Source organism: Pelophylax lessonae, assembly GCF_965119305.1.
Source record: "Pelophylax lessonae genome assembly, chromosome: 1".
Classification (NCBI taxonomy): Eukaryota; Metazoa; Chordata; class Amphibia; order Anura; family Ranidae; genus Pelophylax; species Pelophylax lessonae.
The window spans coordinates 466973125-467045213 of record NC_138768.1 but is presented as its reverse complement, the minus strand read 5'-3'; the positions used below and the strand labels follow the sequence as shown (position 1 = coordinate 467045213).

The window sequence follows — 72089 nt, the reverse complement described above, 5'->3', positions numbered from 1 at the left end:
CTCTCCTCTGTACAAACAACCCTGCATGTCACCATACACGTTAGGCAGACCTTTGTGAGTGATGAGCCAGCTTGAGGTACCACAAGGCACGAGCCAGGCGCTGTTGTCCTGGTAACGGGGGGCCGTGATCAGCCGCAGCTCCACCTGCAGGGCCCGGCCCGAGCTTCCCAAAATAATCTGCCAGGAAGGCCATTGGATCCTCCGGCCTGGCTTCCAGTAATTTCAGGACAGCTTCTCTCATCATAGTCCGCACTCCAGCCTGCACCAGGAAATCGGCCTCGCTGGTCTGTCGCTGAGGAGGCCGGGGGACCGGGGAGCTACCTGCAGCACGTCTCCTGTCTGCCATGGTCGGGTTCGTATGAAACCGGTCAGACGCCATCTTTGGTGAGGGCAACGCTATTGCATCCTACACCGAGGTAACGCCTCAGCCATGTTTATTTATGGAAAATATGGTGGTCATGACGACTAAGGACGCCAAAGGGAATTGAATGCACAACTTAACCACTTCTGGACCGGATTTACCCCCTTAAAGAGGTTGTAAAACATTTATTTTTTTTGACCTGAAAGAGAAACACATAATGAGCTAGTATGCATCGCATACTAGCTCATTATGAAATACTTACCTTAGAACGAGCCCTCGCAGTGCCGTCCGCTTACCTGTATGATGGGCGACATGTCCAGTCGCCCGTCTTCCGGGATCGCGGCATCCGGCCATCAGATTGGCCGGAGCCGCGGTGACGTCACTCCCGGGCACGCGTGCGGGAGCCAATGGTCACGGCACGGGGCTCTGAAGGAATGGCACCAGCGGACGTTCCTTCAGAGCGCATGCGCCAGTGATGTCGCTGCCTGCATGTAAGGTAAATATCTCCTAAACGGTACAGGTTTAGGAGATATTTACAGTACCTATAGGTAAGCCTTATCATAGGATCATCTATAGGTAAAAGTGTCAGAGGAGGGTTTACTTCCTCTTTAATGACCAGGCTATATTTTGCGATTTGGCACTGCGTTATTTAACGGACAATTGTGCAGTCGAGCAACGCTGTACCCAAATACAATTGATGTCCCCCACAAATAGAGCTTTCTTTTGGTGGTATTTTCTTGTTTAATACATTTTTATTGAGAAAAATGAACGATACAGGGAACAAACAACAAAAGAGAATGCAGTAGTACACATAGAAAACGCATAATATCCAATCAAAGCAGTTTTAGGATCATTCTTGGTGTGAACAACGTCTCAAATAAAACCAATGAGATGTAGACATGTTCACAGAGAGATTAAACTCGCCATAAACTCAGAGTGGTGCGAGCGGAATCTTTGTTCAAATATACAATCTTTTGGTGGTATTTGATCGCCTGCGCAATTTTTATTTTTTGTGTTATAAACAAAAAAAGAGCAACAATTTTGAAAAAAAAAAAACAAAAAAACAATAATTTTCACTGTCTGCTATATAACATTCCCAATAAACAAAATTAAAAATCAGATTTTTTCATCATGTTAGGCTAATTTGGGTTCTGCTACATATTTTTGGTAAAAAATAATCCCAATAAGTGTATTTTGATTGGTTTATCACATCTACAAACTAGGGGAAAGATTTATGTTATATATTTATATTTTTTTATTAGTAATGGCGGCGATCTGCAATTTTTAGCGGGACTGCGACATTGCAACAGACAGATTGGACCCCTAACTGACATTTTATTTTTTGTGCTATGAACAGTGTGGGGGGATCAGTGACACTACCAGTAATCAGTTCTAAAAATATGCACTGTTACTGTACTAATGACACTGGCAGGGAAGGGGTTAACCCAGGGGCAATCAAACGATTAAGTGTGAGCCTAGGGGGTGTTTTATAACTGTGGGGGGGGGGTGGGCTTGTAATATCAACACAGAGACCTGTGTTCCTAAATAGCAGGAACACAGGGGCTCTGTGTTGATAGAGAGAAGAACGGTCTGTTGGGTTTACAACAGCAAACTGCCGTTCTCTCTTCACGGGGAGCGATTGCAGGTGCCCAGCGGCAAGTGCGGCCACCGGCCCCGCGCCTCGTCTTCACCGCTAGCGAGTGGGCACAGGCGTGCGGCCACAGGATCGCTTCCGTGAACCACTGTACAGGTACGGCGATTCGCGGGAACCTGCCAACCTCCCGCCGTATAACTGCGGCAGCTGGTTGGCAAGTGGTTAAAAGTGACTCAGAGAAGGACCATACAAAGGAGCTGTCCTTATTACAACCTTGCTTATAGTTGCTACATTGCATTTCTGTATTATATGGCACAAGTATTAAATGAACAAGTGCACATACCTCCCAAACAATAATCAATGCTTCAGAAAAAAAAAAAAAACAGTGATGTATAACATAGATAATTAAATCTAAACCCCCCCCCCCCCAAAAAAAAACACTCTTAACCGCTTGCCGACCGCCGCACGACTATTTACTGCGGCAGTCAGCCCCGTACAGGCAAACCGATGTAGGGCTACATCACTCACCTACAAGCCTCTAGGGGGCGAGCACACGCCGCCGGAGGAGCGCTCCTGCCCCCCGCTCGTTCACGGGCATCCCCGCGCGAGTGACCGGCTGCTCCGATGTCCGCCGGTCACCCGTGATCTCCCGGTGGACAGGGAGAAAGGCAGGCGGCTAATGCCGTCTGTCATTCTCCCTGGTGTAACTGCAGAGGCTACACGATCCTGCTATGTAGGATCGTATGTCTCTGTGGTTATATCACTAGCCACGCCCCTTTACAGTTAGAATCACGCCCCTAGGGACACACTTAACCCCTTGATCACTAATAAAGTTAACCACTTCCTTCCAGTGCCATTTTTACAGTAACAGTGCATATGTATAGCACTGATTACTGTAGTAATATCACTGGTACCCCCAAAAGTGTCAAAAATGTTAGTCAAGGGTCCGATTTTTCCGCCGCAATGTCGCAGTCCTGCAAAAAAAATCGCAGATCGCCGCCATTACTGGTTAAAAAAAAAAAACAATAAAAATAACATAAATCTTTCCCTTAGTTAGTAAACGCAATAACTTTTGCGCAAACCAAATCAAAATTCGCTTATTGCGATTTTTTTTACCAAACATATGTAGCAGAAAACAAATTGGCCTAAAATGTTAAAATTTTGATTTTTACATATTTTTTGGGGAATTTCATATAAAAAAATGTGAAAAATATTGTTATTTTTTTAAAATTGTCGCTCTTTTTTTGTCTATAGCGCAAAAAGTAAAAATTGCACAGGTGATCAAATACTACCAAAAGAAAGCTCTGTTTGTGTGAAAAAAAGGACGTAAATTTCATTTGGGTACAGCGTCGCACAACCGCGCAATTGTCTGTTAAAGTCACGCAGTGCAGAATCGCAAAATAGGCCCTGGTCTTTGAGCAGGAAAATCCTCCGGGGCTTAAGTTGTTAATATTTGACAATTCATATAAATAATCAAACATGATACCGTGTAAAAAAAAAAATCAAGATAATAAATAAATATTCCTACTCTTCTTAAAGTGGTAGTAAACTCTGTTACACTTGTACCCATAGGTAAGTCTATAATAAGGCTTACCTGTAAGTACTGTGAATACCTTCTAAACTTGCACCCTTTAGGAGATATTCATAGTGAAAACAGCCAGTGACGTCACCGGTGCATGCGCTCTGAAGGTCCAGCATACAGTGCCGGACCTTCAGATGCCATGCTGTAAATGGCAACCTCTCTGCGCATGCGCGGGGGCGACGTCATCGCGCCTCCGGCCACTCATGTAGCCGGAGGTCGCAAACCCTGAAGGAAGACGGGGGCAGGATGTCTTCCCTCGCAGCAGTGAGAGCACAGCACTGGAAGGCTTCATTCTAAGGTAAGTTTCTAATCATGTGCTAGAACTACATTTCCCATAATGCTCAACTACACGGCAGAGTGCATGAGCTTCATAGGAAATGTAGTTCCAAAACATCTGGGGTGCCAACTGCCAAGGTTTGACATCACTGTAATAGGGCATAAAAATGAACATAGACAGATGAAACTGCGTGAAAGCACTCAAAAAGATGCAATCCCCACATATAATCACGCCTCTTACCAGATGTATATGATGTCAAATTTTAGAGATCTAACTTGCTCCTGAAAAGACAGCCTCTGCTTTTAATCCATAGGTTTAGCAAGCCAGAAATAGTTCCATCAAGAGACCTCAGCGCTGCTATTACCACAGGGCATATCAACTGGCATAAGCCAAGCAAGCAAAAACTGGCTCTCCATGTATGTCACACATGAAAGCAGAAGGCAGAAGAAGCTTCATAGTGCAGTTTGTTAACCACTTCTGGGCCAGGTTTTTCCCCCTTAATGACCAGGCCATTTTTTGTGATTCGGCACTGTGTTATTTTAATGGAAAATTGCGTGGTCGTGCAACGCTATACCCAAATAAAATTGATGTATTTTTTTCCCCACAAATAGAGCTTTATTTTGGTGGTATTTGATCACCTGTGCGATTTTTATTTTTTGCGATAGAAACAAAAAAAGAGTGACAATTCTGAAAAAAAAAAAAAAAACAATATTTTTCACATTCTGCTTTATAACATTCCAAAAAAAAAAAAAAAATTAAAAATCTAATTTTTCATTCTTTTAGGCCAATTTGTATTCTGCTACATATTTTTGGTCAAAAAAAAAAATTGCAATAAGCGTATTTTGATTGGTTTACTAGCAATGGTGGCGATCTGCGATTTTTAGCGGGACTGCGACATTGCGGCGGACAGATCGGACCCCTAACTGACATTTTTGACACGTTTGGGGGGACCAGTGACTAGACATATGCCGGTTTTCGGTAATTCGATATATCCCGGTATTGCACAGCCACGGTATTGTTATTGTGGCATTTTTAAAATACCGAGTTTCTCTGCTCCTGGGTCTGACTTGTGAATTGATACATTTCAGTGAGCTGGATGACTCAGTCACTCACACAGCTAATGCCTTTCAGCATTAAGTCTCCCAGTAACTATAAACAAAAATGATTACATTGTATCTTTTCCTTCCCTCTGCCAGGGAGAAAGGAAGTTTAACCTCTTAAAGACTGGACCTTTTTCTGACACTTGTTGCTTGCAAGTTAAAATCAGTTTTTTTTTTTGCTAGAAAAGTACTTAGAACCCCCAAACATTTTATATATTTTTTTAGCAGAGACCCTACAGAAAAAAATGGCGATTGTTGTAATATTTTATGTCACACTGTATTTGCGCAGCAGTCTTTCAAACGCAATTAATAGACTTTAATGAATAAAGAAAAAAAAAAAAAAACGTAACAGTAAAGTTATCCCAATTTTTTTTTTTTTTGTTACACAGAGAATCGTGAGAGAATCGTGATCTTTATTCCAAGCTAAAAAATCGTGATTCTCATTTTGGCCAGAATCGTGCAGCTCTAATATATATATATATATATATATATATATATATATATATATATACACACACACACACGCATAGCAGCCCACATTACATTATTATATAGCCATCAAGCAGTGTCTGGCCTACCTGGTGATGACTGGTCCAGGCGTTCTGATCCGATGGCCTGGTCTTTAAAGGGGCAAATCCTTGCGATCCAGAAGTGGTTAAACCTGCAGGAGGACAGGTGTTTTTTTTATCTATTAATGACTTTACTATTGCTTTAGGCCTGGTTCACATGTATGCGGGTTGGCGGTTCACATGTATGTGGGTTGGCGGCCCACATTTGCACAGGCATAGCAGCCCATTGATTTGAATGGGCTGCTATGCCCTCATTTTCCGCAGAAAAAAGGTGCATGCAGCATTTTTTTAAAATTCAATGGCCTTGAAATCCATCCTGCTTTTGCTCCATGCGACTAACCTGCAGTTCCTGCTCTGGCAAGCTTTCTGCATTTTTTGTATACGTGGGCACGGCATTTAAAAACAGTTTGCGTGTGCAGCAACGGCAGGTAAGTCGCATGGTGCAAAAGAAGGATGGATTTCATGGCCACTGCATTTTTTTAAATTCTGCATGCACCTTTTTTCAGCTGAAAACGCAGGCATAGCAGCTCAAGCCCATTCACATCAATGGGCTGCTATACCTGTGCAAATGTGGGCCCCCAACCCGCATACATGTGAATCAGGCCTAAAGCAATAGTAAAGTCATTAATAGATAAAAACACCGGTCCCCCTGCAGGTTTAACCAATTAATGACTTTACTATTGCTTTAGGCCTGGTTCACATGTATGCGGGTTGGGGGCCCACATTTGCACAGGCATAGCAGCCCATTGATGTGAATGGGCTTGAGCTGCTATGCCTGCGTTTTCAGCTGAAAAAAGGTGCATGCAGAATTTAAAAAAATGCAGTGGCCATGAAATCCATCCTTCTTTTGCACCATGCGACTTACCTGCCGTTGCTGCACACGCAAACTGTTTTTAAATGCCGTGCCCACGTATACAATAAATGCAGAAAGCTTGCCAGAGCAGGAACTGCAGGTTAGTCGCATGGAGCAAAAGCAGGATGGATTTCAAGGCCACTGAATTTTAAAAAAATGCTGCATGCACCTTTTTTCTGCGGAAAATGAGGGCATAGCAGCCATTCAAATCAATGGGCTGCTATGCCTGTGCAAATGTGGGCCGCCAACCCGCATACATGTGAACCGCCAACCCGCATACATGTGAACCGCCAACCCGCATACATGTGAACCAGGCCTAAAGCAATAGTAAAGTAATTTATAAACAACACCTCCTTCAGGTTAACCACTTCTTGACCACAAGGATTTGCCCTCTTAATGACCAGGCCATCGGATCGGAGCCGAGCGCCAGGACCAGTTATCACCAGTTAGGCCAGACACTGCTTGATGACCTATTTTAGGCCTGGTTCACAGAGTCTGTACTGACTGACTATATAATAATGTGCGTAAGTGAACCAAAGCCCCTAAATTCAGCAATGAAATTGAAGTGAGGTAGAAATTTAATAATTTAAATGTAATAATAGAATACCGTGATAATACCGTATACCGTGGCAAAACCTTAATCAATTAATCCCAGCATGAAAATCTGATACCGTCACAAGCCTACCAGTGACATTACTACAGTAATCAGTGCTAAAAATATACACAGTTACTGTAATAATGACATTGGCAGGGAAGGGGTTAACACTGTGCATGATCAAAGGGTTAAATGTAGGCCTAGGGGCGTGTTTACTAACTGTGGGGGGCGGGGCTTGTGAAATGACCATAGAGACCTGTGTTCCTATATAGAAGGATCACAGGCACTCTGTGATCATTTCAGAGAGAAGAACATTCAGCTGTGTTTACAACAACTGACCGTCCTTCTCTCTCAGTGGGGAGTGATTGCTGGTGCCCGGCGGCCATGCATCGGCATCCCCGCTGCCTAGTGGGGGTGGGAGCGCGCCGCCAGCTCGCTCGCCCCCTAGCACCAGGCGCACCATTGACATAGTCCCAGGTCGGTTCGCGTAGGAGGGGCTGCCTGCCACAGTAAAACTGCGCCAGGTGGTCCGGAACTGGTTAAAAGTACTTGGTAAAGGTGCGGCAGTCTTTTTCTTTCTTTCTTCATTTGCTCAGAAAAATAAACGCAGGTTTTTTTGGTAGATATACAAGTACAAATAGCCTAGGTTCTGAGCACCACTAAAGCACATACACAATATTACCAAAAGTATTGAGACGCCTGCCTTTACAGGAGCATTAACCTTAATGGCATCCCAGTCTTAGGCAGGCCATAGACGATTCGAATTTCGTTCGAAAATCGTAAATGGCAGTGTTATCGAACGATTTTCGTATTGTTAGTGTGGTATGTAAAATGTTCGATTTTCGTACGACAGCAAAAATTCACATATCCAACATGTTGGGTTTTTTTGCGAAAATCGGCCGAATTTCGTATCATTAGTGGGGGAGTTGTATGATTTCGCCTAACAAAACACAGAACAGTAGGGAGTGTGTCCGGTAGAGATGTGGTTAAAAGGCACAAAAAATAGTGTTTTGTCGTACGATTTTCGGCTCACATTGATGGTACACTCGATGATGTGCACGAGTGCCGCTTTCGTTTATCGAACGATAAATCGTACGTAATTCGAATCGTCTATGGCCTGCCTTAGTCCGTAGGGTTCAATATTGAGTTGGCCCACCCTTTGCAGCTATAACAGCTTCAACTCTTCTGGGAAGGCTGTCCACAAGGTTTGGGAGTGTGTCTATGGGAATTTTTGACTGTTCTTCCAGAAGCTAATTTGTGAGATCAGGCACTGATGTTGGAGAGAAGGCCGGGCTCATAGTCTGCGCTCTAATTCATCCCAAAGGTGTTCTATCGGTTTGAGGTCAGGACTCTGTGCAGGCCAGTCAAGTTCCTCCACCCCAAACTCGCTCATTCATGTCTTTATGGACCTTGCTTTGTACACTGGTGCGCAGTCATGTTGGAACAGGAAGGGGTCATCCCCAAACTGTTCCCACAAAGTTGGGAGCGTGAAATTGTCCAAAATGTCTTGGTATGCTGACGCCTTAAGAGTATCCTTCACTGGAACTAAAGGGCCAAGCCAAACCCCTGAAAAACAACTCCACACCATAACCCCCCCTCCACCAAATGATTTGAACCAGTGCACAAAGCAAGGTCCATAAAGACATGGATGAGCAAGTTTGGGGTGGAGGAACTTGACTGACCTGCATAGTGTGTTTGTAACCGTTCAATTTTTTATTTTTTTTTTATAATAATAAACATGCCTATACTTACCTGTTCCGTGCAATGGTTTTACACAGAGCAGCCCGATTCTCATCTTCTGGGGTCCCCTGCCGGTGCTCCAGGCCCCTCTTCTCCATTGGGTGCCCCCACGGAAAGCCACTTTCCATGGGGGCATGCATGCAGGCTCGCTCCCGAGTCCCACTGCTGCGTCCATTGACACAGACGGCAGGACTTGGCCCGCCTCCATTTCCGACCCACAGCTTTTGATTGACAGCAGCGGGAGCTTCAAAAAACGTTAAGGAGATCCCATTGGTCTCGGTTCACCAGGTAGAACTTTCCCATAAGGTTCCGCATACACACTCGTTGACAGTCATCACAGATGAGCATTCCATTCATTAGATGATATGAGGGAAAACAAGGCCACATAGTATAAAGCCGCCAGATACATTTTATTAAAAAATGTAAGAACACTCACAGAATAAGATGAATAAAAGCGCTTGTATAAAATATCCTTCTCAGGAATCAAAGGCGTCACTTCTTAGGCTTGAGTACGTGATGACATCACGAGCTCCACGTGGATATTCAATAGCTATGCATATTGTATTCATGCACATTTTTTTTAAAGCTCTGCACTGTTATATATTTATTCTGAATCAATTTTTTTCAATTGATGTGTCAGCTGCGGAGTTGGATCTCTGAGCGCAATTTCCCCTTTTTCTTTTTTCTGTTTGGATTAACTACAAGACTCTCTCGCTCCAGGCCCTGAGCCTTTGGCCCCACTGCAGTCACGTCTGTGGCTTTCACGTTTCAATTGCCACCTCCTCCACGCTTCTCAGGGAATACCTAGAGTTTGGAAAACAGTTTAATAAATACTTACAGCTACAGCCACAGGCCTTTCCTACAGCTATGTAATTTCCCTACTCCCTAGAGAAGCCTTGGCCTGGCCAACCCAATTCTGGGAAAAGGTGACCCTGTGACTAAAACGTTGCCGCTTTCTTGATTCTCATTCAATAAAACCTTGAGGAGCCTTGCTTGAGCCTCCACTTTGGCAATGGCCCTTATATGCCTCTGCCAAATTTTCGCTTAGGGTTCTTTCACACACAGAGTCTATCATGCGGACTCTGTTTTTCTCAGCGGGGGATCGATCCGTCGATCCCCCACTGAGCAGGCGGATGACAGCTGTGTCTCCGTGCTGTGTGCAGAGACACAGCTGTCAGCTCCCCATGCATCTCTATAGGGGAATCGGATGGGAACGGACCGTCTGTCCGTTCTCATCGGATCCGATCCGCTGGACGAATGTAAAATAGGGTTTCCATCTGTCCAGATTTGACGAATTGGATGTCAGCAGACATGTCCCTGCTGACATCCGATGCCCCATAAAGATGCATGGGGGGTGACCGTTCAGATCCGCCAAAAAAACTGACAGGCGGATCTGAACGGTCCGCTATAAAAGCTGAATAATGGGCCCCTCACTGCAACCTTGTTCGAGCAAACTAAAGATGAACTGGCAGGTTGCAAAAATCCCATTAAATTGTACATGTGCCTTCAGCACATGAAAAGGTGTGTTTTCATTGTAGGTAAACTGTGGTGCCATTTATTCTTTTTTTTTTTTTAACCAAACAGGATTAGTTTAATAAAATGATATTAAGGAAAAGTACAAAGAACAAGAAAGCAATGAACGAGTTGACATGGTACAATCCAGAGCATAACTGCACACAATAGTGAGTCCACCAGCATAACAGCGATGAGCTTAGAGGCAAAAAGTACAACCTTGACTATAGCCATACAGCCCAAAATGCATATAGATCATTTTGAGAGGATCAGCCCAAAATCCAAGGAACAGCATAAAGATGGAGAGTAGGCGGGGTGGGGCACGGGTGGTTGTCGAGAGGAGTGGGGGGGGGGGTCTCTCCAGCCAACAATCCATATGAAATAACCCCAGCCAAGACTATTACTGAGATGTCCAAGGGAGCCAGACCTTATCATACTTCCAGGGGCAGCCACAGTTAAGATAGGTCAACTAATACAGCGGTAGAGCAGCATCAATCATGGACTCCCAGGAAGAAAACTGTGGCCCATTTACACAAGATTTCCTTCTTGGCAAAAGAGAATAATGGTTTCATATGATGCGGTCTTTAATCATCATTATGAATGCCCAGAAGGGCAAGTTCCGGGATCACTGGAAGCAGGGCCGTCTTTATCGCAGGGCAAAAGGGGCATTTGCCCAGGGTCCTGTCATTGTTGGGGGCCCAAAAAGCTGCTGCCCCTAGAGCCTTGAATAGTTCTCCCAGTGTAGCGGTCAATTCAGCTGTCCCGTCCTCCCCCCTTGGCTGTTGCAGCACAAGACAGACACTGACAGAGGAGAAGGACAGTTGCAGGCTCTATGTGTAAGAGCTGGCTCGTCCTGGCAGGGAGTGAGGCAGAGTGGCTCTCCATGCTCTCTCCGCCCCCATCCTGCCTCTCAGAGTTCTATAGCACAGAACAGAGTGAAGTGTTCTGGCTGGTCTGATAGGCGGAGACTACACTGTGTATGTGTTGGAAAAAGAGCGCGCGCACACACACATAACAGAACAGTGCAGGCAGCATCACTGACTGTGAGGAGGAGAACTGTGAGTGGAATGGGGTGAATTTGTGAAAAGAGGTGAGAACTGTAAAGGGGGGAGGGGTGCAGAGACTGGGGGGAAGGGATACAGAGGTGGCTGTGGACATGGGAGGTACTAAAAATGTTTTCCTGCTGTGAATATTTCACCAGATCTAGCTGCCTGCATGACATGGGACATCCTTCAGAACAGACAGGTTAGCCAACTAAAGTGAGAGAGAGTTTTATAATGGTTAAATGTCAGCTTTAAAACCATATTGCCTCATATTAAAGGTTTAAAACTGTAATCATTTATTCTCCTGAATATTTCCACGCAGAACTGTCTTGAGAAAGCCACACAATTTAGGAACCCATAAAAACATGATTTGACTTTGTAGCATTCTATGTAAACTGGATAAACGTACATGTGTATTTATTGAAATAGAAAAAAAAAAAAAAGTGCAGATCTGCTTTATTTCCAAACCAATTCAACCCTGTGACACACTAAACTAGTTCAATGGCTGTGGACATGGGGGTACAGAGGTGGCTGTGGACATGGGGGGTACAGAGGTGGCTGTGGACATGGGGGGTTGCAGAGGTGGGTTTGGACAGGGGGGGTACAGAGGTGGCTGTGAACAGGGGGGTACAAAGGTGGCTGTGAACTGGGGGGGTACAGTGGAGGCTGTGGAAAGGGTGGCAGTGGTGGCTGTGGACAGGGGGGTAAACAGAGGTGGCTGTGGACGGGGGGGGGGTACAGTGGTGGCTGTGGAAAGGGGGGGTGGCAGTGGTGGACAGGAGGGGTGGCTGTGAATGGGGGGGGTACAGAGGTGGCTGTGGATGGGGGGGGTACAGATGTGGCTGTGGATGGGGGTACAGAGGTGGGTGTGGATGGGGGGGATACAGTGGTGGCTGTGAACAAGAGGGGTACAGAGGTGGCTCTGAACAAGGGGGGTACAGAGGTAGCTGTGAACAAGGGGGGTACAGAGGTGGCTGTGGACAGGGAAGTGGCAGTGGTGGCTGTGGAAAGAGGGGGTGGCTGTGGAAAGGGGGGGGTGGCAGTGGTGGCTGTAAACAGGAGGGGTGGCTGTAAATGGGGGGGGTACAGAGGTGGCTGTGGATGGGGGGATACAGAGGTGGCTGTGAACAAGGAGGGTACAGAGGTGGCTGTGAACAAGGGGGGTACAGAGGTGTCCGTGGACAGGGGAGTACAAAGGTGGCTGTGGACAGGTGGGTACAGAGTATGTGGTTGTTTTTTGGGGTAGACAGCGAAATTGCATGGGGAGGGGGCCCATGAAAATGCTTGCCCAGGGTCCAAACAATATTAAAGACGGCCCTGACTGGAAGGCTTAGTTGAAGGCAAGAGTTCAAAGACCTCCAAACAAAACTGAGAAACTTTTGGGCATTCCCAGAACATGTGAATATAGGTACCTGGAATAGAGCAGACAACGCAGGCAAGAAGGGGGAAGGGCCAGGGTAAATCCTATGTAACCGTACGGTTGTGTAATAGACCCTATAAAGACATTCAATTTGTATCAATTTATCACTGGAGGAAATACCTAGTTTAGGACAAGCCTCCAGGCAATCTTCCAACTCCTCTCTGTCAAGAGGTGGAATATGTGCCATCCATAGATCTAACAATCGCGCTACCTTCAGAGTTTGTGCATAGGAGAGCTGCATAAAGAGTAGAAAAAAAGTTACTCAATTTATGGTGATCTAGCAATTTCTCAATTGGGTCTGCTTGGAGGATAGGTAGATGAAGGAACTGGGACCTGGCAGCCTAGCGCAGTAAAAAAGTACCAAAAGAGAATCCAGCCGGGAATCAGAAATTTACGAGAAAGTTGGGAAAGGAGCCAGATGGCATATTATCCCCCAAAGTCTTAATTCCATATCTGGCCCACACCTGAGGATCTGGAATAGTACAAAAGTGAGGCAAGGTAGGATTCCCCCACAGGGGTTGCACAGGTGACCAGTGATTTACCTGAAGAAATCTACCCCTAGCTACTCCCCACACCTCTAGGGCAACTTTAGTAGGAATAGAAAGTGTGGCATAAGCCCACAGTCCTCTGTTTACCAGATTCCAGAGCACCGAAAGAGAGCCCAGAAATGCAGCTTCCAGGCTGACTGCAGCATTTGAGTGAGATCCGAAAAACCACCAATGGACATTACCCAGGATGGCCGCCCAAAATTGCATCTGGAAATTAGAAAGGGCTGAGCCCCTGCAACGCTAATCGGGGGAAGGGTCCCATACCAAATAAACAAGCTCACATAGCAGTCTATCTCCGAAAGAAGGAATTCGGAACGTAAACAAGGCAATTCCCAAACACATGTAAGTTTGAGCGGGAGATTGGCTTTGGAGGCATACCCTTACCGGAGTAGCAAAAGTAGTGGATACAAATTTTTAAGTCAGCGGTTTAAGGGTTAGGACAAACAAACTAGGGGAGAGGAGACAACCTTGATGCCTGGGTATCCCTCCACAATAGAAACGGGTCAGATTACTGAACATTTGTGTGGACTCTAGCCCTAGAAAACCTATAGAGGAGTTGAAGCCACTGCAGAAGAACAGATGCAAAGCCGAATCGCTGCAGGATCTCTCAAAGATATTTCCACTCGACTAAGTCAAATGCCTTCTCGGCACTCAAAGATCCGCTCTGTCTGCCTCAGACAGAATTTGCTCATATTATTCATCTTAGTGACAGCACCAAGAGGTCCACATTCTCCATTGTCTATAGGAAGCATGGACATCTTCCTTTGCTGATAACCCCCCCCCCCCCCCAGAGATTCCTTCACTCTTTGCTATGTAGAAGCACTTATATCAAATTTGGTCTCAGATCCTGCATTCTGCTGTCAGACACAAGACCTTTGCATATCAACACCATCAAAGAGCACTGCTTCCCCAACCCAAGGATAAAGTTTGGTTTGCCACCAAAAACATTCTTTCCAAGGTCCTCTCCATGAAGTATGCCCTGCATTATATACTGTATGACCTTATGTGATCACTGTCTCACCCAGAGCACCGGGTGCAGCTTAAATGGAGAAGCAATGCAGGCTTGGCATTCAAGCAGTGTTGCTATGCCTAAGCCAAGCCCCAAAAATCTTACATGTCCTCTATACCTGCCTTCACTCCCGTGTGTCTATGCCTTTTCTTTTGACAGTGATCACTGTACCACTGCTGTCTTGTGCCTCAGTGTCCCTGCAACTAGTGCGCTCTATGTGCCTCATATGTTTTAAAGTGTACACGTTAACTGTCAATTTTTTCTGGACAACTTGGTCTGCATGTACATGTGAAAAAGTTCTAAATAACTTGCATGTAAAAAAAAAAAAAAAACCTATGCATTTTCTGCACTAAGGTTCATAACCTTTCAACAGCTGCCCCCCCTAAAACACTTACCTGAGCCAGATCTGGATCCAGCACTGTGCCCGTCTGCAGCAGCTCTTCTTTCCTCTCTCTCTTCTCACAGGAGACTTGGCAACAGCGGGAGCCACTAGCCTGCTGCTGTTAGTCAAATCCTGTGAGGAGGGAGAAAGGGGCGGGTCTACAGACACACACAGCCTGGCTCGGGATCAAGCCCGCATGTCCCACCATAGTAACCAGGTATTTTATTATATCAAAAATTAATTAGGCTTTACAACCCCTTTCATATTCGGAATACTATAATTATAGGCATCAAGCATAACTATTATACTGATCCTCTAGGTCAGAGACACAGAAATAAAAATGCTTGAAAGTTACTATAGCAACCAGGTAATCTAAATATCCAGTAGGTGGACAGCAATGGCAGTTTCCATATATCATTTGTGACAGGTATTATTTAAAGGACCAATACTAAAGCTTAGGAGGTAAACTAGGTTTGTTGTATTTCCAGCATATTTCCAGGCATGACTCAAAGTCGCACCCAAACCTTCCTCCCCCCAAGCATGTCTTGGCAATCATTTTTATTTTTCTTTGAACTTGTTTCGGGTTAGAAATACTGTTTATTGTTCCCTATGACATCATCACCAGCATTGTAACATTTTTGCAGGGGCTGGGAGCTTATTTTCTAGTGGCATAGTCATGCCCCAGAGCTACATCTCCTAAAAAGCTTGGTTTCTACATAGAATTTGTATATGCAGGCCCTTAGGAGTCAAGGCAGCAGCATTATTATCATTTTTTTTTTTTTGGGAAAGAAATGTATTGCACATTTTTTCCATTTTGCCTACATAAGCAGTAGTGGTGCTGTACTACATCTGGTTGTTTCTTTATAATTTGGCATGCCCATGCTTGAATTTTTAGATGCTACCTGGTGCTTTTTCTGCATTTCAAACTTGATTTATAGTTTATTGCTGTGTCCTCCACAGTAAATTTACACCTCTGTGTTTGTCCTAGAAACCATTGTCACCGAGACAGAAAGTGATGGGAAATCCAACATTTTTGAACTGTCATCATAACAGGTTAGGGGAAATCTTCCAATGGGGACATCGCTTGTGATGATAACCGTGTAAGTGGAGAATTCCCCCTCACTGCCTAGAGATTTCCTCTAACTTTTTCTTATGTGTCCAGAACAGGAATTGAAGGGAAATCTGCCCAATAGGACACCAAATATAAAAATGCAAAAACTTGTGTGCTCACCAATTTCTATAAATAGAAAAAGCTTCTAACAAACACTTATGTTTACCCTGAGCAAATAGCTAGTGGTACATCTCAGAATTCTGGGTCAGATGATTCATTAATCAGATTATATAAATGTGTTGCGGTTTGAGTCCTCCTACCTCAATTGTTGTTGCTCTACATTGTGGCACATTAACTATTGCTCTGATATTAAATCATTAACATTGAATAAAGCTTTACTAATTCATTATACATTTGATCATAAAAAAAACATTTTTATTTTACATTAAACAAATATTACACAACTAAGGACTTGTACCAATTCAATAATTTAGTCTCTTCACATTAGTTCTCCATCTCTGGTTGTATAGTGCGAATTTTCATCCCACAATGCTGCAAATGTCAAGGATTCTTCATTTGACTGATCTGTAATGCGATGATCCAGTCTCTAAGCTGTATCCAAGATCTTTTACAACATGTTTACAATCTGACCAGTGTATCTGATTGGGCTGAAAGAATCCTTTTTTATTCAGTTGTCTCCAGATTTGCAGAAAAAGTATAATGCTTCCAGCTAGACCTACGGCAGGAACAGCCATCCAGATAATGTTTATGTCATCTGAAATATAATTTTATAATATTATAAAAAAAAAGTAAATTCTGTATCACAAACTAAAATTACTACAGGGAATGCTGATATGTTTTATAGCAGAAAGTAAAAAAAAATTTTGTTTTCATTTTCAAAGCTATAATAAAAAACAAAAACCCCAGTGGTGATCAAATGCCACAAAAATAATTTTGTGTGAAAAAAAAATGACAAAAATTTTGTTTTTGTTGTGCAATTGGCAGTTAAAGTAGCGCAGTGCCGTATAGCAAAAAATGGCCTGGACATGAAGGGGGTAAAACCTTTCCAGATTTGAGGTGGTTAAAAATTGGAATCCTTTTCTTTGATGTTCATTGACGGACACCGCTCCAGAATCTTCTTGACCATTGGGTTATGCTGCCACCTGCAGGAGTAGGACACTAGGCAGGGAAAAGCTTTACCACGCCTATGGGCAATCCCAGGGGATATACTCCCACTCCTGCTATAGGCACTCCGTTTTGTTGCAAGCAGTGTCAGAAGAAATATAACCCACACATTGCCCAAGATAATTAGCGGTCTCCGGACCACTCTCGGACTTACCCCTAACTCTATCTGGAAGGAAACCCAACTCAAAATCTTCCACAGAGCACATATCCCGTTCCTATCTGACAAGACAATCCCGGAAGCTCATAAGTGTCCGCTGTGCCTTGCAGAGCGACCTTCCTTTTTCCATAAGTTTTGGGACTGTTCACGTATATCATCATTCTGGGATCAGGTCCTTGCTTTCATCAAATCAGTTACCAAGCTATCTGCACCGAAAGACCCTCTTCTCTTGCTGTTCGGCTACTGGGACAAGCGTCTACAGAAATGGTCGAGCACCTCGACCGAGCCTCCTCGTCTATGGATCTTAACCACCTTACTCATTGCCAGACGTTTGATCTTGAAACATTGGATAGCAACCACTCCTCCTCTATGTTACTGTCAGAGCTAACCACACTCCTTTCCATGGACCGCCTCAATACGGACTTTGCAGCCCCCTCCGCGGCCAACGCCTTTCACGCCAAATGGAACATTTTTCTCAACCATGTGTCTAAAACACTGGACTTCCCCCTGGATGACTTCACTTTTCTGGTACATGATCCCCTCACCTATGCAACCTCCACTATTCCCTGTCCTGCCCAAGACTAGGTCATTGAGTTCTGACAGCACCTTCACCCAATTTCTCCTCCTCCTGCTTGCCGCAGGCAGGATTCCTGCCCCAATTATTCCCTGTGTACTGTTGTTTATTTTGCCTCCATGTATCTGCCGATACCTGTTCTATGTTTTGTTAAACTTGAAAATTTTAAATAAAAGAAATATAACCCAACTAAATAGAGGGGTGGGTGCTGTGTCCGTTAATGAACATCAGAGAAAATAATTTTACGGTAAGACGAAAATCCAATTTTCTCTTTCCTTCATTGACGGACACAGCTCCAGAATTTTCTTGACCATTGGGATGTCCCAAAGCAGGGTCAAATCATGAGGGGTGGGAAAAAACACAGCAGAAATAAATTCCCAAAGGCTAAACCTAGCCAACCAGGTAACACGGAGCTCAACCAGTTAACAACTGGAGCTCACCTGAAACATACACCCTCAAAGAGGACTAGTCCTCTCAAACTGCTGCCATCAAAACCTTGAGGCCAAAGCAGCATCCGCAGATGCCAGCACATCCACTTCGTAAACATTTTGTGAAAGTGTGCACAAACGACCAGTGGCCACCTTGCAAACCTGCATCAATGACGCCTGATGGCGGAAGGCCCAGGAGGCACTAAGCGCCCACGTAAAAAGCACCTTAACAGGGAAAGGAGAACCTGACCCTTGATTGAATAGGCCTGTACCACCGTCTATCTGATCCATCTGTAAATGGTCGCAGAAAACGCAGCCAAACCCTTGCAAGATCCATCCATAAGGACAAATAGCGCGTCTGATTTCCTAATTGACCAGGTAGTCGCCGGGTACACCCCGAACGCCCTTATCACAGCCAGAGAATGCAAGGCAATCTCCTTAGGATGCCTAAGCTTAGGACACAGGGAAGACAACAGCATATCTTCATTCAGATGGAAACCAGAAACAACCTTAGGAAGAAATGACTGACAAGGACGAAGCACCACTTTGAACCACCAAGTAAGGTGAACGACAAGACAAAGCTGTCAGCTCCGACAACCTACGTGCAGAAGAAAAAGCCACCAAGAATGCTACCTTCTGGGACAATGTAAGCAGAGCAATCCTGCAAATATTTTTCAACGCCGGTTACTGAAGAACCAACAGCACCAAGTTGAGATCCCACGAGGGCAATAAAGACCGCACTGGGGGAGCCAAAAGGCAAACCCCCTGAACAAAGGTGCAAACCAAAGGATGCGTAGCCTAAGGACGTTAAAAGAAAGCTGCCAAGGCCGAACCTGGCCCTTGATGGTACCTGAGGCCAGACGCTGCTGAACACCTCGTTGGAGGAAAGCCAAAATTCAAGTCACCGAAAAGGAGCAGGGTTGAACCCAATAGATTCACACCCGCAAAGTATGCTCCTCAAACGTGATGGTAAATCTTCCTAGAAGTATATTTACTAGCCTGCAGCAGCGTGGGAATCACTGATTCAGACAACCCACTATCCTTCAGCACCAGGCTTCCGACAGCCAAGCCGATAAGCCAGCGACTGTAAGGTAAGATGGAAGATTGGCCCTTGTACCAACAGATCTCCTCTAAGAGGAAGTCTCCAAGGACCATAGGCGACCAACCGTATCAGATCTGCGTACCAAGACCGGCGAGGCCAGTCTAGAGCCACTAGGATGGCCATAATCCCTTCTGCCTCAAACCTATGCAAGAATCTTGGCAGAAGTTTCAGAAGAGGAAAGACGTATTATCAGGTATCAAGTGCTGGAGGCCAATGGAGAGAGGGCTTCCCTTGCAGCTAAGTTCCAGACTCCCCTGGAGGTGAGACAGGAGGAGCCAGGCCCAAAGTCGCACAGGTCGCCTACAGAGTTGCTTGCAGAAAAGAGCTTCAGGAATACTGCTGTTTGTGCTGCGGGACTACTGCAGGCAGGTGGCATCTGTGCGATGTAGCAGGTAACTAGGGTCGCTGAGATAGAGGGTAGACGTTTCAAGCCAAGGTTTGGTGCCAGGTGGGTAGCAGAGGAGACAAAGGTCAAGTGGAAGCCGAAGTAAGGACGGGTAGCGGGCAGAGGAGATCCGTAAAACAAGTCAAGGTCAAAGACAGGGAGCGAGCTGGAGTCAGTAACCAGGAATCACGGGAAACAGGAAACACAGGAACGTTGGTAGCAGCTGAAGATCAAACAACACTTTAGACAAGGACTGGCTCCCTTATAAAGGCCCAGGTGAGTTGCTCGCGGAGATGCTGGGTCCTAGATCCACTCTCCTGTTTTGACGGATGCTGGGTCCTAGAGTCCTCCTGCTATTGGTTCCCTGACAGTGCACCCCCCCCCCCCCCCGACGGGCAGCCTCCAGATGCCCAACTGAGCCATCTTTCTTGGATATCTGGCATTAAATTAATGAAGGAGTCTAGGGGCATGGATGTTGATCTTTGGTTCCCAGGAGTTTTCTTCGAGTGGATATCCCTTCCATTTGATCAGATATTGGATTTGCCTGCCTTGCTTCCTGCAATCCAATATCGACTCAACCTCGTATTCGGTTTCTTTACCAACAGTTACTGGTGGTGGAGGTAGCTCCACTCTCCCATGAAATGGATCCGGAATGGCCAATTTAAGGAGAGAGGCATGAAAAACTGGGTGAATCCTATAAGAATCAGGCAGGAATAATTCAAACGCCACTGGGTTTACCTCACGTTTGATAGGAAACGGCCCAATGTATCTTGGCCTCAGCTTCTTCGATGTGCATGGCAGTTTCAGATTGGCTGTAGACAACCATACCTCATCCCTGACTTTAAAGGAGGGATTCCCCTGCGTTTCTTGTCAGAAAACATTTTGTAGTCAGTTTGAGCCTTCAGTATGCATTCTTGGAGGGTTCGGTAGTTTTGCTGTTTGTCTATCTGTCCTGAACAGCAGGTACTGCAGATTCGGATATAGTTTCAGGCAAGGCAAGCGGGTAGAATCCGTAGTTGGCCAGGAACGGAGACTGGTTTGTGGCTAAGTGTAGCGAATTGTTATAAGCAAACTCCGCCAGTGGGAGCAGCGAGGCCCAGTCGTCCTGTGAAATGGCTGAGAAACAGCGGAGGTACTGTTCCAAGGTTTGATTCGTACGCTCTGTTTGTCCATTGCTCTGAGGATGGTAGACCGATGAGAGGCAATGTTCTATTTTCAGGGCCTTACAGAGAGCTCTCCAAAACTTGGAGGTAAATTGTACCCCCGATCTGAAACAATGCTGTGGAGTCTCATAATTTCATTGATGAATATGTGCGCGGTCTCAGTTGCTTAAGGTGTGCCTACCAAGGGTAGGAAATGGGCCATCTTCGACAGGCGGTCCACCATCACCATAATGGCAGTAAAACCCCCAGAGGGCGGAAGCGCAACAATAAAATCCATGGAGATAAATTCCCACAGATTGTTAGGAACAGATAAGGGTCTCAATAGTCACCAGGGCCTTGTCTTGTCGCCCTTGCTACGTAGGCACACTGAGCAGGATCTGACATAGGCTCTACAGTCCTGACTAAGGTTGGGCCACCAGAAGGACCGTTGGATGAGCTCATTTGTTTTACGAGCTCAAAAGTGGCCAACTAACTGGTGGTCGTGGTACGTCTTGAAGACCTGAACCCTTGCCTCCTGAGGTATGAAGACCTTATCCTGATGCCAGAGTAATCCATCTTGTTCCCTTAACGAGGCCTGTTCAAATTCAGGGCATGAAGCAGAAGCTTGTTCAATGACCGATTTCAAGCTGGGTTGAATCAATAAAATGTTCTGGGCCAAAACAATGGTGCTCGGTGGAGCAGGTTCCATAGTTTCAGGGAATATCCTGGACAAGGCGTCTGCCTTCTCGTTCTTGGATCCTGGTCTATATGTTAAATGGAAGTTAAATCTAAAGAAGAACAATGCCCATCTAGCCTGTCGGGGTCTTAGACATTTGGCGGACCTCAGGTACTCTGCGGGTACCAAGGGGACTGGCCCCTCTGATGCAGCAGCAGCTGCATCCCCCATGTTTAAAATTTCCTGCACCGATACAATCAGTGCATCCACCAGCACCTTTTTTCATGCGCATATGCGGTAAAAAAGGAATCATCCTCACTATCAGATCACTTGAAGTGCGTAGACGCAGACCCAGTACGGTCGCTATATACTAGGCTCACCCTGAAAACATAACAAGCAGGGGAGGCCGCCGACCTCAAGTCCCACAAGGAGATGCCGGCCAAAGGTCCACAAAAGGACCACCTATTGGACCCCACAAAAAAAGAAAGAGGGTCGCCCTCCATAGAGGACATAATAGGACATAGGGGGATGATCGCCGTGACACAGACGCGCAGGCAGAGTACCCTCGTCCACACAATAATAGCTGCTACATTGTCTAAAAATGAAGCGCCCCCACGGTGCCACCCGGTTCAAGGGAGGGGCCAGGCTGACTAATTGGCCCAGAAGGTCGCATGATGCGACCCAAATTTTTAGTGGAGTCCCAGCCGCATTTGCCCGGATTCACAGTTGGGGGCTTTAGCTAAACTCACTGAGGCCGCCCCCCAACGGCGGCGTCCAAAGCAGACACGTGGCCCAGAAGGCCGTAGGCTGCGACCCAGTAGGCCGCAAGCTGCAGCCTAAAATTTTGAGGGTGCCCAGCCGCAAGCCCCAGCAGAGCCGGCCACCCAGGGCTGGGGGGAAGGCGGATGCCCGTCAGCAGCTCCGTGAGCTTCAGCTTCAGCTCGGACAGCTTGGTCGGTAGCTCGGAAAGCTTGGTATGTCAGCCACGAGTAGGCCGCAAAGCTGCGGCCTAAATTTTTGGCCCTAACTGGCCACGTGAGGCGCGTACCTGCGGATGATAAAACATCCGCTCTCCAGCTTGGTCAGCAGCTCGGACAGCCAAAAGACCCACAGTGACTGTTTAGAGGGGCTAGGGGGGGATGGAGGGGAACCCAGGGGTCCTACCATCCCAAGGAGGGGCCATGTCCACCCCGAAAGACCACCAAGGGGGAGGGTGGACACTACTTACCACACCATGGAACCGGGTGGGAACCACTCCAGGCAGACCACTGCAGCATCTTGGAATAGGGGTGCTGCTGGCCAGAGGTACGCCGCGACTCAAGTCATGACCAGGTCTGAGCATCTTCGCGAGATGTTTAACTTGCCGGCCAGCCCCCACCTAGTGGGGCTATGTCGCGGCCAACCTAGCGCGGAGCTGAGATCGAGTCGCGCTCGCTGGCTGGACTGGGGAGACCATAAGGATCTAGAATATCCAGTGCGTCGCCCAGTCCGGCAGTTGATTGTATCTCTCACAGGAACAGAAAACAATAAAAGAGGAAAAACAATCTGTTTGAAAAAGAAAAAGAAGCTAGGACCGGAGATCCCAGCATGGAACTAGGTCCTTATTCCTGACTAGACAAAAAAAAACTGAGTGCCTATAGCAGAAAGTGGGAGTAAATCCCCTGGGACTGCCCCATAGGCGTAGTAAAGATTTTTCCATCCTAGTGTCCTACTCCTGTATGGGGCAGCATAACCCAATAGTCAAGAAGATTCTGGAGCTGTGTCCATCGATGAACGAAAGAGAAAAAATGTTTTGTACCAGAAACATGATTCTTGTGCCTTTTATAAGAGGGACAAATCACAGAAAAAATTTGTAGTTAACCCTAATTTTATTTGTAGTTAAAATATAAGATGACTTTTATTATTTTTTTAACTCCTTCATTCCTTTCACCTAGGGTTTATTTATTTATTTACAATTTTTGTTTTTGTATTATCAAATTAAAGAGAATAAGGGGAGGGTGAGCACACTTTGGTATCTGTGCCTTGGGTGCCAGAGGGCCTTGTAGCACTGGCTACAATGCTGCTGTTGTTTTACAGATAAAATAGAGGGCTGCTTATATAATACTCTTTTTAATGCACTGGAATAATCAGATAAGACATTACATGATACATCATGTTAGATGATGTTGTACAAGAAGAGTATACTATCCTTCTGATAATGTCTCAAATCAAAGTCAGAAAATGTTTCTTTTCTGTGACTCAAAAAGCACCCAAGCTTTGCATGGCAGCCAGGCAGCTAGCATTTTCAGGAGAGATCAGCAGTGGCAGCCCGCATCCTATGTAAAGTTTTCTTTAAAATGAACCTGAACTTAAAAAGTTAAGATGTGGTGTGTTATAGGGAACATTTGCAGCCCTAGAGCCTTATAGCACTATATCTGCTATGTGGGATCTTAGCACTGCTGCCTCTGACTTCTAGTATTAAAGATTCTGAATGAGATTTGGTAATGTCACTTCTGTTCTGCTCATTGTTCTCCTTGCTGGAGACTCTAACATGAGGAAGTAAAGCCCTACATTTACCAAGACAACTGCCTCCAAAGAGAGACACGGTGCAGAATGGGGCATGGTAAGTTAGTATGATTGGCTGCAGGTAAACCACAGGCCCTCTGCCTGTTTTTTTTTAGGCACAGCTTCTAAAGATGGAGTGACCAGATGTCTCCGGGGACAGTCTCCGGACTGAGGACACTGTCCCCAGACCAAGTCTGTATCTGGTTTTGTCCCCGGATTCAGGGCCAGAATAACGTAGACAGGGCATCCCATTAAACCGATCTCACAAAATTTGACTGTGTGAAGGGCTTAGTCTGGGAGGTGAGCAGATTGGGGGGGGGGGGGTCTGTTTGTACACAGGTGAGGGCAGTGGGGGAGCAGGGGTCAGAGCTGATGCAGCTGCATAGAGAGATGGAGAGTTTAGCTGGTGTGGGAGAAGGGCTAAGAGGTGGCTGCAGAGATAATCTGTGAGAGAAGGGTGCAGAGGTGAGCCACGGATGTGGGGGCAGAAGTGTCCTAGCATAGCAAACCTTTGAACCCTGCACACTATGCCTAACACCCTCCTGTATATTATGTAGTCCTGTGCCCAGCGCTCTGTGTATTATGTAGTCCTGTACCCAGCACTGTGTATTATGCAATCCTGTGTCCAGAGCTCTGTGCATTATGCAGCCCTGTGACCAGTGCTCTGTGTATTATGTAGTCTTTTGCCCAGAGCTCTGTGCAATATGAACTCCTGTACCCAGCGCTCTGTGTATTATGCAGTCCTGTGCCCAGCGCTCTGTGTATTATGCAGTCCTGTGCCCAGAGATCTGTGCATTATGTAGTCCTGTGCCCAGTGCTCTGTGTATTCTGTAGTCCTGTGCCCAGAGCTCTGTGCAATATGAACTCCTGTGCCCAGGGCTCTGTGTATTATGCAGTCCGGTGCCCAGCGCTCTGTGTATTATGCAGTCCTGTGCCCAACGCTCTGTGTATTATGCAGTCCTGTACCAGCGCTCTGTGTATTATGCAGTCCTGTGCCCAGCGCTCTGTGCATTATGTAGTCCTGTGCCCAGTGCTCTGTGTATTCTGTAGTCCTGTGCCCAGAGCTCTGTGCAATATGAACTCCTGTGCCCAGGGCTCTGTGTATTATGCAGTCCTGTGCCCAGCGCTCTGTGCATTATGTAGTCCTGTGCCCAGTGCTCTGTGTATTTTGTAGTCCTGTGCCCAGAGCTCTGTGCAATATGCAGTCCTGTGCCCAGCATTCTGTGTATTATGCAGTCCTGTGCCCAGCACTCTGTGTATTATGCAGTCCTGTGCCCACCGCTCTGTGTATTATGCAGTCCTGTGCCCACCGCTCTGTGTATTATGTAGTCCTGTACTCAGCGCTCTGTGTATTTGCAGTCCTGTGCCCAGGGCTCTGTGTATTATGCAGTCCTGTGCCCATCGCGCTGTGTATTATGCAGTCCTGTGCCCAGCTCTGTGTATTATGTAGTCCTGTGCCCAGTGCTCTGTGTATTCTGTAGTCCTGTGCCCAGAGCTCTGTGCAATATGCAGTCCTGTGCCCAGCATTCTGTGTATTATGCAGTCCTGTGCCCAGCACTCTGTGTATTATGCAGTCCGGTGCCCACCGCTCTGTGTATTATGCAATCCTGTGCCCACCGCTCTGTGTATTATGTAGTCCTGTACTCAGCGCTCTGTGTATTTGCAGTCCTGTGCCCAGCGCTCTGTGTATTATGCAGTCCTGTGCCCATCGCGCTGTGTATTATGCAGTCCTGTGCCCAGCTCTGTGTATTATGTAGTCCTGTGCCCAGTGCTCTGTGTATTCTGTAGTCCTGTGCCCAGAGCTCTGTGCAATATGCAGTCCGGTACCCAGCGCTCTGTGTATTATGCAGTCCTGTGCCCAGCGCTCTGTGTATTATGCAGTCCTGTGCCCATCGCTCTGTGTATTATGCAGTCCTGTGCCCATCGCTCTGTGTATTATGCAGTCCTGTGCCCATCGCTCTGTGTATTATGCAGTCCTGTGCCATTTGCCAAAAAAATATGTCCCTGCATTTCATTTTAAAAATCTAGTCACTTTTACAAAGATCAGTTCCTCTTCAGGCCAAAAAAACATTTTCTTTACTTGCTTACCTCTGTCTGGATGAGGGCACACTTTATTAATGGTGGGGCCACTAAACTCAGTAGATGAAATCAGGGTTGATAGTGTCCTCTGTGTTGTTGGTGTTCTTGTGGTCATAAGCGTGGTTTGGTTTTCAGCATTTGTCACTGTTGCAGTCAAAGGACCTGTGGTCCGCAGTATCAATAAAGCAAAGAAAAATATTAACATTGTTTCATTCCACCACATAAAATACATATTAGTGCAAGGTAACGGCACCATTTTTTCTCCATGCTTACCTGTGTTTATAGTAGAGTGTTCTTTGTGTGGGGTGAGACTGCTAAACATTATAGATAGAGGTGATGGAGTCTTCTCTTTGGGGGTTCCTGTGTACACAGTTGTGAAATCTATGCTGGAAGAAAATGTTGTAGGTGTTCCCATACTTGTGTCTTGGTGTTCAGTATTAGTCATTGTTGCATCCAAAGTATCAGTGGCCCTCACTGTGAATAAAGCAAAGAATAAAAGATTCCGGTTATATTAAAAAGTAAAGCAGTATTAAACCAAAAAGAAATCATTTATTATTTTGCAGACTAACAATTCTTACATGTGAGGGCTGAATTTGTTTCCTTTTTAGGCTTTCTTGCTTTTATTTCCCCCTGGTGATCTGGCCATTAACTCTGTTGCTTTTCAACAGAACAAGCTATCCTATAACTGTTTCAGTTAACGGTGTTAAGACAAACCATTTACCACTGACAGGGGTACTTACAATGATCAGCTTTTATAAGCAGATGAGGGGGGGGGGGGCTGTTTGTACACAGGTGAGGGCAGTGGAGGAGCAGGGGTCAGAGCTGATGCAGCTGCATGGTGAGATGTGGAGTTTAGCTGTTGTGGGGGGAAGGGCTAAGCGGTGGCTGCAGAGAGAAGAGTGCACAGGGTGAGCTATGGATGTGGGGGCAGAAGTGTCTTAGCATGGCAAACCTCTGAACCCTGCACTCTATGCCTAACACCCTCCTGTATATTATGTAGTCCTGTGCCCAGCGCTCTATTTAGCAGACGTCCTATGACGAAACGCGTAGGGCGGGTCCATTGCGTCATACGTCACTTCCGATTTCAACAGCATCTGACCGTGGAACGCGGAAGCTTCCCGGGAGACCGCAACTGATCGCTATCAGCCTACACCGTGAGTGTGTCTATGCTTTTTTCTACTGCCGCTTATTTTACTGCACAAATGGGGTTCCCTTTTTCTTATGTTACATGACATCAACTGGCAATACTTGTTCGCCGTGGAGAAGGAACCCTCATGACTGTGCTCACCTAATCCAGCAAATACTACCAAACAGGTCGTATTGTAGTTGCGACATCTAGTGGCCACGCTAGTGTATGCAACCTTCATTCATTATTTTTTTTCACAGTGGGATTTTCTTTCTTTCACTTGCCTCACTGGCACCTTCTACAAGCAATATTATAATTTCACACTGGCACACTACCCAGTGGCACTATTTATTTGTCTTTTATTGCACTAAATTCATTTGATTTATTTATGTATTGCACTGAATCCATTTTATCTATTTATTGATTGGAATAAAAATGTCATCACTATCTTTTCAGCTTAATTATTTATTTATTTGAAACTTGCACACGAGCACCTTCTCACAGTGGTCACAAAGAAATATCCTTGTTCACAAAAGGAATTATTCAATTTTATATGTGCACTATTTATTTATACTTAATTTTATTCACTGTTTTCCCAATCATTCACACTATGGCACATATATTTTAAAGTGACAAGGTGTCACTTAGAGGTAGCGCCGGGGCAACTTCTCTTGCACTTTCAGCCTCGGTTCACATTTATGCGATGCGGGAAGGCTGCGAATCCACAGCCTGTTCCCGCATCGCACACGCACCCCCGGCAGTTCACACTGCCATATGCGATACGCTGGGGGTGTCAATGTAATGTTAACGACACCCCCAGTTTGACCGCATATCGCAGTGCGATCGTGCAGTTCGCACAGGATCGAATCGCACAAGTGTGAACCGCTGTGCGATCCGATCCTGATGCGGCTGCCAAAAAGGGTCCCTGTGCGTGTTTGCTGCGGTGCGAATTTAGCCATACAAACTGTATGGCTAAACTCGCACCGCACAGCCGATCGCATGTAATGTCGGAGCAGTGCGCTCCGACATTACATGCGAACCCCGCACACGCACAAGTGTGAACCGGGGCTCAATTATCTTAACCCCTCTGGGTTTTGTTGCTGGCAGCTTACACCTGTCTATTATATATTATCTACACACTTCCATAGCGCTGGTCACCCTTGTCTTTCTAATTTTCTCTCCATGCTTACCTGTGTTTATAGTAGAGTGTTCTTTGTGTGGGGTGAGACTGCTAAACATTATAGATAGAGGTGATGGAGTCTTCTCTTTGGGGGTTCCTGTGTACACAGTTGTGAAATCTATGCTGGAAGAAAATGTTGTAGGTGTTCCCATACTTGTGTCTTGGTGTTCAGTATTAGTCATTGTTGCATCCAAAGTATCAGTGGCCCTCACTGTGAATAAAGCAAAGAATAAAAGATTCCGGTCATATTAAAAAGTAAAGCAGTATTAAACCAAAAAGAAATCATTTATTATTTTGCAGACTAACAATTCTTAGATGTGAGGGCTGAATTCGTTTTCTTTGTAGTATTTCTTGCTTTTATTTCCCCCTGGTGATCCAGCCATTAACTCTGTAGCTTTTCAACAGAACAAGCTATCCTATAAATGTATATATTAAAGGCGTTGAGGCAAACCATTTACCACTGACAGGGGTGCTTACAATGATCAGCTTTTATTTATTCATGTAAAACCTTCATCCCAAAAGAAAAAAAACTATTGCTGTAATTGCTTGTGTAACCGCAATGTGAGCTGGAGTTTGGCTTAATTTTATAAGTGTATTTAAATCTGGGTGTCCGCAAGGGGGGACAAGAGCCCCCCCCCCCCTCCCGGAATCTCAACTTCCCCTTTAAAGTAGTTGTTAAACCACTTTATACCATCCTGTCTGGTCTGTTTAATAATCATGTGTGCCTGTGCCCCTGAGTTTTAAAAAAATAAGCCGTTCTTTACCAGTTTATAGAGCGCCGATTGCCGCTCACGTGACCTGCTGGCTCTTTTTGTTCCCCGTCTGACAGCTGCCTGCAGGGGCCGAGGATTCCTCACTGACGTCAGTCTGGGGGGGGAGGGGAGGAGGAGGAGGAGAGGCTGAGAGGAGGAGAGAGGCGGTGGGCTACGTGAGCGGTGCTCGGCGCTCTGAAAACTTGTAAAGAACGGCTTATTTTTATAAAACACAGACACGGGGCACACAGGATTATTAAACAGACTGTAGACAGGATATGAAACCTTTAAATGAAATTACAGCAGCAGGAGTGGGGGGGAGGGGGGGTGCTCACTAACACAGGAACAGAAGGCAGGGAGGGAGGTGGGAAGAGAGGACAGAAGAGGACAGGAGGGATGCGAATGTCGGAGGCACGTCAGTTTACAGAGGGGAGGACATAGCCAGGTATTTTAGGTGATAGAAAGGGCCAAATTACACAGCACAAGCACTGCGCTGTATAAAATGCTTTAGGGGAACAGGTCAATATATTTGTTTTTCGGTTAACAAACGCTTTAAATATGAATTCTGCCTTTTCCCCCTTAAAAATAAATACTCGCAAGTCATGGCTCGCACGGTGATTGATATCGCCTTCATGACATTGTCGAAAAGGGGAAGAGCATGGATGACCTTAAAGTGATGCCCCCCGGAAAAAGTTCTGTGGATGCCCATGTCTGCTAGTCTATCTAACACTCTCTTCCCCCAGACTGACAATGCTGCGGTCTGCCGTGCCTCCTGTGCTCCTTCACCCAGAGTGGGGAACTCTAATACAGGAGGTGTGCTACTGGCCAGATCGCCTGGTGAAACAAAGGGTGAATAAAACCTTAAAAAAAGAAAAATAATGCAGCCGACACACCTAAAGATAGGTAAGCTGCATTATATCACATTTTTGATTTTGGGTTGAATACAACTTTAAAGCGGAGTTCCACCCTAGTTATACATTTTTTTATAAAAATACCCCCGGGACAGTCAGGGCTAGCACATTCCACAATGGCTAGCCTCTGATCTGTCCCGGGTTGCACTTACCTTTCAGGAGAAATACTTACCTTGAAATTGTCTTCTCCAGCGCTGCCATCTCGGGTGTGGGCAGCTTGAAGCCAGCGCGATCCTCTTCCGCGTCCTCTTCGGTCCTCTTCCTCCTTCTTCGGTCCCACGATGCACTGCACCGGCCCCGACGTCACTTCCGGGTCGCGCGCGTCATCCCTCCACAGCTTCTGGGCATGCCCAGAAGCTGTTTAGAAGGGAATGACGCGCGCGCCCCGGAACTGACGTCGGGGCCGGTGCAGGCGCAATGATTCCTGGGAGCGATGACGTTCAGCTCCCAGGAATCATTGCAAAAGCCAGGAAGTGACGAATCGCCGTGGCCGCCGAGGGGAGGAAGAAGGAAGTAAGGTGAGTATATTTTCTCTAAAAGGTAAGTGAAAAAAAAAAAAATTGCGATTATCCATTTGTTTTTCAGGTGACCGGGAGCGAGAAGATGGAGGTAAGTATAAATTTCGGGTGGAACTCCGCTTTAACAAAACAACATTTCTCCTATGCAGAATGTCTATCATATAGATACTAATGCAAACAGATACAAAATAGCAATCATAAGTGTAATTGGCAATTCATTTAATATAGAAATACAATATGGCTGTAGTTACTGTACAAGAGGTCACCAGATCACATTGAATTATGTATACTGAAGTATATGTAAATGCAGTTCTGCACTTATAAATACATTATTAAAGCGGAATTTAACCAATTAATTCAACTGTTTCCCAAGACAGTTACATTCAAGACATGCTGTGAATGATAACTGCCACAGTTGACCTAACCGAGTCGAACATGGCAGCTTCCTTGGCTATTAAGGAGAGGATGGTTTAGTTCTGCTTTAAATGCATTAATATCAAATGTAAAGAGTGTAAATACTTAAATTTTACTTATCAGTTTCTTCTTCTCCCCTTAACAGCAGTACTAAGACTGGGAGATGGAGTGCAGCACTGCATATGCTGATAGGAAGAGAGAGCAAAGTGAGCAGATATATGACCCTTTTCTACTGCTGCTCCTTCACTTTCCAGTCAGCATGCAGGGATGAATACCATTGTATTCCTATACTGTATGTAACAATAGACAATTGTAAAGTAGTGAGCCGCTCAGGCTTAGAGGACTGCTAGTCCTGTGTCCACCGCTGCGGGGAGTGCTGAATAGGGAAGAAGCTTGTCCCAGTTCCAAACGTCAATGGAAAATGGAAGGCATATTCCATAAGCTGCACATCATAACAGACCCGTTATGATGTGGTGTATAGCAACCTCAGCCTGGGCTCCAACCAAGCCATGCCCCCAATGCATTTCGCTCTGCTCCTCAGCGCTTAATCATGGGTATGGAGACTCCAAAGACAAGTGGGAAATCAAATGCATCATGGGCTGCAGCACTGTGTATCTGGGGTGTGGCCTGGTTTGAGCCCAGGCTGGGGCTGCTATACACCACATCATAGCGGGTCTGTTATGATGTGTGGCTTATGGGACATGCCTTTCATTTGAAATAAACAACTGGGGTTATTTGCCTGGGTCTGTAAAGATTACATTTCAGGGTTGCAAATAAAAATCCTTTGGCACGCAAAACTGCTTTTATATATATATACCATATACACACAGTATCTCACAAAAGTGAGTACACCCCTCACATTTTTGTAAATATTTTATTCTATCTTTTCATGTGACAACACTGAAGAAATGACACTTTTCTACAATGTAAAGTAGTGAGTGTACAGCTTGTATAACAGTGTAAATTTTCTTTCCCTTTAAAATAACTCAACACACGGCCATTAATGTCTAAACTGCTGGCAACAAAAGTGAGTACACCCCTAAGTGAAAATGTCCAAATTGGGCCCAATAAGCCATTCTCCCTCCCTGGTGTCATGTGACTCATTAGTGTTACAAGGTTTCAGGTGCGAATGGGGAGCAGGTGTATTAAATTTGGTGTGATCGCTCTCACTCTCACATACTGGTCACTGGAAGTTCAACATGGTACCTCATGGCAAAGAACTCTCTGAGCATCTGAAAAAAAGAATTGTTGCTTTACATAATGATGGCCTAGGCTATAAGAAAATTGCCAAGACCCCAAAACTGAGCTGCAGCACGGTGGCCAAGACCATACAGCAGTTTAACAGGACAGGTTCCACTCAGAACAGGCCTCGCCATGGCCATCCAAAGAAGTTGAGTGCACGTGCTCAGCATCATATCCAGAGGTTGTCTTTGGGAAATAGACGTGCATGCCAGCATTGCTGCAGAGGTTGAAGGGGTGGGGGGTCAGCCTGTCAGTGCTCAGACCATACACCGCACACTGTATCAAATTGGTCTGCATGGCTGTCATCCGAGAAGGAAGCCTCTTCAAAAGATGATGCACAAGAAAGCCCGCAAACAGTTTGCTGAAGACAAGCAGACTAAGGACATGGATTACTGGAACCATGTTCTGTGGTCTGATGAGACGAAGATAAACTTATTTTGTTCAGATGAATTCAAGCGTGTGTGGCAGCAACCAGGTGAGGAGTACAAAGACAAGTGTGTGTTGCCTACAGTCAAGCATGGTGGTGGGAGTGTCCTGGTCTGGGGCTGCATGAGTGCTTCCGGCACTGGGGAGCTACAGTTCATTGAGGGAACCATAAATGCCAACATGTACTGTGAGATACTGAAGCAGAGCATGATCCCCTCCCTTCAGAGACTGGGCCGCAGGGCAGTATTCCAACATGATAACGACCCCAAACACACCTCCAAGACGACCACTGCCTTGCTAAAGAAGCTGAGGGTTAACACGATGGACTGGCCAAGCATGTCTCCAGACCTAAACCCTATTGATCATCTGTGGGGCATCCTCAAACGGAAGGTGGAGAAGCACAAGGTCTCTAACATCCACCAGCTCCATGATGTCGTCATGGAGGAGTGGAAGAGGACTCCAGTGGCAACCTGTGAAGCTCTGGTGAACTCCATGCCCAAGAGGAGAGGGTTAAGGCAGTGCTGGAAAATAATGGTGGTCACACAAAATATTGACACTTTTTGGCCCAATTTGGACATTTTCACTTAGGGGTGTACTCACTTTTGTTGCCAGCAGTTTAGACATTAATGGCTGTGTGTTGAGTTATTTTGAGGGAACAGCAAATTTACACTGTTATACAAGCTGTACACACACTACTTTACATTGTAGCAAAGTGTAATTTCTTCAGTGTTGTCACATGAAAAGATATCATAAAATATTTACAAAAATGTGAGGGGTGTACTCCCTTTTGTGAGATACTGTATATATATATATATATATATATATATATATATATATATATATATATATATATATATATATATACACATATATATACAGTATATATCACATCTCTGTATACAGTTGTTACCCTGAAGTATACGTGTGTTAAAGAATGGATCTTTTGGAGGTGACTTCTAAATTTTTCCTTTAAAGCTGAATTGAACATTCATTTTAAATCAGCTTATTAATGCATTCTAGGTGCATAAAAATAAAATGTGTTCAAACTCTTACAGTTTGTTTTTGTTTTTTTTTAGGAACAGTCACAGCTTGAGTAGAACAGCCTGTACCTTGCCAGCATCCTGCAGTGTGGGACTGTTATTGCTATAGGGAAGTAGTATTGTCTTTGCAGAGGGAGATACGCCCTCATGCTGATTCAGAGCCAGTACTCCTCAATAAAGGAGCATATGCTTTCTGATTGCAGAGCCATTGGTTTACCTCAGTGGGTTTGTTGGACCTTTGCAATGAGACCACTGCTTCCCCACAGATAAAAAGGGGCCCACTCTGCAGCTGCTACCAGGGCATAAGCTTTTCTATAAAGGCTGTGGCTTCTTTAGAAAAAAAAACTAACTGTAAGGCATTACTTATTCTCAACTGTAGAGGTAATAAAACTCTTTATTCCTGTGCCAACATTCCTCCTACAAACCATAAAGATTTTCCCATCAGTGAGACTTTTTAGGCATTGTGGGGTTGATTTACTAAAACTAGCGAGTGCAAAATTTGGTGCAGCCGTGTATAGTAGCCAATCAGCTTCTAAGCCTGGCCATACACTGTTCAAATCAGCAGGAACCAGCCAAGATTTGAAACCATTAGTGGGCAGGCTGAATGTAGCAAGTGGATTGATCGAATAACTTGGGTTCAACCAGCCTGTCTTCTCCCGGCGGGGACGGCTTTCCCCCCCGAATTAAAAAAACAACACTGCTAGTTCTGGACCCATCTTGGCGATTGCATACAACCATGTATCATGTATCTCTTCCATTCCTATTCTGCATTTTCCAGGCCCATTTGGACACATTGCAGACACATCTATGCCTAACTCTTTGGTCCTCCTCCTTCTGTGTACCCTGCTCCCGACAATCAATCTGAGCACTCCTGGATCCAGAACTGGGATTGTTGTTTTTACATTTTGGCTGATAATTATTATCTCATCATGTTAGTTATCTTACATATTTGAATGAAATATCATAAATTGGTGAGCTTATGCTTGCCTTTATAATTATGGATGTTGCAGCAGAGTTTAGACTGACTATTGGGGGCCTTCTGAGAAGTTGCAACAAGCAACCTCAAAATATATAAAAAGCCACAGGTAGCCCACTTTGCAACAGCTGCTTTAAGTGTCGGTTCACACTATGGCGATCCGACTTAGGGGGCGACCTGTGAAGTCGCGTGCACCGCGACTTCGACGCTACTTGCACGGACTCCATAAAATGAATGTCTATGCAAGTCGCTCCAGGTCACCCCAAAGTAGTACAGGACCCTTTTTCTAAGTCGGAGCGACTTGTATCGCTCCTATTAGAACCGTTCCTGCACCACACAATGGACCGCAACGGTGCACGACTTGTCAGGCTGACCAAGTCGCCTGACAAGTCGTACCAGTGTGAACCGGCACTTAGAGAAAAGTTTAAGGATTAAATAGGAGAATAAAAAAAAACACTTTGTCCTTTTTCTTGAAACAGTCAGCTACAAGATATTGTGAAGAAATACAGTGCTGTGCAAAAGTTTTAGGCAGGCCTTAAAAAAGGCTGTAAATTAGGAATACTTTCAGAAATAAAAGTATTAGGTCTCATGTACACTGGACGTTAAAAAAAAAAACCTCTTCTGAAGGCTGGAAGTTGATAGCTTGTAAACAAAGTAAAAAAACGTTTGTTTGACCACTTTTACATGCCGCGTTTACCGGCGTTCATGAGCGTTTTTTGCTGATCCCAAATGTCTACAAATCTCTCTCTTTCTCTTTCCCTCTCTCTCCTGGAAAGTCTGTTTTTTCCCTATTGGAAATGGTCAGCAATGTTTTCCTATTACAAACGCCTATAAACTAAATCACCTCTAAACGTTTCTACTGTGTTTAGACGCGTTTGCAAGCTGTTGGAAACATTTGGCATTTCAAATGCCTATAAACGTCCTGAACGCATTTTTTTGTTTTCAAGAAAATGCCTCTAAATGACTATGTACATGGACAGATAAGATAACATAGAGGAGAGTTCAGGGGCTGCTGAAAAAAATGCCCAACTGCTCCTAAACGTCCGTTTATCAGCAGCAGTGGACATGAGGCCTTAATAGTTTTTTTTTCTTGATCAATTACCAAAATTGAATGTAAATGAACAGAAGAGAAATCCAAATCAAATCAATGATTGGTGTGACCCCCCCTTTTTCCTTCAAAATAGCATCAATTCTTCTAGGTACACTTGTACACAGTTTTTAAAGGAACTCAGCAGGTAGGTTGTTCCAAACATGTTGGAGAACTAACTAAAGATCTTCTGTGGATGTAGGCTGCCTAAATCCTTCTGTCTCTTCATGTAATCCCAGACAGCCTGGATGATGTTGAAAAAAATCAGAGCTCTGTAGGGGCCAAAATATCACTTCCAGGACTCTTCTTTACACTTAGGATAGTTCTTAAAGCGGAGTTCCACCCAAAAGTGGAACTTCTGCTTTAGGCAGTTCTAACCCCCTGACATGCCACATTTGGCATGTCATTTTTTTTGGGGGGGGGGGGGAAGCGGGTACCTAGTTTTGACAGGTACCCACTCCCACTTCCGCTCGGAGCGCCGCGGTGCCCTGAGCGGAAGTTCTCCTCTCCCCCTCCCTCCCTGCAATCTTCTGGGACATGTCAGAGGTCCCAGAAGATTGGCGGCCAATCACGACGCGTAGCGCAACTCGCGCATGCGCAGTGCGTACCCGGCTGTGAAGCCGCAAACTGTCACAGCCGGGTGCCCACACCCGTGATGCCGGCGCCGCAGAGCAGAGAGGGAGAAGAGCGAGGCTTCGGGCGGCCGCATCGCTGGACCGTTGAAAAGGTGAGTGTGTGAGGCTGGAACTCCGCTTTAATGACATTGGCTGTATGTTTGGGGTCATTCTCCTGCTGAAAAATACATTTGGAGCCAATCACATGCCTCCCTGATGGTATGGCATGATGGATAATTACAGTATCTGCTTGTATTACTCAGCATTGAGGACACCACTGATCCTGACCAAATATCCAACTACATTTGTAGAAATACAGCCCCAGACTTGCAAGGAACCCCCACCATGCTTCACTGTTGTCTGTAGACACTCATTATTGTACAGCTCTCCAGCCCTTTGGTGAAGAAACTTCCTCCTTCTACAGCAAAATATTTCAAATTTTGACTCATCAGTCCAGAGCACCTGCTATTTTCTGCTCCCCAGTCCCTATGTTTCTTGTGCATATTTGAGGCTTATAGCATTAAGTTTCTTTGGCAGACCACTGGGTCTATGGTCTTCAACATTGCCTGATTAATGATGTCCTCAATGCTGAGAAATACAGGCAGATACTGATCTATCATGCCATACCACCAGTGAGGCGTGTGATTGGCTCCAAATGTATTTGTAGCATGCCATTAAGAACTATCTTCAGTAAACAGAACAAGAAGTCCTGGAAGTGATGGTTTGGCCCCACAGAGCCCCACATGAAGCGACAGAGGGATTTGAGGCAGCCTACATCTACAGAGGATTTCTGGTTTGTTCCCCAAGATCTTTGGAACAACCTACCTGCCGAGTTCCTTCAAAAATTATGTGCATGTGTATCTAGAAGAACTGATGCTGGTTTGAAGCAAAAGGGTAGTCACACCAAATATTGATTTAATTTAGATCTTTCTTCTGTTTGCTCACTTTGAATCTTGAAAATTAATAAAAATTAACTATTAAAATAAACTATTAAAAATTCTAAAAAGCATTCTTACCTTACTGCATTTCTTCACACCTGCCTAAGCCTGGGTTCACATATATGCGGCGAGGGACACCGCATGTGATTCAGTTAGGAATCGTACTGCATTTCTATTCAAATCACATGCAATGTCTATGCAGTGTGATTTAAACCATTCATTTGTATAGCTCAAATAACACTTCATCCGCACAAAAAAAGGAGCAGGACACTTATTTTCCCCGCACTGGAATTGGATCGCGTGGGTGTTCACACCTATGCAATCTGATTCTGTTTATCGCACTGCGTTTTGCAGTTTTGGGGTGTTATTAATTTAACATTGACACCTCCTGTGGTTCATATGAATGCCGTGCGATCTCAATGCGGTGTGGGAGGCGCCCAGGATTCGCTGCGTTTCCTGCACAGCATATATGTGAACAGAGCCTTAAACTTTTGCACAGTACTGTATGTGAGTATGGAATTAAAAAATACGTGGGCTGCCACAGCTGATCTTCTTAAAATGCTAGCCGCCAGGCTCCAGCACTTTTTCTCAGTTACAGACCTGAAGCAAATAATAGAGAAAGGTCAGAAACTCCTGTTCTGTGTTCTGTGACTAAGATAGTATCAAAAAGCCAAAGCATCATCATAACAGCCAGGTACCTAGCCTTTTCAGGAGAGGTCAGCAATGGCAGCTTGGATTCCTTTAATGCTAAAAAACTGTTTACCTGTGTCTGAAGTAGGGAACTGTTTGGGTATGGTGATACTGCTAGATGTAGACGGAGGTAATGTGGTCCATTCTTTTGGGGTTCTTGTGTATAAAGTTGTGGGATCTGTGGTTGTAGAAAATGTTTTGGGTGTTCTTGTACTCATAGCTGTGTTTTGGTTTTCAGTATCGGTCACTGCCAGAGTATCAGTGGTCCTCGCTATGAATAAAGCAAAGGAAATGATTAAAATTATTTCATCGAAGAATTTATTATACGTTACACCTGTATGGCTTCCGAGAGCTTTGAATGTAGTGGACCTAATGAATCCCTATGAATAAGGTGAGCACAAAGAAAGGTCCCTAGGTAGGGTTGAGCGGACACCTAGATGTCCGTGTTCGACGGGTTCGGCCGAACTTTAAAAAAAAGTCCGGGTCCGTGTCCCGGACTTTTACCGAACTTTTCCCGGACACCGAACCCCATTGAAGTCAATGGGGACCCGAACTTTAAGGCACTAAAATGGCTCTAAAACACCAAAGGAAAGGGCTAGAGTGCTGCAAATGGCAGCAAAACGTAATTAAGAGCATGGCAAGTGCTCTGCAAACAAATGTGGATAGGGAAATAACTTAAAACAACAAAAAAAAACAGAAAAATAAAACAATGTTCTTCTTCATCTCTGAAGGACGAGGCCCATATGGAGTAGGAGGGAGGTTGAGGTGGTGGTGGATGTGGCGGTGACATAGGCGTGCGCACAGGGTGTGCTGGGTGTGCCTGGGCACACCCTAATCACCTAGGGCACATAGCATTGCCAGTGAGGAGATGGGAAAGATCTCCCTGGGACCTGCTCTGCTCTATTTCTCCTTGCCTACAGGTACATGGCCCCGATACATTACTCTCCCTGCTGGCAAACACATGCATGTGTATTTCAACTTTGGGGTGCACACCTTAATGCAATAGGCTGCGCACACCTATGGGCGGTGTAGGTGGAAGCGGCGGTGGAGGAGGACCAGGGCCGGATTAACAGCATCATGGGCTTGGTGCTGAGGATTTTGAAGGGCCTTAGGGCCGTGCCTTGCCATGCACCCAGAGGAGGAAGGGTGCAGCCATGCATGCCTAATTCAACATGGGATGCTGTCTCTGAAGCCCATAAACACATCCATGCATCGCCAACTGTCCCTCCTTGTCCGGCCTTCACGCTGTGTGGGGAGGTTCTGAGGGTGCTGCCTGGGGAAGCGAGCATAGAAGCCAGACTTCTGTGTTTACAAGTGACAGAAGAGCGGTAACAGTGAATATGGCCAACCCGGGGCCTATATAAAAGGTAGGGGCCTGGAGCTGCAGCTCCAATAGACCCTACATTAATCTGGCCCTGAGGAGGAGGACGAGGTAGCCAACACTGCTTCTTTTCACAAATTTTAAATGAGGGTACACCCCAAAAGAGTGAGAAAGAGCAAAAATGGAACAATGGGTGGGTAAGGTCGGTATCCATTGCTATTCTGCATAAGGTACGGAAAAGTCCCGTGGGATCCATGCCTGGTTCATTTTAATGAACGTGAGCTTGTCCACATTGTCTCTGGACAGGCGGCTGCGCTTGTCTGTTATAACGCCCCCAGCCGTGCTAAATACCCGTTCAGATAATACACTGGCTGCAGGGCACGCCAGCACCTCCAAGGCGTAAAGGGCAAGCTCAGGCCATGTGCCCAATTTGGAGACCCAGAAGTTGAAGGGGGCAGACCCGTCATTCACTACATGTAGGCGTGTGCACACATACTGCTCCACCATGTTGGTAAAATGCTGCCTCCTGCTAAGACGTTCCATCTGAGCTGCTGGTGCTGCTGTTTGTTGTGGCGTGCTGACAAAGCTTTTCCACATTTCGGCCATGCTAACCCTGCCTTCTGAGGTGCTGGCGGTGCCCTGGTTGCGTTGGCGACCTCCTCCTCCTCCTCCTCTGCCTTGTGCTTCCACTGTGGCCCCGCTGTCAGATGGGAATGCCAGCAGCATGGCGTCTACCAGCGTGCGCTTGTACTCGCGCATCTTGCGATCGCGCTCCAGTGAGTGAATTAAGGACGGTACGTTGTCCTTGTAACGGGGATCCAGCAGCGTGGCCACCCAGTAATCAGCACAAGTTAGAATGTGGGCAACTCGGCGGTCGTTGTGGAGACACTGCAGCATGTAATCGCTCATGTGTGCCAGGCTGCCCAGAGGCAACGAAAGGCTGTCCTCTGTGGGAGGTGTATGGTCCGTGTCCTCTGTATCCCCCCAGCCACGCACCAGTGATGGCCATGAGCTGGCCTGGGTGCCACCCTGCTGTGAACATGGTTCCATCTCCTCCTCCAGCTCCTCCTCCTCCTCATCCTCCTCATCCTCCAGAACTGTGCCCCTGCTGGACAATTGCGTCCCTGGCGTTTGCGTGTGCAGGAACCCACCCTCGGAGCCCCTTGCGAATGACTGCCCTGAAAGCCTTGGAAATGTTACCTCTTCATCCTCCTCCTCCTCCTCATCCTGTGCCACATCCTCTTCCATCATCGCCCGAATTGTTTTTTCAAGGAGGCATAGAAGTGGGATAGTTAAGCTGAGAACGGCGTCATTGCCACTGGCCATGTTGGTGGAGTACTCAAAACAGCGCAACAAGGCACACAGGTCTCGCATGGAGGCCCAGTTATTGGTGGTGAAGTGGTGCTGTTCCGCAGAGCGACTCACGCGTGCGTGCTGCAGCTGAAACTCCACTATGGCCTGCTGCTGCTCGCACAGTCTTTCCAGCATGTGCAAGGTGGAGTTCCACCTTGTGGGCACGTCACATATGAGGCGGTGAGCGGGAAGGCCGAAGTTACGCTGCAGCGCTGCCAGGCGAGCAGCAGCAGGGTGAGAACGCCGAAAGTGCGCACAAACGGCCCGCACTTTCTGCAGCAGCTCTGACATATCGGGGTAGTTTTTAAGGAACCTCTGCACCACCAAATTCAGCACATGCGCCAGGCAAGGGATGTGCGTCAAACCGGCTAGGCCCAGAGCTGCTATGAGATTTCGCCCGTTATCGCACACCACCAGGCCGGGCTTGAGGCTCGCTGGCAGCAACCACTCATTTGTCTGCTGTTCCATGCTCCTCCACAACTCCTGCGCGGTGTGTGGTTTGTCCCCCAAACAGGCAAGTTGTAAAACTGCCTGCTGTCGTTTACCCCTGGCCGTGCTGAAGTTGGTGGTGAAGGTGTTACGCTGTCCGGATGAGGAGGCGGTAGAGGATGAGGAAGCGGAGTAGGAGGAGTTAGGAACAGGAGGCAAACTGAAGCGCCCTGCAATCCTTGGTGGTGGAAGGACATGCGCCAAATTGCTATCCGCCTCAGGCCCATCCGCCACTGCATTTACCCAGTGTGCCGTTAGGGAGATATAACGCCCCTGACCGTGCTTACTGGTCCACGTATCCGTAGTTAGGTGGACCTTGGCACAGATGGCGTTGCGCAGTGCACACCTGATTTTTTCCCCCACTTGGTTGTGCAGGGAAGGGATGGCTTGCCTGGAAAAGTAGTGGCGGCTGGGCACGACGTACTGTGGGACAGCCACCGACATAAGGTTTTTAAAACTGTGCGTCTCCACCAGACGGAATGACAGCATTTCAAAGGCCAATAATTTTGAAATGCTGGCATTCAGGGCCAGGGATCGCGGGTGGGTAGGGGGGTACTTCCTCTTCCTCTCAAGTGTTTGGGAGATGGAAAGCTGAACGCTTCCACGGGACATTGTGGAGATGGTTGTTGGTGACCCAGGTGGTGGTGTTGCTGACAGATCGTCTGTTTGCGGGGTGGCAGGTGCCGGTATCACTACAGATGTGGCTGGAGCGGCCGAGACTGCAGCAGAAGAGGAAGCAGGATGAGCCAGAGACGTTTCTTGGTTTTGAAGGTGTGTACTCCACTGCAGCTCGTGCTTTGCACTTAGATGCCTGATCATGCAGGTTGTGCTCAGGTTGAGAAGGTTCATGCCTCGCTTCAAGCTCTGATTGCACAGGGTGCAAACCACTCGTGTCCTGTCATCAGCACATTTTCTAAAGAACTTCCACGCTAGAGAACTCCTTTGAGCTGACTTTGGTGCGCTCGTTCCCTTGCTGCGTTGGGCAGTAGCGGGCGTAGTGTCTAGGGCACGGCCGCTCCGCTTCTGCACCCTGCTCCCTCTTCTGCTGTGCTGGTGGCTCTGTGCGACCACCGCCTCTTCCTCCAAACTACTCAGTTCACCTGCATGACGTTCATTCCATGTGGGGTCGAGGACCTCATCGTCCTCCACATCATCTTCCACCCAGTCTTCACCCCTGCCCTCCTTGTCGGTCTCCACAATGCTGAACGCCGCAGCAGTTGGCACCTGCGTTTCGTCATCATCGGAGACGTGCTGCGATGATCCTTGCATGTACTCATCTTGAGGAATAAGTGGTTGGGCATCGCTGCACTCAATCTCTTCCACTTCTGGGGCAGGGCTAGGTGGATGGCCCTGGGAAACCCTGCTGACAGAGTCCTCAAAAAGAATAAGAGACTGCTGTATGGCTTGGGGCTCAGACTGCTGGCCTGATTTGCAAGGGGGTGAGGTGAAAGACGGTTGGACATTGGCTGCAGGTGCCAACTCTGACCTTTCTGCAGTAGACTGGGTGGGAGACAATGTGAAGGAACTGGAGGCACTGTCAGCAGCAAACCAATCTACTATCGCCTCAACTTGTTCTGGCCTCATCACTTCTAGGGGCGTTTGATGCCCTACCAAATACTGATGCAGGTTCTGTCGCCTACTCACACTTGAGGAAGGTGTTTCACTTGTGCGTGTAGCTGGCACAGATCGACCATGTCCTCTCCTTGCAACAGGAGCTCTACCAGCAGCACCACGACCCAGGCCACGGCCCTTATTTGACGGTCTCCTCATATTTCTGTAATTTAAGATCTTGCCCTAGAAAGGTTTTTATTGAATAGCGGAATAGAAAATATGATCCAAAAAAAGTGTATGTATCTCGCACGTACACAACCACACTAGGCCCCAATTACTATTGTTTGTACCCCTAAAAGGCTAGATGAGGAGTAGGGGGGGTATGGAACAGGCAGCACCCTCAAACCTTCAGAAGTATGAGATGAACCCCAACAACTTGGAAAGGTGGATCTCTCTCACACGTACCGACACAGACTATCCCGCAATTCAATTGATCCTCAAAGGTTTTTATTGAATAGCGGAATAGGAAATATGATCAAAAAAAGTGTATGTATCTCGCACGTACACAACCACACTAGGCCCCAATTACTATTGTTTGTACCCCTAAAAGGCTAGATGAGGAGTAGGGGGAGTATGGAACAGGCAGCACCCTCAAACCTTCAGAAGTATGAGATGAACCCCAACAACTTGGAAAGGTGGATCTCTCTCACACGTACCGACACAGACTATCCCGCAATTCAATTGATCCTCAAAGGTTTTTATTGAATAGCGGAATAGGAAATATGATCAAAAAAAGTGTATGTATCTCGCACGTACACAACCACACTAGGCCCCAATTAATATTGTTTGTACCCCTAAAAGGCTAGATGAGGAGTAGGGGGGGTATGGAACAGGCAGCACCCTCAAACCTTCAGAAGTATGAGATGAACCCCAACAACTTGGAAAGGTGGATCTCTCTCACACGTACCGACACAGACTATCCCGCAATTCAATTGATCCTCAAAGGTTTTTATTGAATAGCGGAATAGGAAATATGATCAAAAAAAGTGTATGTATCTCGCACGTACACAACCACACTAGGCCCCAATTACTATTGTTTGTACCCCTAAAAGGCTAGATGAGGAGTAGGGGGAGTATGGAACAGGCAGCACCCTCAAACCTTCAGAAGTATGAGATGAACCCCAACAACTTGGAAAGGTGGATCTCTCTCACACGTACCGACACAGACTATCCCGCAATTCAATTGATCCTCAAAGGTTTTTATTGAATAGCGGAATAGGAAATATGATCAAAAAAAGTGTATGTATCTCGCACGTACACAACCACACTAGGCCCCAATTACTATTGTTTGTACCCCTAAAAGGCTAGATGAGGAGTAGGGGGGGTATGGAACAGGCAGCACCCTCAAACCTTCAGAAGTATGAGATGAACCCCAACAACTTGGAAAGGTGGATCTCTCTCACACGTACCGACACAGACTATCCCGCAATTCAATTGATCCTCAAAGGTTTTTATTGAATAGCGGAATAGGAAATATGATCAAAAAAAGTGTATGTATCTCGCACGTACACAACCACACTAGGCCCCAATTACTATTGTTTGTACCCCTAAAAGGCTAGATGAGGAGTAGGGGGAGTATGGAACAGGCAGCACCCTCAAACCTTCAGAAGTATGAGATGAACCCCAACAACTTGGAAAGGTGGATCTCTCTCACACGTACCAACACAGACTATCCCCCAATTTAACTGATCCCCAAAGGTTTTTGATTAAATAGCGGAATAGAAAATATGATCCCAAAAAAGTGTATGTATATCACACGTACACAACCACACTAGGCCCCAATTACTATTGTTTGTACCCCTAAAAGGCTAGGAGTAGGGGGGAGTATGGAACAGGCAGCACCCTCAAACCTTCAGAAGTATGAGATGAACCCCAACAACTTGGAAAGGTGGATCTCTCTCACACGTACCAACACAGACTATCCCCCAATTTAACTGATCCCCAGAGGTTTTTGATTAAATAGCGGAATAGAAAATATGATCCCAAAAAAGTGTATGTATATCACACGTACACAACCACACTAGGCCCCAATTACTATTGTTTGTACCCCTAAAAGGCTAGGAGTAGGGGGAGTATGGAACAGGCAGCACCCTCAAACCTTCAGAAGTATGAGATGAACCCCAACAACTTGGAAAGGTGGATCTCTCTCACACGTACCAACACAGACTATCCCCCAATTTAACTGATCCCCAGAGGTTTTTGATTAAATAGCGGAATAGAAAATATGATCCCAAAAAAGTGTATGTATATCACACGTACACAACCACACTAGGCCCCAATTACTATTGTTTGTACCCCTAAAAGGCTAGGAGTAGGGGGGAGTATGGAACAGGCAGCACCCTCAAACCTTCAGAAGTATGAGATGAACCCCAACAACTTGGAAAGGTGGATCTCTCTCACACGTACCAACACAGACTATCCCCCAATTTAACTGATCCCCAGAGGTTTTTGATTAAATAGCGGAATAGAAAATATGATCCCAAAAAAGTGTATGTATATCACACGTACACAACCACACTAGGCCCCAATTACTATTGTTTGTACCCCTAAAAGGCTAGGAGTAGGGGGGAGTATGGAACAGGCAGCACCCTCAAACCTTCAGAAGTATGAGATGAACCCCAACAACTTGGAAAGGTGGATCTCTCTCACACGTACCAACACAGACTATCCCCCAATTTAACTGATCCCCAGAGGTTTTTGATTAAATAGCGGAATAGAAAATATGATCCCAAAAAAGTGTATGTATATCACACGTACACAACCACACTAGGCCCCAATTACTATTGTTTGTACCCCTAAAAGGCTAGGAGTAGGGGGAGTATGGAACAGGCAGCACCCTCAAACCTTCAGAAGTATGAGATGAACCCCAACAACTTGGAAAGGTGGATCTCTCTCACACGTACCAACACAGACTATCCCCCAATTTAACTGATCCCCAGAGGTTTTTGATTAAATAGCGGAATAGAAAATATGATCCCAAAAAAGTGTATGTATATCACACGTACACAACCACACTAGGCCCCAATTACTATTGTTTGTACCCCTAAAAGGCTAGGAGTAGGGGGAGTATGGAACAGGCAGCACCCTCAAACCTTCAGAAGTATGAGATGAACCCCAACAACTTGGAAAGGTGGATCTCTCTCACACGTACCAACACAGACTATCCCCCAATTTAACTGATCCCCAGAGGTTTTTGATTAAATAGCGGAATAGAAAATATGATCCCAAAAAAGTGTATGTATATCACACGTACACAACCACACTAGGCCCCAATTACTATTGTTTGTACCCCTAAAAGGCTAGGAGTAGGGGGGAGTATGGAACAGGCAGCACCCTCAAACCTTCAGAAGTATGAGATGAACCCCAACAACTTGGAAAGGTGGATCTCTCTCACACGTACCAACACAGACTATCCCCCAATTTAACTGATCCCCAGAGGTTTTTGATTAAATAGCGGAATAGAAAATATGATCCCAAAAAAGTGTATGTATATCACACGTACACAACCACACTAGGCCCCAATTACTATTGTTTGTACCCCTAAAAGGCTAGGAGTAGGGGGAGTATGGAACAGGCAGCACCCTCAAACCTTCAGAAGTATGAGATGAACCCCAACAACTTGGAAAGGTGGATCTCTCTCACACGTACCAACACAGACTATCCCCCAATTTAACTGATCCCCAAAGGTTTTTGATTAAATAGCGGAATAGAAAATATGATCCCAAAAAAGTGTATGTATATCACACGTACACAACCACACTAGGCCCCAATTACTATTGTTTGTACCCCTAAAAGGCTAGGAGTAGGGGGAGTATGGAACAGGCAGCACCCTCAAACCTTCAGAAGTATGAGATGAACCCCAACAACTTGGAAAGGTGGATCTCTCTCACACGTACCAACACAGACTATCCCCCAATTTAACTGATCCCCAGAGGTTTTTGATTAAATAGCGGAATAGAAAATATGATCCCAAAAAAGTGTATGTATATCACACGTACACAACCACACTAGGCCCCAATTACTATTGTTTGTACCCCTAAAAGGCTAGGAGTAGGGGGAGTATGGAACAGGCAGCACCCTCAAACCTTCAGAAGTATGAGATGAACCCCAACAACTTGGAAAGGTGGATCTCTCTCACACGTACCAACACAGACTATCCCCCAATTTAACTGATCCCCAGAGGTTTTTGATTAAATAGCGGAATAGAAAATATGATCCCAAAAAAGTGTATGTATATCACACGTACACAACCACACTAGGCCCCAATTACTATTGTTTGTACCCCTAAAAGGCTAGGAGTAGGGGGAGTATGGAACAGGCAGCACCCTCAAACCTTCAGAAGTATGAGATGAACCCCAACAACTTGGAAAGGTGGATCTCTCTCACACGTACCAACACAGACTATCCCCCAATTTAACTGATCCCCAGAGGTTTTTGATTAAATAGCGGAATAGAAAATATGATCCCAAAAAAGTGTATGTATATCACACGTACACAACCACACTAGGCCCCAATTACTATTGTTTGTACCCCTAAAAGGCTAGGAGTAGGGGGGAGTATGGAACAGGCAGCACCCTCAAACCTTCAGAAGTATGAGATGAACCCCAACAACTTGGAAAGGTGGATCTCTCTCACACGTACCAACACAGACTATCCCCCAATTTAACTGATCCCCAGAGGTTTTTGATTAAATAGCGGAATAGAAAATATGATCCCAAAAAAGTGTATGTATATCACACGTACACAACCACACTAGGCCCCAATTACTATTGTTTGTACCCCTAAAAGGCTAGGAGTAGGGGGAGTATGGAACAGGCAGCACCCTCAAACCTTCAGAAGTATGAGATGAACCCCAACAACTTGGAAAGGTGGATCTCTCTCACACGTACCAACACAGACTATCCCCCAATTTAACTGATCCCCAAAGGTTTTTGATTAAATAGCGGAATAGAAAATATGATCCCAAAAAAGTGTATGTATATCACACGTACACAACCACACTAGGCCCCAATTACTATTGTTTGTACCCCTAAAAGGCTAGGAGTAGGGGGAGTATGGAACAGGCAGCACCCTCAAACCTTCAGAAGTATGAGATGAACCCCAACAACTTGGAAAGGTGGATCTCTCTCACACGTACCAACACAGACTATCCCCCAATTTAACTGATCCCCAAAGGTTTTTGATTAAATAGCGGAATAGAAAATATGATCCCAAAAAAGTGTATGTATATCACACGTACACAACCACACTAGGCCCCAATTACTATTGTTTGTACCCCTAAAAGGCTAGGAGTAGGGGGAGTATGGAACAGGCAGCACCCTCAAACCTTCAGAAGTATGAGATGAACCCCAACAACTTGGAAAGGTGGATCTCTCTCACACGTACCAACACAGACTATCCCCCAATTTAACTGATCCCCAGAGGTTTTTGATTAAATAGCGGAATAGAAAATATGATCCCAAAAAAGTGTATGTATATCACACGTACACAACCACACTAGGCCCTAATTACTATTGTTTGTACCCCTAAAAGGCTAGGAGTAGGGGGAGTATGGAACAGGCAGCACCCTCAAACCTTCAGAAGTATGAGATGAACCCCAACAACTTGGAAAGGTGGATCTCTCTCACACGTACCAACACAGACTATCCCCCAATTTAACTGATCCCCAGAGGTTTTTGATTAAATAGCGGAATAGAAAATATGATCCCAAAAAAGTGTATGTATATCACACGTACACAACCACACTAGGCCCCAATTACTATTGTTTGTACCCCTAAAAGGCTAGGAGTAGGGGGAGTATGGAACAGGCAGCACCCTCAAACCTTCAGAAGTATGAGATGAACCCCAACAACTTGGAAAGGTGGATCTCTCTCACACGTACCAACACAGACTATCCCCCAATTTAACTGATCCCCAGAGGTTTTTGATTAAATAGCGGAATAGAAAATATGATCCCAAAAAAGTGTATGTATATCACACGTACACAACCACACTAGGCCCCAATTACTATTGTTTGTACCCCTAAAAGGCTAGGAGTAGGGGGGAGTATGGAACAGGCAGCACCCTCAAACCTTCAGAAGTATGAGATGAACCCCAACAACTTGGAAAGGTGGATCTCTCTCACACGTACCAACACAGACTATCCCCCAATTTAACTGATCCCCAAAGGTTTTTGATTAAATAGCGGAATAGAAAATATGATCCCAAAAAAGTGTATGTATATCACACGTACACAACCACACTAGGCCCCAATTACTATTGTTTGTACCCCTAAAAGGCTAGATGAGGAGTAGGGGGAGTATGGAACAGGCAGCACCCTCAAACCTTCAGTATGAGATTGTGTTCACTGTACCCCACAAAGATTGAGTTCACTGCACCCCACAATGATTGTGTTCACTGCACCCCACAAAGATTGTGTTCACTGCACCTCACAAAGATTGTGTTCACTGTACCCCCCAAAGATTGTGTTCACTGCACCCCACAAAGATTCTGTTCACTGTACCCCACAAAGATTGTGTTCACTGCACCCCAAAAAGATTGTGTTCACTGCACCCCAAAAAGGATGTTGTTCACTGCACCCCAAAAAGGATGTTGTTCACTCCACCCCAAAAAGATTGTGTTCACTGCACCCCACAAAGATTGTGTTCACTGCACCCCAAAAAGATTGTGTTCACTGCACCCCAAAAATGATTTTGTTCACTGCACCCCAAAAAGGATTTTGTTCACTGCACCCCAAAAAGGATGTTGTTCACTCCACCCCAAAAAGATTGTGTTCACTGCACCCCAAAAAGATTGTGTTCACTGCACCCCACAAAGGATTTTGTTCACTGCACCCCAAAAAGATTGTGTTCACTGCACCCCAAAAAGGATGTTGTTCACTGCACCCCAAAAAGGATTTTGTTCACTGCACCCCAAAAAGATTGTGTTCACTGCACCCCACAAAGGATTTTGTTCACTGCACCCCACAAAGATTGTGTTCACTGCACACCAAAAAGGATTGTGTTCACTGCACCCCAAAAAGATTTTGTTCACTGCACCCCAAAAAGATTGTGTTCACTGCAGCCCAAAAAGATTGTGTTCACTGCAGCCCAAAAAGATTGTGTTCACTGCAGCCCAAAAAGATTGTGTTCACTGCAGCCCAAAAAGATTGTGTTCACTGCAGCCCAAAAAGATTGTGTTCACTGCAGCTCACACACAGAAAAATGGATGTGGATCACTGACACCTGCCTATCTCCAATCCCACACCACACAGCAATATCGATTGTAGTTTGTAGAACACAGTTTCCCTAAAATTCAGCAGACTCTGTCCCTAACAGGATTGAGAAGAGATCGTAGATCAGGATTGAGTGCAGATTCACCCCACCCCCCACACAGCAATATCGATTGTAGTTTGTAGAACACAGTTTCCCTAAAATTCAGCAGACTCTGTCCCTAACAGGATTGAGAAGAGATCGTAGATCAGGATTGAGTGCAGATTCACCCCACCCCCCACACAGCAATATCGATTGTAGTTTGTAGAACACAGTTTCCCTAAAATTCAGCAGACTCTGTCCCTAACAGGATTGAGAAGAGATCGTAGATCAGGATTGAGTGCAGATTCACCCCACCCCCCACACAGCAATATCGATTGTAGTTTGTAGAAGACACTGACCCTATATAATTCAGCAGACTCTATCCCTAAAATGCCTACAACTCGCCCTGCCTAAACACTCCGACCTGTCCCTCAATTCTATCCGGACACAAATGGTTTTTTCCTGCCTATCTTTCCCTAATCAGCAGCCAGCACGTTGATGTGTGCTCTGTCCCTGAATCTAAGCAGCATAATGACGCCGCTGCGGCTGCCTCGAACTTATAAAGACTTGGTCACATGCTTCAGACGGCCAATCACAGCTACTGAGACATTTGCAGGCATGGCTGGGATGGCTTAAGGCACACCAGTTAAACGATTGTTGATTGGCTGTTGAAAGCCCGCCATGCAAAGAGCGCCAAAGCATGCAAAACCCGGAAATAAAACGACCGAACACGGATTTTTACCCGAACATACAGTAAAGTGTCCGTGTCCGTGTTCGGGTACAAAAAATCCAATTATTCGGTACGAACACGAATAATACAGTCCGTGTTCGCTCAACACTATCCCTAGGTAAATCTGCATAAAGATAGTGGTAAACCTAAATAAAATTAGTCTAGCTGCCACAAATATTGTCAGATGCTGGTAGAAATATTGCCCAAATTTTACCAGGCACAGTTTGCAGGAATCACAAAATGAAACACATATATACTGACCGGGCACCTTTTTAGGTACGCCTATTTAATTGCTTGGTAACTAAAATTGTTATTCAGCCAATCACATGGCAGCAGCTCAATACATTTAGGCATCTAGGCATGATAAAGACGAATAGCTGAGGTTCAAACTGAGCATCAGAATGTAGAAGAAAGGGGATTTAAAGGTAATTGGCTTTGAACATGGCATGGTTGTTGGTGCCACACGGGCTGGTCTGAGTATTTCAAAAACTGCTGATCTACTAGGATTTTTACGCACAACTATCTCTAGAGTGTACAGAGAATGATCCAAAAAAGAGAAGATATCAGATGAGCAGCAGTTGTGTGGAGGAAAATGCCTTGTTGATGTGTCAGAGGTCACAGGAGAATGGGCAGACTGGTTTGAGATGATAGAAAGGCAACAGTAACTCAAATAACCACTCATTACAACCAAGGTATGCAGAATACCATCTCTGAATGCACATCAAACCTTGAAGCAGCAGAAAACCACACCAGGTGACACTCCTGTCAGCTAAGAACAGGAAACTGAGGCTACAATTCACACAGGCTGACCAAAATTGGACAATAGGAGTATTGGAAAAACGTTGCCTGGTCTGATGAGTCTCGATTTTAGCTGCAACATTCAGGTGGTAGGGTCAGAATTTGGTGTAAACAACATGAAAGCGTGGATCCATCCTGTCTTGTATCAACGGTTTAGGCTGGTGGTGTAATGGTGTGGGGGATATATTCATGGCACACTTTGTACCCTTTAGTACCAACTGAGCATCATTTATATGCCACGGCCTATCTAAATATTGTTGCTGACCATGTCCATCCCTTTATCACTAGTGTACCCATCTTCTGATGGCTACTTCCAGCAGGAAAATGCACCATGTCACAAAGGTTAAAATCATCTCAAACTGATTTCTTGAATATGACAAAGAGTTCACTGTACTCCAGTGGCCTCCACAGTCACCAGATCTCAATCCAATAGAGCACCTTTGGAATGTGGTGGTAAAGGAGATTGGCATCATGGATGTGCAGCCGACAAATCTGCAGCAATTGTGTGATGCCATCATGTTAATATGGACCAAAAACTCAGAGGAATATTTCCAACACCTTGTTGAATCTACGCCATGAAGAATTAAGGCATTTCTAAAGGCAAAAGTGGGTCAAACCTGGTACTAGGAAGATGTACCTAATAAAGTGGCCGGTGAGTGTATATGTATGTGAAGACAATACTGTGACAAATCCCAGCTTACAATACAGTGTATAAACAAACAGCACAAGGCAGCAAAAAAGGGAGAAATTATCTAAGGCCCAGTTCACACTATATCAGAGAGATGGATTATTTCTGTAGAAGAAAAACCCAGCTCTGTGCAAGGGCAAACAGAAAACAATAGATTTATGTGCGCACCATTTGCACTTCCACACTGAATGGGCATAGCGATGCAGAAAAATGCAGACATGTTGCCTAAATTCCATTAGAAATACAATGGAAGGTTTTGGGACTTTAAATGAGGCAAGTGATGACCGCTGGATGAGTTTGCAAACATAATGGCATATTTATTCAGCAAGTACACATGTCAAAGCATATAACAGTTTGTGCATACAAAAGTAAAAACGATTTCATCTATATACATACCAATAACACATTAAAATTCATCTATATACATGTATACTAGCATGACATTTTGCAATTTAAAATATTGCGAGCCAATATTGCTCTATATAGTGGGATCATTAGAACAAGCAGGAATTTGCATAGAAGGATCCGAGTGTAGCACTACTCCCTTGGGAGCTGCTGGTTACGGGTTCACCTGGATTACCATTAGCAACAACACGACAGTTTGACATTTTCCCAGGTGTTTTAGCTCAGTAAGGAAACAGTCCAGTAGCTTTGAAGAAAAGAAGAAAGATCCGCGCTTAGGATAAACTATCTATAAAATAGTGCGTAAAATTTCTATAAATAAAACACTAATGGCTGCTGCCCACTCCAAAAGATGCACCCCCAATGGGGGAGCGTCAGGTGTAAATGTCAAAAAGGGGAGTGATTGGCGCTGCCAGGAAAGTAGGTTAATGGGAAATCTGGGTAAGGCTCCTATAGTTCAAGACCAAGTTCAACACATGCAAATGCAAATGCACATAGAATGTATGTGGGAATGAGAACTATATAAGTAATAGGATATAAAAACACAATGGGTGTGTAATATGTGTGTAAAATTAACACTATGTGCTGATACCAAATCAATAAATAAATAAATGTGTTCAATACCTAAGCGGCTTATTGAGACTCAACATAAATATGCAAATATATGTAAATGTAGGTATAAAAATATAAAAGCATATAAAGATAGTATTAATAAATAATGGTGATATAGAGAGTTAGTGTGCAAAGGTGCTAAAAAATAAATATAGTGCACTAATCAAACTAAATAAGGTGCATTCCGAATAGTCATAACCATCTATTCAATAAAGTGCAACTGCATACTCATAAGCAATGAAACTAAATAAGTGGGTGAACTATGTGCATTCCACACTGGTGACAATATAAACACTAGTAAATAAATAAGTGCAGCCGTGCAAATAACTATATAAATTATGAAAGTGAGAACCATATAAATTCAAAGGCTCAAAAAGCAGGTTCTGTGTATTTTAAAATTGTCCAAAAATAGTGCAATCAGAGTTGGTACAGAAATCATAAAGTTCTATAGTCCATATAAGGATGGAGTAAGGTGCTCTTTTTTTCTATGAAGCCGGGAGTGCAGTGAGTGATTGGAAGATAGGGTGCTCCCCCTCTCCTGGGGTCCTGTGCTTACCGGATGTCCGTACCCCTACAGGGGTAAATGGCGGGTCGATAACAGGGATCGCTCCCATACACCGGCAATCTGGTTCCGTCCTATCCTTCCTATTACCACTCGTATCCACTCCTTGCTCCGGTACACATAGGGGTTAAAGCATCAGGGAGAGAGCTCCAGTACAATTCCCGGGTATATGAAAAAGGGGAAAAACAGAAGCCTCCGATAGTGCAGGATTGCCTTTAAAACTTTTATTTAGATTCCAAAAAAGACATGTACTCACATAAAATCAACATGCAGCGCATCCGTATGGCATAGGGTCCGCAACTACCTCGTTCGCGGTGCTCGCCTGGGATCAGCGTGCGTTCCTAGCCTCGGGATCGTTCAGACGGAAGTGATGTGGTCACGTTCTCGAGAACGTGACCACATCACTTCCGTCTGAACGATCCCGAGGCTAGGAACGCACGCTGATCCCAGGCGAGCACCGCGAACGAGGTAGTTGCGGACCCTATGCCATACGGATGCGCTGCATGTTGATTTTATGTGAGTACATGTCTTTTTTGGAATCTAAATAAAAGTTTTAAAGGCAATCCTGCACTATCGGAGGCTTCTGTTTTTCCCCTTTTTCATATACCCGGGAATTGTACTGGAGCTCTCTCCCTGATGCTTTAACCCCTATGTGTACCGGAGCAAGGAGTGGATACGAGTGGTAATAGGAAGGATAGGACGGAACCAGATTGCCGGTGTATGGGAGCGATCCCTGTTATCGACCCGCCATTTACCCCTGTAGGGGTACGGACATCCGGTAAGCACAGGACCCCAGGAGAGGGGGAGCACCCTATCTTCCAATCACTCACTGCACTCCCGGCTTCATAGAAAAAAAGAGCACCTTACTCCATCCTTATATGGACTATAGAACTTTATGATTTCTGTACCAACTCTGATTGCACTATTTTTGGACAATTTTAAAATACACAGAACCTGCTTTTTGAGCCTTTGAATTTATATGGTTCTCACTTTCATAATTTATATAGTTATTTGCACGGCTGCACTTATTTATTTACTAGTGTTTATATTGTCACCAGTGTGGAATGCACATAGTTCACCCACTTATTTAGTTTCATTGCTTATGAGTATGCAGTTGCACTTTATTGAATAGATGGTTATGACTATTCGGAATGCACCTTATTTAGTTTGATTAGTGCACTATATTTATTTTTTAGCACCTTTGCACACTAACTCTCTATATCACCATTATTTATTAATACTATCTTTATATGCTTTTATATTTTTATACCTACATTTACATATATTTGCATATTTATGTTGAGTCTCAATAAGCCGCTTAGGTATTGAACACATTTATTTATTTATTGATTTGGTATCAGCACATAGTGTTAATTTTACACACATATTACACACCCATTGTGTTTTTATATCCTATTACTTATATAGTTCTCATTCCCACATACATTCTATGTGCATTTGCATTTGCATGTGTTGAACTTGGTCTTGAACTATAGGAGCCTTACCCAGATTTCCCATTAACCTACTTTCCTGGCAGCGCCAATCACTCCCCTTTTTGACATTTAGTCCAGTAGCTTTGTTTTTTGTGTTTTTATTTGGAACTTGGATAGGAGAAGGGAATGAGTGGGATACTCCAACTTTATACAACTGTACACAATTGGCTGGAACGACTTGAAAATGCTGAGGAAGGCTGAGTAACGCTAATCACGGCTAGGCCGCTGCTTCACTTTGCCCTTAGCTGTGAAGTATAAGTGAATGAGCTTTCTGAGGTAATCTATTCTGTATTGCTGAACAAATTCAGGGCCATTCCAGGCACCCCCTTTGTTCCTATTCTTTAGGGTCAACTACACGGCACCCCCTTTATTACTAAACTTCCTGTGTGAGCAAGCTTCTTGATCCCCTGACTTCTCTGGAGTGGTCCCCTCTCTTAGGCAGACCCTTAGGCAAAACTCCTGGTACTTACGATACTGTTTTTCCCAACAGTCTCTGCCAGCAGCTCCACTTGTCAGCACTCTGGATCCTCTGCAGCTCAGCTCCACACCTGTTTCACTAGACCAGCCACCTGAACCACCTCCTCCTGGGACTTTGCTCCTGCCAAAAGACACCCTGCCTCATGCGCTTCCCACTTTCATCATCAATCCCATGATGCACCTCTCTAGGTGCCAACCCACTGGGACAGTACAAAAGCTTGTGCATCATTGGCCAGGTTTCCTCCACTGTCCAACAGGCCTCCCCATTGGGTACAGTGGGGACACTCCCTCAGACCAGATGAATAAACATTGAGCACAAAGAGCAGACCTAACTAAAGATCAGGCTCCCCTGATAAGATTAGATGCTTTTACCTAGCACCTATCTAGGAGGGTGCTACATAAGAATAAAAATGGCACCACATCTTGAAAACATATATGCATCTAAAAGAGCTTGGCACATTTTGTGGATTCATTCTACTTTCTTAGGAGCGGATGCATAGAAATATGAGTATAAGCTCAGAGTCCAAACATGCGGTACTGCAAGCTGAGGGCTGTCAAGAGCACCCATCCTGGGAGCTGTGGTGCTAGGAATCCATGGGAAAACCAGGCGCACATGCTCTCTTTCGGAAAAATTGGGTAAAACGGAGGGGGGATGGTGTCTGTGTGTATGTGAGAAGTGATCTCAAAGCAAGTGTGAAAGAGGACTTAGTTGATGGAGAGTGTGATGAGTCTGAAGCATTAGGGGTGGACCCTATATCATTTCTAAAGATATAAAAAATAAGGGTTCCAACACTGAACCTTGGGGTACACCACTGATAACCTCAGACCATTCAGAGTGAGAATCATTAACCACTACTCTCTAAATTCTATCTTTTAGCCAATTTTCTAACCATTTACAAACTGATCTTTCCAAGCCTGTAGACTTTACCTTACACATTAGCCGTGTGTGGGGAACTGTGTCAAACGCTTTTGCAAACTCCAAGTATACTACATCCACAGCCACCCCTCTGTCCAAGGTTTTACTTACCTCCTCAAAAAAGAAATCAGGTTTGTTTGACAACTTCTGTCTTTCATGAATCCTTGCTGTCTGTTGCCTAAAATATTTTTTTCATTCACTTTAGGGTCATCACACAAGGTAAGAGGGCACTCTTTACATCTAGAGTAAAAGATTTAATCTCCAAATATAGAAAGGTTTCTTCACAGTAAAGGCTGTGAAAATATGAAATAGACTCCCTCCAGAGGTGGTTCTGGCCAGCTCAGTGGATTGATTGATTAATAAAACTGGGTACTATAATTTATAGGCAACGTTGATCCAGGGAAAATCCGATTGCCTCTCGGGGGATCAGGAAGGAATTTTTTCACCTTCCTCTTGATCATCTTTGGGTATAGGATTGTATGATTTTTTTAATTTTTATTTTTAATTGAACTAGTCTTTTTTCAAATTTGACTAGCTATTTAACTATGTAATTCCATTAAAGTTTAGAAAAAAATGATCTTGTCCAAATGGAAGCTGCCAGATCCTTCTTTGATTTTAGCATGGAAGTCTATGGTAAATGCAACGTTGCCTCTATACAGACTGACCTATATGGGGTTTAACTGCCCAAACAAGTTTGACAAAATATGGTCTTTATGGATACAGGCTAGACATCTCACAGTATAATATAACTGGTAGGACTTTTTCTTTTATTGTCATGTGGTTACTAGGTGTCTTATATACACTTTCATCATATTGTATGGTTTTACCTATTGTGTTTCCTTAATTCTGGCTACCCCAGTTCAGCGATGTGCACAAAAGCGCTGTGACCAGGGAGCGGAGGGAGGGCCAAGCCGCCTAGTCTGTGTTAATGGATGCAGACAGGGCAGCGAGCCAGCACAGGTACCCCCATCGACAGCGACTTTCTGGGGGGACTCGCTAAAGAGGAGGAGCCTGGAGCGCTGACAGGGGACCCCAAAAGAAGAGGATTGAGGCTGCTCTGTGCCAAACCACTGCACGGAGCAGGTAAGGCCCCTTTCATACTAAAGGACTGATTGGGTCCGCATGTCAGTTTTTCAGATGGACCTGATCGGACCATCGATTGCTCTCTATAGAGTGACAGATGTCAGCCCTGACACCCGTTCTGATCCTATCCACTAAAAACATCTGGCGGATCGGATGACAGTCAGATGGAAACAGACATGTGTTCCGTTTCCATCTGACCACCCCATAGAGAACAGCGGGCTGTGTCTGTGTCCACTATGCATCAGTGGAGCGGACACGGACCTGTCATCCGCCTGCTCAGTGAGCAGTGCCCCGCTAAGCAGGCGGATCCACGGGCAGGCTCTTTCAGTGTGAAAGAGGCCTTCGTATGAAATGTTTTTTATTTTAATTAATTATTTAATTAAGTGTTATTTAAAGCTGAATGAATTTTCATTCATTTACACTAATGAACTCCAGAGAATAAGAACATCTGTATCTTCCCCATACATTTATTAGATCAGCATTGCTTGACAAATAAAATAGTAATAGGTTTTGCACTGTTTAGCTGCTCCACTAAAATACTAGACAAAAACCAGTGTAATGTATCTCGTACCGAAGAAAAGGAAATGCTGACTATTATGAATAAAACTGTAAACTCTTTAAACAAATTATAAATAAAACTATAAAATAGAAGTAATAGGCAAGTTTGAAATAACAGAAGATGATTTATATATATATACCTTCTTTAGGTATCTCCAGTATCCCCACTCTTCTGAATGTCTGTTCACCTATAGAAAGTCCTGTTTCACACCTGTATAAAGTCGGGGACTTCAAGTCTTCATTGCTGATCTCCCAGCTCCAGGTGATATTGTATATTTCCAACTCATCATCATAAGTAATATCCTCAGAGTAGCTGCCCAACTTTTCCGAATCTCTATAGCATTGCACATCAATGTCAACCATAGGATGAATTCCTCTCATTAAACAGTGCAGATGGGAAATGCTGTTTGTTGTGCTGGTGCTCAGAAGCAATGTTTCTGGGAGAGCTACAACAAAGACATGAAATTATTGCATAGAAGAGTAAATCTGTAATAAAATACACCTGTTATTGGATGGATTTGCATGATTTAATAATTAGCTGCAAGTTCAATGATTCCTGCAAATTTCATGGAATGCTTATTTCATTAATAGGATTCTAGACATAATAATGCAAATATTGTGCATGATTTATTGTGGCAACCAACAGCAAGACAACCCAATACTCCATAGTAAACATTCTCCACTTGCCTACAGTTTAAGCTTTGGTATTTCTCAGTACAGAATGGCTTTTCCTAACCCTTGTTTGACCTTGCTCATCAATTATAAACCTGTATTTAAAGCTGAATAAGTATCTGCTGTTTGCAGTTCTAGTACAGCAGAGCTCAGATTGGGAGAGAGAAGCAGGACTAGGAGCCAATCAGTTGGGCTGCTGTGCTCATGTTTTAACAAGGAACATGCCGATAGGAGAAGAGATCAAAGTGACAAAGGAGTCAACATTCTGCTGTTTTTCCTGTAAGTGCCGGTTCACACACATGCGATGACTGCTGTGCAAATCACATGCAATATCTGTGCGATGCGAATTCAGCCATACAGATTGTATGGCTGAATTTGCATCGCATTCCAACCAAAGTTGCCCAGGACCCTTTTTTGGTCCACACCAGAATCGGGTTGCATATGTGTTCAAACCTTTGAGATACGATTCATGTCCGAACTGACAGTTCGCACTGCGATATGCAAACTAATCTGGGGGTGTCATTAACTTTGCATTGACACTCCTAGAAATTAGCATATTGCAGTTTTAACTGCCTGCGAGTCGGGTGCGATGCAGTGGATTTGCAGGGTTCCCGCATCGCACCAATGTGAACCGGCACTAAGTGTATAGTATATATACATATACTTTAGCTGTTTCAGTAAAAGAATGAACTGTAATGCTGGGTACACATGGGAAGTTTTTTTTGTTCAACCTAACAGGTTGAATGAAAAAAAACGTACAGATTGCTGTACTAACATATCCGATGTCAGTGCAGCAATCTCTCCACTGAGCTATTGTGTTCTGACAAACTACACTGATCAGCGCTCGCAGCCACTGTCTGCGAATGCTGATCGGATGTTGGTTTTGCATCGTGCCCGTTCAACAGATGGCGGTCGAACTGACCGTTTTCGGACGATTTTCAGCCCACGTGTACCCAGCCTAAGACTGTCAAACCTTTTGTTTTGGTAATCCTGGAATGCATTTAGGTAATTAAAACAGAGGGCTTTAAGTGCCGGTTCACACTGAAGCGGCACGACTTCGGGGGCGACCTGTCAAGTTGCGCGCACCGCGACTTCGGCACGACTTGCACGGACTTCCGGACTTCATAAAATGAATGTCTATGCAAGTCGCTCCAGGTCACCCCAAAGTAGTACAGGACCCTTTTTCTAAGTCAGAGCGACTTGTGTCGCTCCTATTAGATAGAACGGTTCCTGTAGCAGTCAATATATATATATATATACACACACACACACACACACACACACACAACCCCCCCCCCCCACCTAAAAAAAAAAAAAAAAACTTGTTCAACAAAATGCTTTCAAATTCATAAAACTAGTAACATGGCAGCTAAAGGTATTGGATTCACAATTAAGCCCGTACACACAGGGCGAATGTCGGGAGGTATCTTCCGGTAAAAAAAGGAAAGAAAAGAAAAATGTCTGAAATTCAGCCCGTTTTTATGTCGGTCTGTTGGACAAGCATGCTGGAAAACCATCAGCCGACCGACTCCATGTCCCGATCAGCACACAACAGCTCAGCTGGTGAGATACAGCGGCTCTGATCGGAGCTGACAGTTGACCCGCTGGGTCGAACAAAAAAAAAAACTTGTATTGTGTACCAGGCATTAGTCTTGGGGAACACCCAGCCATATAAGCCTTTTGTAAAATTTGGATCAATAAGTGCTGCTGTTTACTTATCTGTGATGTATGTCCCTACTTCACCCCACAAATCAATATATATAACACATTTTCATACCGTATACTTGAAGAGACACACTAATATCCAAATTCTTGCGATCAGGGCAGGTTTTAACACAGATTTTGATGCCTTCCATAGAGATACTGGCATTTTGTATCGTCAGGATACTATAACCAGGAGCATTATACACACTGCCAAGGTTGGTGTCAAGCCCCTTCCAGTTAGTAGTACACGAAGGACTATTAATGGAGCAATTTAGTTGTATTGACCCTCCAAGTGGCACAATTGGATTCTGAGGATTTATAGTTAAGATGTAATTAGCTGTAGAAATAAAACAGAAGAGTTAAGAAATCATGTATACATGCACAGAAATCATCATAAGTGACACAATACAGGTTGATTGCTTGTATCGTAAAATCTCACCACATAATGTATGTTACAATCGGACTGTATAATCTTTGTACTATTAAAGTGATATTAAGCCTGTTATTCTTTTAAAAAAAACAAACATGTTATACTTACCTGCCCTGTGCAATAGTTTTGCACAGAGCAGCCCGATTCTCCTCTTCTCGGGTCCCCTGCTGGCGCTCTGGGCTCCTCCCCTCTTCCGAGTGCCCCCATAGCAAGCCGCTTGCTATGGGGCATTTGAGTGTGCTTGCTCCTGATCCGCCCCTGCTCCGTCCTCCCTGGCTTTCATTGACAGTAGCGGGAGCCAATGGCCTCAGCCAATAAGGGGGCAGAAACCTAGGAGAGCAATCGCTCTCGTGCACATCACAGCAATCGGGCTTGGGTACGTTTTGGGAAGTGGGGGGGTCTCGGGGGAAGCTTCATGCAGGTTTTTTACCTTCATGCATCGAATGCATGAAGGTAAAAAACCTTCTGCCTTTAGACTTATTTTAATTTTAGATTTGCCAAAACTATGTAATATAAGGACCCACAAATACTATCCAATCAATCTGTATTCATTCAGGCAGGCCCTCGCACTGCATAATTGTTGGTAGATCTAAAGGAGGTTGTACAATCAGATTTTAAGAGCTTTTTGTATCTTTTAGAATGTTCTATTTACACTGCAATGCATCCAAATGTTTTTCCATACCTGTCCATGTGTTTGTTTAATTGAACTAATGTGCACATTTCTGTTAAATATATGTAGATTAGATGTCATTAGGAGTAACTCCTGTAATTTTTAAAAAACTTTTATACTAATTAACAGTAATTCTGATTTCACTGCCCTACTCTTGCAAAGAAGATGAATTTCTTGCTACTCCTTTCTCAGATGTAAAAAGTGTAGAGAGAATCAGGATACAGTTACCTACCTACTGCCATTGGTCTTCACTAAAACTAGTGATAATTCCTCCAGTTTTGCATATTTTAACCCCTTTTGGGCAGAAGGTAAAACAAATCTTGAAGTGGAGGTTTAGCCTAAAACTCTAAATCTACTTGCAGCCACTATCTAAGACTAACCTATCTAGTCCTGTAAAGCAAAAATCGCTATACATACCTTTTCTGAAGCTGCTCTGGTCCATCGGTGGAAGCAGGAGACAGCTGACAACGGCTGGGAAGTGACGTCACCCATCGAGTTACTATGGGGCTTGCATTGTCTGCTGCCTCTTCTTCACCTGCCTATACAGAGAAGCCGTCGCTGACAGCTCAGCGTGGAACCAGACCGGAGTAGCTTGAAAAAAGGTACGTGTATCGATTTTTGCTTTACAGGGCTAGATTGGTTAATCTTAGATTGTGGCTGCAACCTAGATAGCAAGCAACTGTTCTGCAAGTTTAAAAAAATTACTTGCTAAGCTATTGCTAGACTTGCCAGGCTACACAAGTGTGTTGCACACTTGCAGCAAGCCCGCATTGCATGACTCCAGATAAACTTTCTTTGCAAACATTCTGCAAGTCTGCTGTAAGTTCTGGTTCAGTTATGTTGTGTAATAGTCATCCCACCACAGGGGGTCACTGTGGCTGAATTTTCATGCTGTAGACTCACCACTGCAACTTTGCTTTTGCTAGAGACTTGCCATGCAAATTTGCTACAAATTGGAAAAGCGTCAACTAGAACTTGTGCTTCAAGTGCTCTGCAAGTGTACAACTTGCCAGTGAAAATGTGCAGCAAGTTAACAAGACCTACAATTCAACACTGCCAGAACAAACTTATAGCGAGTTATCCTTGCTATCTGGAAAGTAGATTTAGAGATTTTAGTTTTAGGCTGAACATCTACTTTATCGCCTGGACCTATCAATTTGAGACCAAGACTTTATACAGGGCCACAGTCATACACTTAAAAAGGGAAAGTACCATTCATCCGACTCTCCCTCCCCCCCCCCCCCAACTTGTCTCTTTTTTACTTCTTCTTCCTAGGAGCGGGTACCCTTTTCTGATAGTTGGCGGCTCCCAATTCTGCAGTTCTCTCCTAAAGTGAGAATGACATTAGCTTTGATCACCCACCCCCTGCTCGCCAACAACATCCCAAGAGGCAAACAAAACTAGTCTGACAGTGCTGAACAATTGTGAGCCAGCTGTGAGATGGCCGTACTGGATACTTGAAGCCCATCAAAGAATCAACTCCACTGAATATAGCTGGACTCCACAGGCTGGTAAGTGTCTGTTTCTGCAGTAAATTGTAGCTGCTGGTTTTTCAACATCAACTAAAAATCCTCTTTAACCACTTAAGCCCGGAAGATTTGGCTGCTCAAAGACCAGGGCCTATTTTGCGATTCGGCACTGTGTGATTTTAACGGACAATTGCGCGGTCGTGCGACGCTGTACCCAAATGAAATTGACGTCCTTTTTTTTCCCACAAACAGGGCTTTCTTTTGGTGGCATTTGATCACCTGTGCGATTTTTATTTTTTGCACTATAAACAAAAAAACAGCATCAATTTTGAAAAAATAACAATATTTTTCAAATTTTTTTACATGAAATTCCCCCGCCAAAAAAATGTAAAAATCCAAATTTTTTAACATTTTAGGCCAATTTGTTTTCTGCTACATATTTTTGGTAAAACAAATCGTAATAAGCGTATTTTGATTGGTTTGCGCAAAAGTTATTGCGTTTACTAACTAAGGGAAAGATTTATGTCATTTTTATTGTTTTTTTTTTAACTAGTAATGGCGGCGATCTGCGATTTTTTTTGCGGGACTGCGACATTGCGGTGGACAGATCGGACCCCTGACTGACATTTTTGACACTTTTGGGGGTACCAGTGACATTACTACAGTAATCAGTGCTATAAATATGCACTGTTACTGTAAAAATGACACTGGCAGGGAAGGGGTTAACTTTATTAGAGATCCAGGGGTTAAGTGTGTCCCTAGGGGAGTGCTTCTAACTGTAAAGGGGTGTGGCTTGTGATGTAACCCCAGAGACATACGATCCTACATAGCAGCATTGTATGATCTCTGCAGTTACACCAGGGAGAATGACAGGCGGCTTTGTTTACATTAGCCGCCTGCCTTTCTCCCTCTCCAGCGGGAGAACGCGAGTGACTGGCGGACATCGGAGCTGCCTGTCACTCATGCGGGGATCCCTGTGAAGGAGCGGGGGCAGGAGCGCGCCTCCGGCGGCACGCGTTTGCCCCCTATTGGCTCGTGGGCGAGTGACGTACCGGTACGTCACTTTGCCCAGGAGGGGCTGACCGCTGCAGTATATGTACTTGCGGTGGTCGGCAAGTGGTTAACTGCCCAGGTATGTATTAATGTGATTGTAAACGATCACCTTGCACAACCACCCATTCATAAAAACAAAATGAAAGGCAAAATAGTTGTATATAGCTATAAAATAAAAATTTGAAATACCTTTTTTTCCCTTTGTGTTGTTTTTTTTTTTTGAGGGGGGGGGGTGTCAGGACAAGTCTAATCATTAAAGGAGAGCAGGCTCACTTCCCAGCATAGCTAGAGAGCTGACCACAGTGTGTTCTCTTGTTTAGTGTGGTCAGTTTTTTAATAGCAAAGCAGAGGGACTGGCAGGAACACCAGGGATTTCACACAAAGGAAGCAATACATAGAGAACAGGAGGCTTTCTCATACAAGTACATAGTTCAGCAGGGAAATATCAGGAATATGAAATGCTGGGGTAACAAACAGTTTAAGTCCAGCCATATTATTCAGAAGTTCATCCTCTATTGACCACTGAAGTTCTATCATTAGCCTGTTCAATGATAGGGCAGGGGTTTTGTGCCAGGAGGGGGTGGGGTCTAATGCAAATGTAATCCTTGTATACAGCACAGATACATACATGCATATATACATACACATACAAACAGGATGCACAAACATACTATTTGCCTATTACATGACACATATACAGTATTCCCACACACGTAGGAGAATAATCATTTTGGTTTTTAACTCTAAATTGATGAACAGTAAAGTTTATAATTTGTTGTATTGGGTTTTGCATTTGATATTGTTGTGCAAGCTTCTGCAGTTCTGAAATGATATATATTAAGAATGACTTCTGATCTAGCAATCAGCAGTGCAGCCACAGCGTGCCGCTCTACTCCACAATTACTGCTTCCTGTTGTTATCTCAATCTGACATGCTGAAGTAGAGAATTAGGAATCTATGCATAAAAAATCACACTTTGCGATTGTCTCAGCATTCATGCAAAGGTTACAAATATTACCTGTAATGTTTGCAATATGTGTGAAATGTCAGTTTGTATTTGTTGCCTCTATGTAACATCCCCTTACATTTGATCCTTGGAAAAAACAGAAGTATGGGTTTTCCAAAGAAAAAAAAAAGTATACTCACTTAGGTGAATGCAGCATCGACCCCCATGCTGCATCTTTCCCCAGCCACCTGTACACTGAGAACTGAGCGATCAAACAGCTCCGATTGCTCAGTTCTCCCTCCGTTTTGAGCAGAGAGTCGTGACTCTCAGTCACCGGTTCTCTGCTCTGCACCTCCAGCACTCCTTGGAGTGCTAAACTGTGCAGGGGGTGAGAGGGGCTGGCTCAGTCTCACAGCGGCTCACTGAGAGGCTGAGCCAGCTGCTGGTCCAGGCTGCTGCGTGGATCCGGAATGTAAAGTCAGGATCGATCCTGCACTTGGACTGACTGAGTGATGTCAGCCAACAGCAGGCTTTAGCCTGCTGGTGCCTGAAAATGGGTCAGAGTAGTGTAGAACAAACTACACTTCTGTAAATCATAAGAGAAGTAGGGCCAAAAATTATTTGGCCCTACTTCTCCTTTAAGAACATTTGACCAGAAGAAGAAAAAACATGAGGGAAACCTCTGCACCTACATAGATTGTACAAAGTCTATGGAGATTCCTATGCTCACAACGGGCATTTTAATGAATCAGCTACTGCAAAGTCGGAACTTCTTTACAGAACTGATGGTCCAGTGATGGAACTCTGTTGTTTGACAAGTTTTCTGGATTGAAAACTTTTACAGATCACCAACAGATCACCTAAGCCCCCATTCACACTTCATGTAGCGGGACCTCGCATTCCCACTTGAAATTTTGTATACAAGATTTGTATACAAGATTTTCATGTGATGCTGTATGTTACACATTAGGCAGCTCATTCACTTCAGTGGGCTGCCCTATGTGCAGTTGTTACCCAAAAGAAGCTCCTGCTCCTTCTTGGGCGACAAGCTTCACACAACTTTTACAAGCGATTCTGTCATTTGACAATCGTGGTAAAATCACACCATTTAGAATGAATGCCACCCAAACGCGCATCACGCATTTTGCAGCAATCGTTATGAGATTTGTTGTAATTCCGTCTGCGATTCCAAATCTCCAAGTGTAAATGGGGTCTTAGGTAAACAGCAGAGTTTTGCAATATTGGAAAATCTATAATCTTTAGGAATACACAGGGATTATATAGATAGTGGAAGCCTTTATATCTAGTTAAGTTAAAAGAAAGTAATAGAAAGCAAAATGGTTGACAGTCTGAGGCCTCCTGCACACGGGACTAAAAAATGCTGCGTTTTTTACTAATTTAAAATGAGATGCATTGTTATCTATGAAACCATGCACACAGCTGAGTAAAGATCAGTTATATAGCATTGAGTACAGAGCAGTAACACAAATACAGAAAACTTTACATTTGAATGCAGTAATTTACTCCCATACACATGCTTTATTGTCTATAAACATGTTTACGTGAGTATAAATGAGTATATAACAACACTAGCAATGAAGAAGAATTTTACTTGCCTATACTCAACATTACTCTTTACAGTAATCCCCGCTCCATCGCGGTTCAGTTTTTGCGGTCCCGGTAATTCGCGTTTTTTTTTGTAATGTTATTTTACTATATAAATCATTAAAAATGAAATATTTTTGTGTTTTTCATAGCTCTTGCTATGTCTCGTAGTATCTTTTATGTGTTTAAATGAGTTTCTATTGTTTTAAAAGTGTGTTTAAAGACCTTAAAATGCTTTTACACGTACAGTGACAGTAAAAAAAACATGCCTACAATGCATTTTAATAGGGTTTTTCTATTTTGCGGAATTTCACTTTTCGCGGCTGGGTCCGGAACGTAACCCCCGCAATGGAGGGGGGTTTACTGTATACACATTTTTTTTGCTCACAGACTTTCTGTCAACATGTTCATGAGTAAACATCAGTAAATTATTATGTCTGTGTGCAACTGCCCTAACAGAGATCAAAGAAGTTTATTTTTTTTGTTTTTAAATTTGTATTTTTCCTATATTATATAGGAGGATGGCTTTGGGGGGAGGGGGTCTTGTTCTGTCCTATTCCTGTTCTAGCTGTAAATAGTTCTGAATATGCCTCCAAAAGCAAATGTATTTATATCACCTGCAGTAACGATGGCAACAAAGCAGTCGGTATTTTGGGATTCCAGTATCTTTTAAATTGAATCAATTTTCCAGTAAAACAAAAATTGATAAATCATTTATTTGCAGATTTTAACAGTAACATAATTCACTGCTGTCATTTTACAGATTGTCACTTGGACCAGAATTTTTTTTTTTTTTTTTACGAATTGAACAATTATGAAAATTTCCTGTTAGAGACATGTTAATTTAAATGAAAAAGTGCTCAATTTGCCCATATGGTGTGTTTCTATATTATATCATTTTGTGAACTATGAGAATACTAGGCTTCTACAAGTGAATAGGAGCTGACATAGATTTTTGCACATATTTTCATTTGTTACAGAAACCTAATGTGAGCTGTAGATATAATTTTAGCAGGGGGTTTGCAGAGTCCAGAAAAAATTAAGGGTTGCTCTGCAGTTTAAAAAAAATGATAAATGCTGTCTTAGATAAAATTTGAGCATAAAAACTTTTAAACATTTTAAAATATTTTTTTTTTAAATTCTATATTATATTATTTATAATATATAATATTATTTTATTATATTATAACTAGTCCTTGGATCTGAAGATATGTCATTTTAGCCCTTTTTATTCATTGCCTGACCTGTGTAGAATTCCACAGTTTTGGAAATCCAAGCAAACATTATCTATACGTTTTTATACTTCTTTTAGACTGAAGATGCCTTCATATATAACATTCAAGAGAATAAAAACGTTTGTAGTTTTCTGACTTATCTGATTTTCAAACCAATTCATTATCAAATAAATCATAAAATTAATATATTACTTAACAGACAGTGTTTTAAAATGTACAGTCTTTTTAATTCTATAGTATATTTATCATGAGATTTTATTTTGTGCAATGTTGGTATAATGTCACATTTTAAAATTTTTTGAGCTTGTACATTTTTTCAGTGTTTTACCTGATAGGAAACCAGTTTTGGTTTGCTTAATATTTAAAATGAAATATAATGATATATAATCAAGCATGTAATGTATTCCTAATTGATTTTTGTTTAAACTCCAGTTAGTCGTCAGTGACGTGATTAATAAAAGGCAAAGCAGTGTAAAACAAAAATTTTTACTTTTAGCTGAAATATTGGCACAATAATAAGTCAATATAATATTTAAGACTAACATATGATATATAAAAATATTTACTAGGATGAACACTGAATAGCTGGGAAGTATCGTGAATAGTGCAGCTGTTATGTAGTAACAAATGCATAAGTGTTAGCTTTTCTCTTACCGCTGACCAGAAGGAAAAGTTGTAGAAGGATACAGCAGATCACAGAAGGAGCCATGGGTCTAAACGATTGTTCTATCACAAGGGGTTCCTTCCTCCTTATGATTGCTGGCTCTTTCCTTGAGATTTATATACCCATGCGTGACCTTGTCTGGGGATAGGGACTCTTTGGACTTCAAGAAAATTCAGATGAAGAATGGAAAAAAATGATGACGAAAAATATGGGGATTTCGAGAGGTGAAAAGGGACATTGGCGGGGAATTTCTTACTGCGTTTCGCAAAAGTTCAGTGACGTCTTCCTGTTAAGGTTCTTATCTTGTATACAAATCCGATGTCATACATTCAAAAAATGTATCACACAATGCATTAATTTTATTCGGAAAGATAAACGTTGCTAGCAAACTATCTTTCATGGATTTGCTGATCATGTTTTTAAACTTGTTTTCAAACTATGGCACACATAAGAGAACCGACTATTGTAAAACCCCTACTGGAGATTAAATTATTTCCACCAGTTTACAGGTTGCTTTCAGGGCTGTAAAGATTAACAGCAGCAGGCTTTGTTGAAAAGTTGCGCAGATCGCCTGCCCCTTTCTGCCCTCTCGGCCATTCAGAGAACTCATACTATTATTATCCCGCAATGCATCGTGTTCCATGAATGGAGGAGGAGAAGCTAAATGACAGGATCTCCTCTGCCCATTTACAGTACTAGTTTGTGAGAGTGTGGTAACATAAGCCATAGGAAAGGTGGAGTGGGTAGAAGGGGGCTGTGCAATCGTAACTTTACTAAATATCAGTGGTAGCTGTTAGGTATCACAGCACCTAAATAAATCTCCTCCAGGCAGTATTCAGGATACAAACCATTACACATACTGAATGTGTTCGGTGTTATATTCCCTCACAATTTACTAAATGTCAGCTTTAACCTGTGTATACAAGTTAATTTCAGAGAAGATTCTGATCCAAACGTGCACTACCACCACATATGGTACATGTAGTTTGGATTTAAGTAATGCTCTGTTCATTATGCTGACTGTTAGACCAAATTTTTTAGGGTCACCAAGGACGTGACACAGTATGTGCAGCTGAACGCCCAACAATATACCAGTTTGGTAAATGTTAGAAGGATATCCCACGCTATGGATCTACAGTTGTGCTCATAAGTTTACACACCCTGACAGAATTTATGTTTTCTTGGCCATTATTTAGAGAATATGAATAACACAAAAACGTTTTTTTTTCATTTAGAGCTGATTCACACTGGGGCGACTTGTCAGGCGACCTGGTCGCCTGACAAGTCGCCGTGGGTCGCCTGCCATAGATTAGCACAGGACCCGTTCTAATAGGAGCGACACAAGTCGCTCCGACTTAGAAAAAGGGTCCTGTACTACTTTGGGGCGACCTGGAGCGACCTGCATTGACTTCAATGATATGAAGTCCGTGCATGCCGCTCCCAGGTCGCGGTGCAAGCTGCGCACCGTGACTTCACAGGTCGCCCCGGCAAGTCGGGTCACGCCTATGTGAACCGGCTCTTATGGTTAGTGTTTGGCTGAAGCCATTTATTATCAATCAACTGTGTTTACCATTTTTAAATCATAATGACAACAGAAACTACCCAAATGACCCTGATCAAAAGTTTACATACCCTGGCGATTTTGGCCTAATAACATGCACACAAGTTGACATAAAGGGGTTTGAATGGCTGTTAAAAGGTAACCATCCTCACCTGTGATCTATTTGCTTGTAATTAGTGTGTGTGTATAAGGGCTCTTTCATACACTCCGCTCCGTCGGCGGACTCCGTTTATCTCAGTGGGGGATCGATCCGCCGATCCCCCGCTGAGCAGGAGAATGACAGCTGTTCTCCGCACTGTGTTCGGAGACACAGCTGTCAGAGCCCCATACATCTCTATGGGGGAATCGGATGGGAACGGACCGTCTGTCCTTTCTCATCCGATCCGCTGGACAGATGAAAAATAGGGTTTCCATCTGTCCAGATTTGACGGATCGGATGTCAGCGGACATGTCTCTGCTGACATCCAATGCCCCATAGGGATACATGGGGGGACCGTTCAGATCCGCCAAAAAATATGACAGGCGGATCTGAACAGCCCGCCTGTGTGAAAGGGGCCTAAAAGGTCAATGAGTTTCTGGACTCCTGACAGACCCTTGAATCTTTCATCCAGTGCTGCACTGACATTTCTGGATTCTGAGTCATGGGGAAAGCAAAAGAATTGTCAAAGGATCTGCAGGGAAAAGGTTGTTGAACTGTATAAAACAGGAAAGGAATATAAAAAGATACCCAAGGAATTGAGAATGCCAATAAGCAGTATTCAAACTCTAATCAAGAAGTGGAAAATGAGGGGATCTGTTGAAACCACACCACGGTCAGGTAGACCAACCAAGATGTCAGCCACAATTGCCAGGAAAATTGTTTTGGATGCAAAGAAAAACCCACAAATAACTTCAGGTGAAATACACCTGAAAACATGTGGTGTCAAGATGCACAATAAGGAGGCACTCGAAGAAAGATGGGCTGCATGGTTTAGTCGTCAGAAGAAAGCCATTACCACGCAAATGCCACAAAGTATCCCGCTTACAATACGCCAAACAGCACAGAGACAAACCTCAAACCTTCTGGCACAAAGTCATTTGGAGTGATGAGACCAAAATTTAGCTTTTTGGCCACAACCGAAAACACTACATTTGGAGAGGAGTCAACAAGGATGAAAGGTACACAATTCCAACTGTGAAACACGGAGGCGGATCACTGATGTTTTGGGGATGTGTGAGCTACAAAGGCACAGGAAATTTGGTCAGAATTGATGGCAAGATGAATGCAGTATGTTATCAAAAAATACTTGAGGAAAATTTGCATTGCCCAAAAGCTGATCGTGGGACATATAATCATGATGAGCAGGTGGAAGGTACTCTGATAGGCAGGTGACAGGCACTCGGGTACTCTGATGGGTAGGTGACAGGTACTCACCAGCCCATCACAATTTAAAACAAAACTCTGATGGGCAGGTACCTGTCACCTGCCCATCAGAGTTTTGTGTGTGATTTATGTCCCTAGAACGCATGATGGTGCTCCTCGGATGTTGGGCACCTCTATGTGGCTAGGCTTTGAAAAAGTCTCACACATGTGGTATTGCCATACTCAGGAGTGGCAGAATGTATTTTGGGGTGTCATTTTGCTGTGTACATGCTGTGTGTTAGGAATATCCTATAAATTGACAACTTTGTGTACAAAAAAAAAATAGGTTTTCATTTTTTCCCCACATTTTCCAAAAACTTGTGGGAAAAAAATGACATGTTCAAAAGACTCATAATGCCTCATAGTTTCCATTGTCTTGGTGCTCTAGGGCCTCCAAAAGTGTGATAGGTTGTCAGAAAATGATGTGCTCCTAGAACGCCTGAAGGAGCTACTTGGATGTTGAGTCTCTTT

The 72089-nt window shown here is 44.4% G+C and overlaps 2 protein-coding genes across 3 annotated transcripts in view; both read right to left on the bottom strand.

Annotated features, from left to right (window-relative positions):
- Positions 1-405, bottom strand: part of TPGS1 (tubulin polyglutamylase complex subunit 1) — a 3493-nt gene extending 3088 nt beyond the window's left edge. The window contains exon 1 of the mRNA XM_082262785.1: positions 51-405. Within this exon, the coding sequence (XP_082118911.1) occupies positions 51-379 (329 nt within the window). The 5' untranslated portion in view covers positions 380-405. The remainder of the gene's footprint in view (positions 1-50) is intronic.
- A 15712-nt stretch (positions 406-16117) lies between these two features.
- MADCAM1 (mucosal vascular addressin cell adhesion molecule 1) lies at positions 16118-68754 on the bottom strand. Of its 2 annotated transcripts, XM_082271439.1 has the most exons (8): positions 68646-68754; positions 60657-60920; positions 58348-58653; positions 37896-38093; positions 28225-28425; positions 26182-26382; positions 25918-26052; positions 16118-16411 (listed from the first exon to the last, which is right to left on the bottom strand). In XM_082271439.1, exons 1-8 carry the CDS (start codon positions 68698-68700, stop codon positions 16209-16211), a joined length of 1563 nt encoding a protein of 520 aa, XP_082127565.1. In that variant the 5' UTR covers positions 68701-68754; the 3' UTR covers positions 16118-16208. The 2 variants fall into 2 exon arrangements, with proteins under 2 accessions (XP_082127565.1, XP_082127566.1); XM_082271440.1 differs by lacking the exon at positions 37896-38093.
- Between the last annotated feature and the right edge of the window lie 3335 nt (positions 68755-72089).

Bases quoted from the DNA above. Each gene is read 5' to 3' on its own strand.
- MADCAM1 (XM_082271439.1), bottom strand. From the start codon at position 68,700: ATGGCTCCTTCTGTGATCTGCTGTATCCTTCTACAACTTTTCCTTCTG. The intron at 58,654-60,656 runs GTATGAAAATGT...TCTTTGTTGTAG, and splicing joins TGTGTCTCTTCAAGTATACG to CTCTCCCAGAAACATTGCTT. The intron at 38,094-58,347 runs GTATATATATAT...CTTTATTCATAG, and splicing joins ACTGGAGATACCTAAAGAAG to CGAGGACCACTGATACTCTG.